The sequence below is a fragment of the Musca vetustissima genome, unplaced genomic scaffold, assembly GCF_032173495.1.
Source record: "Musca vetustissima isolate MV318-11 ecotype Yass unplaced genomic scaffold, APGP_CSIRO_Mvet_v1 utg92902, whole genome shotgun sequence".
NCBI classification, from domain to species: Eukaryota; Metazoa; Arthropoda; class Insecta; order Diptera; family Muscidae; genus Musca; species Musca vetustissima.
Genome location: NW_026885560.1, coordinates 1 through 68573, shown reverse-complemented (window position 1 = coordinate 68573; position 68573 = coordinate 1). Strand labels below are relative to the sequence as shown.

Genomic DNA, 68573 nt, shown 5'->3' with positions numbered 1-68573 from the left:
ATATACACTGATCCAATTAAAAAGTCATGATCGGTTCCATTCAAAACAAAACTAATACTTAATATTATATTTGGAAAACAAAAATTAGGTATTTGGACTCTTCGAAATTTATACGATTTTCTTATAACAATTGCTACACCTTGAGAGCTATAGTCTCTAATAAAAGTATAATTATCTATTAAAACTTTATGAGCATCTCTCAAGTGAGTTTCTTGAATGAATCCGATGTCAATTTTATGTGCATTTACCAATCTTGACAGTTCAATTCTGCGGCTGACTTCTATGAGTGATCTAACATTAAATGTGAGAAAATTAAGGGAATTACGGGCCATATTGACATTTAATTTCTTCAAGTAATTCCAAACATTGACTTTTTGCCTGCTCCTTATTAAGAGTTCTGTAACGTCTAAGAAATAGATCTATCCTATCCTCTAAGGATGCAACTTCTGGTTTGCAAATATCCCTAGCAATTTTGATAAACTCTTCAATTATAACTGGTTTACGCCTAATTTTAGTATAATCTGCTAAACAGCCAGCATATGATCGATTAGGATCAGTAAAACTATTCACTGCCCTAGCAACACGGTTATGAGCAATAATCTTTTTTTCTCTGGCTGCAGACTTAATATCCTCCTGCTTCTTTAAATATTCCTTGAATGCTGGGCAGCCCCTATAATTTGAGGGATGTCCAAATTGCTTGCAGTTTGCGCAGTATGGCTTATTTTCATCGCTTGACACAAATGAGCATTCCCCTGGAGCATGTTTTTTATCACATTTAACGCATACATATAACCTGCTACAATTTTTGGATATATGACCCCAATGCTGACAACGCCAACATTGAATTACTTTCAAATTCGATTTAGGGATTTCCCAATATATTCTCTGGGTACAAACATATCTTTCGACCTTAAGATCATCAATTGTTTTACCGGGTAAAAGTGTGACTAAAAACAAGCCTGTATCTACGTTATTTTTCCTAGAATATTCGGTTGAAAATTTTGTAACCGTATCTACTGTGTTGGGTACTAATCTATCAATATCGTCCTTAATATCATTTATAGCTGTTCTATGGTGAAGCCCTCTTAAAACTAATCTGGTACGTTTAAGTTCTTTGGGGGTATATGTATATGCTGGAACTTCTTTGAGCTTAAGGAGTTCCATCATTTCTGAATGAACAGATGGATCCTTCAAATACAATTTACTTTTCTTCTGGCCTTTGTTAACTATCTTAAAAACTACGTTTTTAGATTTTAAAGAGTGTATAAGTTCTGTGACGTTTATATTGAACAGGAAAATTGGTGGACAAAAACCTTTAAGAATATTACCAGATTTCGGTGCGAATTCATTGCTAGGAGTGGCGAACGTTTCTTTCTCTACATTTAGTTCGATGGATGGTTGAGATGGTTGTGCTCCTGGAACAGATGGTTCAAAAATGACATCAATGTCTCCTAGTAAAGCAAACCGATTTTGAGAGTTGAGTTGAGCTGATCCTTGCGGAATTTCCGATGATTGACAAATTCTTGGTCGTTTGGATTGAGTACGACTACATTCACCAGCATTTAAAATGGTCCCTTTTGCCTTCGATTTCGTATTTAAATTCTTATTCTTGTCCAATGGGTCCTCTGGACAAGAGTCATCTGGCGATTGTGGCTTGATTCTCTTAGATTTCCTTGTATCCCCTGCTTTGTCAGGTGGTACATTTTCAGATAAAGCCCATTCCTCTGCCGACATCGGATCTTTCAAATTGTTAATTATTGACAAAATGAAAAAAAAATTTTTTATTACAATTTATATTTTCTTTTCAGACACAAAAAAATACGTCTGTTCGATTTGAAAACAAAATTGAGAATCCGGACGGACGGACACACATGTCTAGATCGACTCAGCTAGTCGAGGTATGATCGGTATACTGAAAGGTGGGTCTAGGACCAATATTTCGCGGCGTTACACACTTTTGGAGCTGCACAAAGCTATAATACCCTGACAACATAGTTGTGTAGGGTATACAAATTATTTTAATATTAAACTTTATTTGTCAATGTGCTTCTTCCACTCCTCATGAAGTGACGAAAATCGTTGACACACATTTTATTCTTCGCTACCAGATCATGCAGAGTATAAATATTTTGCGTCACAGTTACCGTATTTTAACGATCTTCGTCTTTGAGCAAGCATTGGCCACGTTTGCTATGTCTCGAAATATTCACCCCAGTCGATTTATGAATGCCCATACGTCCGCCTGTCTGTTAATATTATGATATAAGATGTTTAGTATTCAAAATGGGATATATGGCTCCAGGGTTCGGCACCTCCAGCTATTGGGTTCCACTGTTTGATATTGTCGTATGTATGTATGTACATAAATTATATACATTCAAATTAAATCCTAAATCTGGTGTTGATAAGGCTATTGCGTATACGTATTTGATTTGATTTAAAATTATGTAACACATACGCCACAGTGTTCGTAACCTCAGTAAAAACTATGCGAACATATATATGCTACCTTAAATTATGAGAATCGGTTCACAACTCAAAATTTATGAGAAATAAAAAAATCCAACCCTGTTTAGATCTGTTCGATTGGCCAACTAATATTTTCTTATGTGGACTTGTAAGCTCTAGAGTTTATATGTCAAAATGGATTGGTTTTGATTCAGTATTTTGTATACTTTTTTGAGCGTATCCAAAATACCACATATTGAACATTGAGGCGGATGTATTATAGAAAATTAGAAAACATCGATGCGTATACGCAAGATTAAATATTAAATAGTTTACAAAAAATGTTTTAGACCCTGTATACCAAAGGGAAACATCTAAATAAGATGAATATAAAAAATAATATATGCGCTTAAACAATTCGAAAGCTATAACGAAACTACTATGATTGTTTTAAATAGAGAAAAATGTCCTCACTCTGAATCCCTTCGCGATCAAATTTTTAGTTGATGCGCGCAAAAATTATTAAGTTTTTTATTTTGGGCATAAGAAAACCAGTAAGGAAAGTAGTAAAGTCGGATGGGCCCGACTATATGATACCCTTCACCACTTTGGGTACATTCAACAGATGCAATCCTAACAGACGTCGCATTTTTGAAGGACCATTAACATGAAATTAAACATGTCATTCAGCAACCTATACTAAATTTTGGTCTGATATAGAGCTGCTCCTTACAATGGGACAAAATTATGTAAATAAATTTAAAGCAAAATATCCAAATCTAAACCGATTTCATTGAAACTAGTCACATGTTCGGCCACATTTTGAGTTCTCCATTTACTTATAAGGTGCACCATTTACACTAAAACTGACGAAAATATATATGGGAGCTATATCAAAATCTGAACCGAATTTCACGAAATTTAAAACACGTCGTTCTAGACTTAATTCAGAACGCAATGCCAAATTTCGTTCAAATCGAAGGATATATAGGGACTTTGATGCACCATGCACATAAAATCGGACGAAAATATATATGGGAGCTATATCTAAATCTGAACCGATTTTCACGAAATTTAACACACATTGTTCTAGACTTAATTCATTACGTTGCGCCAAATTTCGTGCAAATCGAAGGATATATAGGGACTTTTTGTACTATTTACCCAAAATCGGACGAAAATGTATATGGGAGCTATATCCAAATCTGAACCGATTTCCACGACATTTAACACACATCGTTCTAGGCTTAATTCAGAATGCTACGCAAAATTTCGTGGAAATCGATGAATATATTGGGACTTTGGTGGACTATTTACCTAAAATCGGACGAAAATATATCTAAATCTGAACCGATTTTTCCCAATTTCAATAGGGTTCGTCCTTGGGGCAAATAAGTGAACTGTGCCAAATTTCATCCAAATCGGATCACAAATGCGACCTGTACTTTGTTAACAAAAATACATGGACGGACGGACTTAAAAACTGATTCTATGAATATTCTCAAAAGGAACCATGTGTCTATCTCGTTTCGTTTTGCCTGTTACAAACATATGCACGAAGACATAATACCCTATAACACAGTGTGGTGAAGGGTATAAAAAACCTTAGAAATACGCCGTTTATTATATTGACCAAAACGAATCCAAAACTATTCACTTTTGAATTTAAGGGAACCCCCCCATTCTCGATTTTAATTTTTCAAGATTTTCAATGGGCTGGTAAATCAATACCAATGCTTGTTAAGGTTTGTAACTTCACACATATATAATTGAAGATTTAAAATAGAAGAAAAATAATTTACAAAAAATTTTTGTTGTTGTTTTTTGTAATTAAAGAAAAGTCCTTATTTTTGATGGCGGGCATGATAACTCCTCACTGGAACATCGGAATCCGAAAATTCCAACGGTGTTGGAAAGAGTACATGTCTGGCTCTCGTATGAACTAGGATTATTGACTTCGCTCTAAAATTAACAAAATGGTGGACCTTTGAAGAAATATTTTTGGAAAATCGCCGATTTTTTACCAAAACCCAAGTTAAAAAATAAGGAAGATCTTCACCGATTGGCTTTATCCTAGTTCATACGAGAGCTATACACTCACAGAGAAACGTGTAAAAATTTGAAATCGATTGGGTTATTAGTTTTTGAGTTATCGTGCCCGCCATTCGCAAAAAAATGTTTAGAGAAAAACGCGTTTAAAGTTTGAGAAGACCTTCAGCCGTCACTTGATGCTGACACAATAAATCGGCTATATCTTCAAGAGTTCTTGAGATTTTCATTTGAAATTTTGTAGAGACATTCTTTAATTAGTGTAGATTCGAATTATATCAACAAAATTTTTGACCCCGAGAATGGGGGGGTCCCCTTAAGCGCTAACTTTGGATGGGTAAAAATGTGCCAAGGTTATTGATCTACGTAGGTAATAAATATATAAAAACCAGTGAGCGGAGCAGTATAGTCGAACGGGGCCGACCATACGATAGCCGACACAACTTCTATGAAAATCTAACTTTCTGTTGTTCTATATTCTGAGATTGGGCAATATTTCGCTATATTTGCGCACTTTTGACTGGCTAGAGGTCAACAAATGTGACTAATAATCAGTACAGCCCCTTTAATTACTTGTCAGATTCCCCTCATCGTGGGTTGTGTTGTCATGTTCGGCTTTCGACTCGAAAAGTATAAATAATTAAGTTTTCGGTCCACTTCATCCGACAAATTATTATCTGATCATCACCTAACATTTTAGGAACATTTCAAAGCGATAAGCGCTACACTTTATCAAAACAGGCATTCTTATTCTTTGGCCCGATCCCCTTCTCCATGCAAAAAAATCGCGGTGTTTGGGTCATAATTGCGGCCTCTGGAGCAACCAGAAAAACCGACAAAAATAAAGTTTTTGGTCCATTTCATCCCCTAAATATTAACCGATCTTTTCCAAAAACAATAGGGGTCTTCATTGGCCAGAACCCATCCTATATGCAAATTTTCGTGAAGATTGGTCCATAACTGTGGCCTGTATCGTGTTTACAAATTATAATGGACGGACACACATGTCTAAATGTAGGGTTAAAAAAATCCAACAAGCTGAGTCAATCTAGGCACTTGTGTCCGTTCGTTTGTCCATTATAATTTGTGAACACAGCACAGTTATGGACCAATCGTCACGAAATTTTAGCAACAACATTGGCTCTTTAGACGATAATATTGCAATATAAATCAGGTCAAATGGACCCAGTGTTTTGTGTGAAATTTTGTTTTATATTATACACTCCTGAAGGCCTGAGGCCGGTGAAGTTTACAGTATGTCCAAGAGTAAATTTTGACTTTTAAATTAATAGCAATTACCAATGAGCTTGCCTATTCTGATATTGTTTTCGCACAATGTTTCTATTTATGAAAACTAAAATATTTCGCCATACAAATTACTTAAACAAAAGTAGCCACTACATGTTCGACTTTGATTGTAAGCTATTAAAAATTCAATATTATTTATGCATGTATTAAAATAAAAACTTTGTATATAATCGCTCATCTAATCCTATTCTTTCAATGTATACAATTAAAACTATTACCCTTGATCGAGAGTAAGTATCCTATAATATGAATCCTTATATATATTTAATGCGTTTTAAATAAACTCTTTAATGTGACCATCACCATTATCACTTTAGCAAATATCGAAACTATTTTAGTTCATTATTCTATCGTTTCGATGTGTACGAGTGGGTGTGTGTGTGCGTGCTTGAAAACCCCTCTTAATTGTTTGAACTGTTAATTAATATTCTGCATTCTGTAAACAATAAACTTGCATTCTCTCTCGAAATAATAACCCATTCACAGAGTATTAGCATGTTTTTTTCATGCTACACCGACATTTAGAAAGACACACGCCCACGCCCACACCCACATACATCCTGAATACAGCTACAGAGAAAAACAATCTAATTCCAAACCGTCCCTAATGCAAAACAATTCTCCAATTCAAAATAAACCCCAAAAAAGCAGCAAACTAAATAACAACGAACGAGCGAACGGACCAAGGATACAAATGCATCGAAAGGAGATTTTGCTGAAAAACTAGAAAACTAGAATTTACACTGGGTGAATTGTTTTATTGTTTGTCCGGTGGCAACATTGTTGCTAATGACCCAACACCGCAATTACCACCAAGCATGCACTTTGCTACATACACACAAACGCACACACACACTCACCATGGTTTCATATCTACACAGAAATACTGCTGCATTGAACACAGAGATGCTTCCTTAACACACATCGACACACATACAAAGGCCACACTTGCAACCCAAAACCTCTATAAGAATTGAAGACAAAAGAAAACTTTGTTCTCTAAAACTCCCCTCCCCCCCCAAAAAAAAAATGGGATCCAAATGTTTCCCTAGCAAATAGACAAGGCCATTTGCAGCATTCGGAACCAAGCAGTTCAGGCACTCAGCTCCTACAAAATGCGTAACAACTTTGCCGTAATATTGCCTCAAGTTGATACCTTCAAGGCAACTTTTGAACAAAATGCAAGTGGTAGTCTTGTTGCTGCAACAAGACTCAGTCCAAACTACAAGACGGTACTCATTCCGGCAATGATAGTAATAACAATGGCAACAACAAGAACAAGGACGAACAACTGTAATGATAGGTCAGCTAAAAAAGGATAAAACAAAATTTAAATGAAAAATACCGTTTTATGTACGGGTCAAGTGGAAGCGGGAATTCTTTACAGGGTATTAAACTAAAATGTGGAGATACTATAGAAAGGAGAACATTAAATATTTCCATGGATAAGTGATCAATATCTCATACTGGAATATCGGGGGTATTTCTAACAAAAAGTCAGGCTACACTATCGAAGAAAATTGTGAAGAAATCTTTCGAAATAGAAGGACATTTTTCGGTCCTAGTTCATGTGAGATCTTTGATTGAAACTATTTATTTTTCGATTCAAAATAAACCCCAAAAAAGCAGCAAACTAAACAACAACTAACGAGCGAACGGACCACGGATACTTTGCTATATCATGCACTTTGCTACATCATGACCATAAACCTATAATTCGTTTACAAATTGAGGTAGGTCATCCTAGCATATCCTAAACAATCGCCATCCGATGACGATTCTTGTCGTAAATAACTAAAAATTAGATTTTTTTCTGTTGTTTTCGAAATTTGTACCCCCATATAGAATGTGTAACCAAAAATACCGCTCATTTTCCTAATAGCTATCGACGTCATTATTTCCATTTACAAATGCTATGCGTGCATTAACCCAAGTACTTTTCGAAATGTGTTACTGCTGCAGTCCATCCAATGTCCATTGTTTATCTCGAATCTATCTCAAAGCAGTTCCTTAAGGCAGCCACAAAAAAAAAACTAGATCCACACATGCAATTGCAGACATACATACACACTTGGTCACTAGCCATCCATGCAGAGGTATGTGAGACCCCTACCCACCACCAGCTCCCGCATGTTGTATATTTTTTTGTTTTCGATTTTATTCCGTTCAAATGAACATTCATAGTAAACTTGTAACGAGCATGAAATTTTGGGGAAAAACTACAAGTGAAGAGGGTGAAGCAAAATGGAACTAGCAGGTTCGGTTAAAACGGATATACATTTTCACACAAAAGAGAATAGGTCTTATTATAGAAGAGAAACAAAAAAACCAGTGAGCGGAGCAGTATAGTCGGACGGGGCCGACCATACGATACCCTACACAACTTCCATGAAAATCTAACTTTCTGTGGTTCTATATTCCGACTAGTGGTCAGCAAATGTTACTAATAATCAGTACAGCCCCTCTACATACTTGTCCAGATTCCCTTCAGCGTGGGTTGTGTTGTTATGTTCGGCTTTCGACTCGAAAAGTACAAATAATTAAGTTTTCGGTCCACTTCATCCGAAAAATTATTATCTGATCATCACCTAACATTTTAGGCGTTGTCATTGACCATAACTGGAACCTCATGGAACATTTCAAAGCGACAATTTCCGCCCTCCAGTGTGGTAATAGGTTATTAAATAATATCTGAATACGTAAGCACCTGTAAATATTTAAGTGTAACTCCCGCATCCGCGTACCTACGACAACATAATTGGTATCAATTAAAATATCAACCACTCCTCTTGGATATACTATCAACTTCTCGGGTCTACGTCCTTCAGTGGTAAATATATACGCTATAGAATACAAATGTTGTCATTTTTCACACAAAAGTTAGGGTCCATTTGACCCGCTAAATATTGACCGATCTTTATCAAAACAGGCATGCTTATTGTCTGGCCCGATCCGCTTCTCCATGCAAAAATTCGCGGTGTTTGGGCCATAATTGCGGCCTCTGGAGCGACCAGAAAAACCGACAAAAATAAAGTTTTTGGTCCATTTCATCCCCTTAATATTAACCGATCATTTCCAAAAACAATAGGGGTCTTCATTGGCCAGAACCCATTCTACATGCAAAATTTCGTGAAGATTGGTCCATAACTGTGCCCTGTATCGTGTTTACAAATTATAATGGACAGACGGACGGACGGACACACATGTCTAGATCGACTCATCTAGTCAAGATATGACGATCGGTATACTTAAAGGTGGGTCTAGGACAAATATTTCGCGGCGTTACAAACTCTTGGGGCTGCACAAAGCTATAATACCCTGACAACATAGTTGTGTAGGGTATAATGAGTCATTGGTTTTCTCCTCATAGAATAGCTGATGGTCTGCTCGTAGAAGAGTTGTAGGATCGCAAGTTTTTTTCCGTAAAATAAATAAAGGTCTTCTTCTCATAGAAGAAGAAGACTTCAGGATCGTATTCGTCTAAGAGTTCAGGATCGTATTCACATATAAGACCTGAATAGAGGACCTCAAGGGTATTATGCTCATAGAAGTCCTTAAGAGTTTTTCTTCTCATAGAAATCCTGAAGAGTTTTCTTCAATAGGATACCTGAAGGGTCTCTTCCTCGTTGAAGACCTGAAGATTTTTATTTAATAGAATGACTCGTGGCATTCTTTAATAGATGAACTGAAGGTCTTCTTCTCATAGAAGAGCTGAAGTTACTTTTTTAATTGAAGAGCTCATGGTCTTATATTCATAGAAGAGTTGTGGGGCTTCTTCTTATAGGAGAGTTGAAGTCTCATAGAAGACCTGACGGGCCTTCCTCCCAAAAAAGACCTAATGGGGTCTTCTTCTCATAGAAGACCTGAATGGTTTTCTTCTTATAGAAGACATGAAGGTGTCCTCACAGAAAATCTCCTGGTTTCCCCGTAGATGTATTAAATAGTCTTCTTCCTGAAGACCTGAAGGGTTTTCTAATTGGTATTCTTCCCATAGAAGATCGGAAGGCTTTTCTTCTCATAGAAAATTTGAAGGATATCCTGATAGAAGAACTGAAGGAAGGGCTTTCTCAACGAGGGACTTAGCATACAAGACGCGAAAGTCTTCTCTTAAAAGAGTTTAAGGTTTACTACGAACTGATGGATTTTCTCATAGAAGATCTGAAGAGTATTCTCATTGAATATCTGTTTGGTCTTCTCATATAAGAGAAGGAAGAACTGAAGGTTTTATCATAGAAAATCTGAAGGTGTTCTCATAGAAAATCTGAAGGTTTTCTCATAGAAAATCTGAAGGTAAGCCATAGTTATACATTATTATTATTATCCCAAAATTACATTCCGTCCCTCTCTGTAAATACAAATACATTTTATTTGGGGAAAAAAAAGAACAGCATCACTCACCACTGCTCTGCTGGTTCGTAGAGAAAAAAAATACCCCTTTGCTTAGAGCATGATAACCACGCTATCTAAACTAAACAAAAAACGAATGTAGCAGCAGGAACAAGGCAGCAATTGGCTGTCACAAAGCATCAAGACTCCCTGTACAAATGCAAGGATTTCGAAATTTAACACCGCCACTACCACCACCACCACCTCCATCCACCACTCTCTATTCATTCTCCTTCGAGGCAGTCTGCTTTGCGGTTGAGTAGAAAATACCAACACACTGGCAGCATGCATTCATTAAGAGTACCAGGCGGACTGGCTGGCTGTCTAAATGTCTGTCCGTCTGTTTGTCTGTCTGTCCGGCAACTTATGCAGAATGCTGATGATGATCAGCATTATTACAATGACGAGATGAATCAGCCACTGGAGTGCAGTGTTCTGCCACTGGATATGGATATGCTCAAGCGTGTGTGTGTGTGCACTGAGTTAAACTACCGAAAAGTTGTTTTTCGTTTTTTTTCATTTTTATTTCTCTGAAATGTAAGAAATTTTTTTTGCTCCTTTTTTGTGTGTTCTGCTGATGGCCATTTTTTTCTTTCTTTCTTTTTTTGTGGAATGTTGTTTAGTATTTGCACATTTTTAGTTTATAAACTAATTAAAATGCAAAGTTTTAGTTGTTGCTATAGCTGTAGTTTTTTATGCCTTTTTTTGTTTGACCAACTAATTTTTTGTTGGTGTTGTTGTTGCTGTTGTGTGTAAGTGTTGCTGTTGTGTGTAAGTGTTGTTTTCCCCCTTACATGGTTGCGTTGGACGAGCAAATACAAAACACTTCCAATGACAAGAAGTAACAATGGATTAACCTTTATTTTTTCGGGGAAATACGAACGGAAGAATTAAAGCAAATATTTAATAATTGATGCTCATGCGAAAGTCAGGCGATTCCTTTCATTATTTTATACAAAGTTCAATTGGGTGTTCTTAGGGAAGATTGACAGGAATTCTGAGAACAAACTTAAAGGGCTTCTTGGACATGACTGGAAGATAGAAGAAGATTTGTAGGTCTAAAGATAATTTTATATAAGACTGGTTGGTTTCCTTCTGGAAGACTGTTAAATCTCCTAAGGGAGATATTCAAGTCTTTTTATCGTTGACCCGAAGGTCTTCTTACAATCTTCTTCGAATTTATTTGTATAGAAGTCTCGAAGGTAGTCTTGTAGAAGACTCGAAGGTCTTCTTATAGAAGACTCGAAGAGCTTCTAATAGAAGACTCGAAGAGCTTCTTATCGAAGACCCGATGAGCTTCATATAGAAGACGGTATCTTCTTTTGGAAGACTCAAAAAAATCTCAATGAGTTTCTAATAAAAGACTCGAAGGTATTCATATAAGAGATGACAGGAATGTCTTCTTATAGAAGACAGGAATGTCTTCTTATAAAAGACAGGAATGTCTTCTTATTGAAGACAGGAATATCTTCTTATAGAAGAATGGAAGGTCTTCTGGTAGAAGACTGGAAGGACTTCTGGTAGAAGACTGGAAGGTCTTCTGGTAGGTCTTCTTATAGAAGGTCGGAAGGTCTTCTTATAGAAGGTCGGAAGGTCTTCTTATAGAAGACTGAAAGCTCTTCTTATAGAAGGTCGGAAGGTCTTCTTATAGAAAGTCGGAAGGTCTTCTTATAGAAGACTGAAAGGTCTTCTTATAAGGGGACTGGAAGGTTTTCGTATAGAAGACTGGAAGGTCTTCCTAGAGACGGCTGGAAGGTCTTCTTATAGAAGACTGGAAGGTCTTCTTATAGAAGACTGGAAGGTCTTCTTATAGAGGACTGGAAGGTCTTCTTATAGAAGACTGGAAGGTCTTCTTATAGAAGACAGGAAGGTCTTCTTATAGAAGACTGGAAGGTCTTCTTATAGAAGACTGGAAGGTCTTCTTATAGAAGACTGGAAGGTCTTCTTATAGAAGACTGCAAGGTCTTCTTATAGAAGACTGCAAGGTCTTCTTATTGAAGACTGGAAGGTCATCTTGTATAAGACTGGAAGGGCTTCTTATAGAAGACTGGAAGGGCTTCTTATAGAAGACTGGAAGGTCTTCTTATAGAGGACTGGAAGGTCTTCTTATATAAGGCTGAAAGGTCTTCTAATAGAAGACAGGAATGTCTTCTGATAGAAGACTGGTCTTCTATAGAAGATACAAATATCTTCCTTTAGAAGAATCAAGGGTCTTCTAATAGAAGATTTGAAGATCTTTACATATAATCTTTGCCTATAATTTCTTATAGAATACTCGAAGTTCTTCTTACAGGAAGGTAGAAGACTAGAAGATCTTTTTATAGAAAACTCAAAAATCGTCTTCTTATAGAAGACTCCAAGATCCTCTTTTGGATTACTCGAGGCCTTTTTATAAAAGACAAGAAGGTCACCTCAGAGAAGAGTCGATGGTCTTATTGGAGATGACTGGTTTTTTTTTTTTTTTTTTTTTTTTTTTGAAGACACGAACGTCCTTTAGAAAACTCGTTGTTCTTTTGGGAGACTAGAAGATATTTTAAAAGGCTCTAAGGTGTCTTAGGAAACTCGAAATTCGTTCAGAAGACTGGAAGGTACATTTGACGACTCAAAGTCTTTTTACGGCCGAATGTCCTCTACAATACTCAAGGGTTTTCTTTTTGATGAATGCTGGAATGTCTTCATAGAGAATCTTAGAAGCCCTGCTTAGAGATGGGCTTCAAGGAAGACCTCTATATATCCATAAAATATCTTCTTATATAGTTTTTAGTGACCCACTGAGTCTTCTTATATAAGGACTTGTAGTATTGCTTGTAGATCTTCAATTTAAAGGTCAGTAGGTTTTCCAGTAAAGTCAGGTGCTCTACTCTATGTTTTCTAACATCAGGTCTTCTTATACATGAAAAGTAGGTCCAGCAGGCCAATAGGACTTCATTTAGTGGTTCAGAAGTCCATCTTTAACCCTTTCAGAGTTTTTGTCGAATATATTCGACATTTAAAAATTCTCTCTTTCTTTGCGATTTTTCGGTTATCCTATGTACCGTTAACATTGATGTTTTTGGTTTTGCTGAAAAACAGACGAAAGTGTCCGAGGGTTAAAATGAAAATTGTTTTTTTTCTAAACTCTATGCCTTTATATGATTTTAAGTACAAAATTTTAGATTTTTATTCCGACATAAAATTTTCTTGACACTGAAAGGGTTAAAAAAACATATATGTCTTCTTGTGCGGATCCAATAGGCCTTTGAATAGAAGGCCAATAGCGTTTCTTTTACAAGGCCAAATATAATTTTCTTATTAAAGAAGACCAGTCAGAATTCTCATGCTATACCAGTGGGTAATCTTATATAAACAAATCTGTATTTTTTATATAAAATACCTCTTAAAGAGGAAGTGGACTCAGCACAAGACCAGTATATGTCATCATATACAACACATCTAATTATTCATATTGAAATACTCTTCTGTCCCTTTTTCGAGTAGACTGCTGTGTAATCTAAAATGTATTTGTTTCCAAAACACATTTGTCGTTACTAATGACACTTTTGCATAAAGATCATTTATCAAACACAATCCTAGAATCACTATTAAAATTAAATATCAAAATTATTATTCTAAAAACTAACAAACAAAATATTATTTATTATTTTCTATTTGACATTTAAAAAACAATTGCAAAAATTACAATGCAATTTCAAGCAAAAGGATATCCATTTATAATGACCCCACAGAGGTGTTATTAAAATATTTGTAAATTCAAGTGACCGTCCGGCTCGTATAGAATATGATGACACAAAGATATGGATAAAAGGTTAACGATTCGTAACCTCTGAAACAACATACACACATTTCAACATGTTTGTTTTTGCCTCTTGCCTTAATTGGAGTTCTTCCGAGAATATCTTTCATTATGAAATACAAGAAATTGCTTATTGTTAGCCATGGAATAAGGTATGCAAATATATGTTCATGCACTTTAACACACACACATATATTCTCACATATACACAAAATTATATACATATGCATGTATGTGTGTACACATTCACTAATAAATTCAAAAGCAATATTACTAAAAGAATTTGTTTATCAAAATGTTACAAATATGCATATACATATAAATGCTGTGAATGTTCATATGGCGTGTATATGTGTCTGTGTGTGTTTGTTTATGTATGAATGTGTGTTTGTGTGTCAGTAGTTGATAAGTTCGTCCTTTATTGTTTGTCTAACGAGTTTTTCGGTTATTTATAATAATTTTTACAAAGTTTTCTCTGTTTTATTATATTGTTGCTGTTCACAATCATTCTCCCTTCATCTCTCCCTTTCTCTCTCTCTCTCTCTCGCTCACTCTCTTCAAATAACGAAAATAATCTAAACTCATTAGTTCGTTAACTAAATGTTCGTTGGTTGTTTGGTTACTTTGGTTGACGAAACTTTATCGTTTTACATAGATTTTATCCTTGGCATGTTGGGATATAAATTACTAGGGTGGCTTTAGGATTCGCAAGCCAAACGAAATTCGAAGTGGTATTATCTTCAAGATATCTTAAATATTGCATAGAATAGTCTGATTTCGATATAGGAAGCGGTAGATACTTTATAAAAAAAGTCACTGGTTTCTGGTAAAATAACACAATAATTTTCTTTAAAAATAAACACTGATCTGCTACAGAAATAATCCACCGGTCTTCCTAAAAAGAGACCTACGTGAAATCTATAAGATGTGTAACGAACCACCACGCGGGCCCTACTTCCTCTGTGTTTGGCTACCTCCTTGCCCGGCTAGCTCATGTTGGGATATAAATTACTAGGGTGGCTTTAGGATTCGCAAGCCAAACGAAATTCGAAGTGGTATTATCTTCAAGATCTCTTAAATATTGCATAGAATAGTCTGATTTCGATATAGGAAGCGGTAGATACTTTATAAAAAAGTCACTGGTTTCTGGTAAAATAACACAATAATTTTCTATAAAAATAAACACTGATCTGCTACAGAAATAATCCACCGGTCTTCCTAAAAAGAGACCTACGTGAAATCTATAAGATGTGTAACGAACCACCACGCGGGCCCTACTTCCTCTGTGTTTGGCTACCTCCTTGCCCGGCTAGCTCAGTCGGTAGAGCATGAGACTCTTAATCTCAGGGCCGTGGGTTCGTGCCCCACGCTGGGCGCCATTTCATTTATGTAACGAACCACCACGCGGGCCCTACTTCCTCTGTGTTTGGCTACCTCCTTGCTTAGTCTTGGGCCAGTTCTTTCACTTTGGAAGTAGGCTCGGTTTCGATAGCATAAAAGTAAAATAAGGTAGCTCTTTTATAAGATAGAATAGATAGAGAAAGAATAGAATGAAAGGAAAAAAGAGAGAGATGATGATGTTACTACATGCGACAGTGCCAGATGTAATTTCACTGTCTCAGATGATCCAGCGTCAACAATAAGAGGAAAAAACATGGACATCTACAAGAAGAAACGCTGTTTTTTATAAGAAGGAACCCTGAAAAATCAGCAGTTATATCCTCTACAAGAAACACAATGGGCCGACTTGTCTTCTTAATTATGACTTACTACTTCTTTAAGAAGGCCTAGACATTTCTGCAAGCAGTCCCTGGCCGACTACAAGACGACCCACAAAACCAGTGGATTTCTATTAGGAAAGGAAGACCATCTGGTCTTCCATACGAAGTAACACTTCTGTTCCATAAAAAAAACAACCTAATTTACTCTAAAAAGCAGAACCACTGATCATCAAAAAGAAAATGTACCCTATGGTATTCTACAGAATGGACTCACGAACCTTCTGTAAGATGGTCCACTGGTCGTCCTTAAGAAGACCCACTGGTAATCTATAAGATGGACCAATGCAAACCACTGGCAATCTGCAAGAAAAACTACCCAGGGGTATTCTACAGGATGGACCAAAATACTTTTTACAGGGAAACCTAAAAGCCTCCTCTAAGATGATCCTCTGTATGAGGACCCCACAGATGATCTACAAAATGGACCCACGATTTTCATGCTCAAGAACTTACCTTGATCTAATCTTCGAAAAGAACACCTTGTGGTCTTCCATAAAAAAAATTATCTATAATCCACACCACATCTACCAAATGGGATTCTACAGGATAGACCAACGATCCTTAAAAAAAATACCTGCAAAATGAACTCACTATTCTTCCATAAGAAGATCCACTGTTTATCTGGATTTTGTTGCCTGAAAGAAGACATTATGCTCATATATACGAAGATACATGAAAATACCTACTGACCTAGAAGCAGAGCAACTGGTAATCTACAAGAAAATCTACCAAAGTAATTAAACAAAATGGACCCATGATCCTTCTAAAGGTAGTCTGTAAGAAGAATCACTGATGGTGTACAATATGTACCCACGATTATTTTACAAGAAGAAAACCAGTAAGGAAAGTAGTAAAGTCGGACTGGGCCGACTATCGAAAGATATGCAGGGACATTGGTACACAATTTACCTTAAATCGGACGAAGCTATATATGGGAGCTATATCTAAATCTGAACCGATTTTCACGAAACTTAACACACATCATTCTAGACCTTGTTCATTGCGCTGTGCCAAATTTCGTACAAATCTAATGATATATAGGGACTTTAGTGGACTATTTACCTAAAATCGGACGAAGCTATATATGGGAGCTATATCTAAATCTGAACCGATTTTCACGAAACTTAACACACATCATTCTAGACCTTGTTCATTGCGCTGTGCCAAATTTCGTACAAATCTAATGATATATAGGGACTTTAGTTGACTATTTACCTAAAATCGGGCGAAACTATATATGGGACCTATATCTAAATCTGCACCGATTTTCACGAAACTTTGCACACATCATTCTAGACTTAATTCAGTACGCTATGCCAAATTTCGTGCAAATCGAAAGATATATAGGGACTTTGGTACACCATTTACTTTAAATCGGTCGAAACTATATCTAAATCTGAACCGATTTTCACGAAACTTTGCACACATCATTCCAAACTTAATTCAGTATGCTATGCCAAATTTCGTGCAAATAGGAAGATATATAGGGACATTGGTACACCATCTACCTTAAATCGGACGAAGATATATATGTGAGCTATATCTAAATCTGAACCGATTTTCACAAATCTTTCCACACATCATTCTAGACCTTATTCATTGCGCTGTGTCAAATTTCGTGCAAATCTAATGATATATAGGGACTTTAGTGGACTATTTACCTAAAATCGGACGAAGCTATATATGGGAGCTATATCTAAATCTGAACCAATTTTCACGAAACTTTGCAAACATCATTCTAGACCTTATTCATTGCGCTGTGCCAAATTTCGTGCAAATCTAATGATATATAGGGACTTTAGTGGACTATTTACCTAAAATCGGGCGAAACTATATATGGGACCTATATCTAAATGTGCACCGATTTTCACGAAACTTTGCACACGTCATTTTAGACTTAATTCAGTACGCTATGCCAAATTTCGTGCAAATAGGGACATTGGTACACAATTTACCTTAAATCGGACGAAAATATATATGGGAGCTATATCTAAATCTGCACCGATTTTCACGAAACTTTGCACACATAATTCTAGACTTAATTCAGTACGTTATGCCAAATTTCGTGCACATCGAAAGATATATAGGAACTTTGGTACACCATTTACCTTAAATCGGAGCTATATCTAAATCTGAACCGATTTTTCCCAATTTCAATAGGGTTCGTCCTTGGACCAAACGAATGAGCTTTGCCAAATTTCATCCAATTCGGATCATAAATGCTACCTGTACATTGTTTACAATTTAACATGGACAGACAGACGGACGGACGGACATGCATAAATCGACTCAGAAAGTGATTCTATGCATATTCTCAAAAGGAACCATGGGTCTATCTCGATTATTTTTGCCTGTTACAAACATATGCACAAAGACATAATACCCTGTACCACAGTGTGGTGAAGGGTATAAAAACAGGTTCTCTTGCTCTACAAGGAGAACTACTGGTTATAATCACGAAGATCCGCTAATCCCCCCGGTTTTCTATACGAGTGCCTTCTGTTCTACAAGAATTGCTACTAAAAATTCCCAAGATGACCCACTGATCTGCTATAAGATGTCACGCTGGTTTTCTGCAAGAATAACCGTTGGTATCCCATCCCACAAGAAAATCATCTGGTCTTCCATAAATAAAGATATGAGAAGACCCTCTGGTCATCCCCAAGAAGACCCATAGACCCACAGATCTGCTACAGCAATACTCACTAGAGTTCTACAAGTGGTCTTCAGATTTCCTACTGATTTTCTGCAAGAATCTCTAAGGGGTATTCCATTGGCATCCTACAAGAAAATCAACTGGTCTTCTTTAGGATGTAACACTACTCTTCCACAAATAAATATATGATAAGACCCACTGTTCATCCCCAAGAAGATACATAGACCCACAGATCTGCTACAGCAAGACTCACTAGTGTTCTACAAGTGGTCTTCAGATTTTCAACTGATTTTCTGCAAGAATCCGTAAGGGTTTTTTTGCAAGAATACGCAAGAAACCCATTTTTTCTCCTCAGGACCAACAACCCCGTTCCCTCCGTTATAAACTCTATAGCACACTCCCAGCTTTGGGATTTTGTTTGTCAAACCTCAAGGCAGATTTCATACCAAATCCACCCTAATATTAAACGACATGTAAATCAACATGCAATATGTATATATATATATATATATATATATATATGACAAACTTTACCACAAAATGACAATGTAAATCTGTCTTCAAAATTTGCTATAACTAAACACAGTGACATACATTCACAAACACATACATACATGCACGACGACAATGTAGATGACTATTCTTTCGGTTGCTTTGGATAGCTGGATGAAGAGCTGGATGGACTGCATAGATGAATAAACGAATCTCACACATATTACAACGAGCTCAATATATATATATATGTGTGTGTACGTGTGGCATCATCCACATCATCAAGTATTTAATCAAATGCAGCTGCAACAGAGAATATACCTTCAAGTCCTTTTACCAAAATGAATTTGAAACAATTTTAACGAGGAGGCAACATAACTTGAACAATAAGAATACCAAGGCGAAGAAGAAGAAGGTGATGACGAAGAAGGAGAAGTCTGAAATTCATTAAAAACTATTTTTATTTTGGGGAATAACTTTCTATCATGGTTTCTTTAAATATGACTTAACCGAATTGTTTTCATGGAATTAAATTAAAATGTCGAATGAAAAGAATCAGCCAAGAGCCTGTTAACGGCGGAACAAAGTGGATGGTTGAGGAGCAATTACTCTTTAGACAGAAAAGGGGTATTATTTACAGTAAAATTTCAAGTATGCATTTTGGAAAAGGTGGAGTTTGGTATTTCCCTAACCATAACAACGGGTTGCTCTGCTTCTTGGCATGAAAACAACATGCCATTCCGTACTACCCAGTTGCGTTTGTAGCTATGTATGTTAAGTTTGCCACAGTGTAGTTCTCTTGCACATTAACTAGAAAATGTCAGTATTCTCTCGTTTTGTCTTACCTACCCTTATTGCTATCTAATTTTGAATAATTTGAAATATGTTTTACTAACGCCCCTCTCTCTCTCTCTATATATATATATATATATATTTCTATTTTCCAATAAAAATATTTATGTATCATGGAATGCGTTAAATGCAATAATTTACTTATTTGTCCGCCGTTAAACAATTAGTTATCACATTCATTTCTAATTGTACGGTAATTATAACAAATTACTAACAGATATCTACCATACCTGTGGCAAATTAAAATTCTTTAATAAATTGGTTAACAAGTAGGGAAACACATATGTGAACACACAAACATACATCGATGCCCCACATTTGAAAATAGAACAAATTTAGGCGGAAGTTAGAAGTTGGGAAAATGACACTGAAGAAGATCTATGCATCTTCTCTAAGCATGCTTATGAGAAATCCTAACTGGTCTTCTCTCAACAAGATCTGACATAAGCCAATGACTACCTAGTGGTCTGTTATTAGAAACCCCTATAAGCTATTCTGCACACAAACGTATCCCCTATAGAAAGATCTGGTCTTCTATTAGAAACTCCATGAGCTTCATACTTATCCCCTATAGAAAGATCTATCAGCCTTCTAAAGGAATATCACTTCTATGAGAAGACCTAAAGCTCTTCCATAAGATAGCCTTAAGCTCTTCTATGAGAAATTCTAAAGCTTCTCAATAAAAAGTCTTGATGACCTTTTAGATAAAATGATATTCTGATAATCTATACATAGAAGATCTTTAGCTCTTCTTCACGTAAAATAATTAAGGAAAGCAGTAAAGTCGGACTGGGCAGACTATATGATACCCTTCACCACTTTGGGGATATTCTACATATGTATCTTTACAGATGTCGTCTTTTCAAAGGAACAGGAACATTGACATGAAATTGAACGAACTTAAAAATGCGATCTTTATCTATAAGTAAACGGAATAACATCAATCTTTTCACATGTCATTCTGCAATCTATTCCATACTTTGTAAATAGATTTTAAGCACGATATTTGGTTTACAATCAAGATGAATAGGTCGAAATTATATATGGAAGCTATACTATATCTAAATCTGAACTGATTTCAAGGAAACTTGCCCGAGTTTAATTTATATTAATTTCAGTACGTTTTGCCAATCGGCCTAGCTAGTGATCTTTAGTACACCATTTACGAAAGTATATGTATGGGAGCTATATCTAAATCTGGACCGATTTCAAGAAAACATGACACACAAAAGGATAGAGTAACTTCAGTACACTGTACAAAATTGTGTGCGGGTCAGCCAATCTTTGGGTCTTTATATTGATATTCACGAAACTTAGCACACATCATTCTGGACCTAATTCAGTACTCTATGCCAAATTTAGGGCAAATCGAAAGATATATAGGGACTTTGGTGCTCCATTTACCTTAAATCTTTGGTGCCCCATTAACATAAAACCGGACGAATATATATAGGAGAGATATATCTAAATCTGGACCGATTTTCACGAAACTTGGCAGACGACACTCTAGGCTCAATTCAGTACGCTATGCCAAATTTCTTGCAAATCGAAAGATATATAGGGACTTTGGTTCACCATTTGCATAAAATCGGACAAAAATATATAAGGGAGCTATATCTAAATATGGACCGATTTTCACGAAACTTGGCAGACATTACACTAGGCTCAATTCAGTACGCTGTGCCAAATTTCGTACAAATCGAAAGATTTATAGGGACTTTGGTGCCCATTTACCTTAAATCGGACGAAAATATATGGGAGCTACATCTAAATCTGGACCGATTTTCACGAAACATAGCACACATCATTCTAGACTTAAATCAGTACGCTGTGCCAAATTTCATGCAAATGGAAAGGTATGTAAGGACTTTGGTGCCCCATTTACATTAAATCGGACGAAAATATATATGGGAGCTATATCTAAATCTGAACCGATTTTCGTGAAACTAAGCACACATCATTCTAGAAACAATTAAGTACGTTATGCCAAATTTCGTGCAAATCGAAGAATATATAGGGACATTGGTGCACCATTTACATAAAAATCGGACGAAAATATATATGGGAGCTATATATAAATCTGGACCGATTTTCACGAAACTTAGCACACATCTTTCTGAACCTAATTCAGTACTTTATGCCATATTTCGTGCAAATCGAAAGATATATTGGGACTTTGGTCCTCCATTTACCTTAAATCGGACGATATACGTATGGGAGCTATAAATCTGATGCGATTTTTTCGAAATTTGGCACTCGTCATTCTTGATCTAATTCAGTACTTTATGCCAAATTGCGTACAAATCGAAAGATATATAGGGACTTTGGTGCCCCATTTACATTAAATCGGACGAAAATATATATGGGAGCTATATCTAAATCTGGACCGATTTTCACGAAACATAGCACACATCTTTCTAGACTTAATTCAGTACGCTGTGCCAAATTTCATGCAAATCGAAAACCAGGCAACACTATATATAGAAGCTATATCTAAATCTGGACCGATTTTCACGAAACATAGGACACATCATTCTAGACTTAATTCAGTACGCTGTGCCAAATTTCATGCAAATGGAAAGGTATATAGGGACTTTGGTGACCCATTTACCTTAAATCGATCGAAACTATATATAAGAGCTTTACCTAAATCTGAACCGATTTTTTCCAATTTCAATAGGGTTCGTCCTTGGGCCAAATAAGCGACTTGTGCCAAATTTCATCCAAATCCGATCATAAATGCCACCTGTACTTTGTTTACAATATAACATCTACAGACGGACGGGCGGACCTGCATAAATCGACTCCGAAATTGCTTCTATATTCTCAAAGGAACCATGTGTCTATACCGTTTCCTTTTGCATATGTTACAAACATATGCACACAGACATAATACCCTGTACCACAGTGTGGTAAAGGGTTTAAAAAAAATAAAATTTTCTTCGAAGTTAAATTCAAAATTTACATTTCGATACGACCTATTGTAATTGTAGTAATTTAAATAGTGTATTTCAAATATGCCACTAATATAAATTCACTAATTCTCGCCACTTTTTATCCATCAGCCTCTGTGACTGATTGACACATCAATCGATCGATTTTCATTCCAAATGCTCATCATAGTTTGCAGTTGTGACGAATATTGACAAACAAACAGTGTCTGTGTGTACATAATTAGTTTTCCAATACATTAAAAACCACAAACAGTTAATTTTCATGTCAATATGACATTATGATTAAAATGTTTATTTATTTCTTTTTTGTTTTGTTTTGCTTTTTATTTGATTTGATTTGGTTCGCTGCTGGCATGGAAAGATGAAGAGCCAAATTGCCGCCTAAATAAATTTACCACAACAAATTTTTTTTTTTTTTGTTTTGTTCTTTTTTCACTAAACATCAATAAACAAGTGGCAAAAAAAATAATTGACATTTATTTATTTACTTGGTAAATTATATATGTTAATTATTATTTGTACAGTGTGTGCATGTGTGATTGTTGATTATTTGTAAATATGTCGTTTTGTTTTTTAACAACAACAAAAAACTGAGTGATAATTCCGACAAAAGCAATAGTGGCAGTTATTAAGCAATGTCATTAAACTGTCATCAGGGGAATGAATAACCAAGAATGACAAATTAAACGGCAACAACAATTCCTGAAATTATTGTTATGTATCTTTCATGTCAAGAAAAAATTACTAATTTAAATAAAAAATACTTTTTCTCAATTGCTAAGAATTTTTTTTTAAAGAATATTTTTTATAAATTACAACAACCATGATTTTTTAAAGATTTTTTTTTTTAATATAATTTTCGTCCGATTTAATGTAAATGGTACACCAAAGTCCCTATTTATCTTTCGATATGCACGAAATTTGTCACATCGTACTGAATTGAGCATAGAGCAATGTCTGCCAAGTTTCGAGAAAATCGGTCCAGATTTAGATATAGATCTTATATATATATATATATATATATATATTCGTCCGATTTTATGTAAATGGTGCACCAAAGTCCCTATTTATCTTTCGATATGCACGAAATTTGGCACAGCGTACTGAATTGAGCCTAGCGTAATGTCTGCCAAGTTTCGTGAAAATCGGTCCAGATTTAGATATAGCTCCCATATATATTTTCGTCCGATTTTATGTAAATGGTGCACCAAAGTCCCTATATATCCTTCGATTTGCACGAAATTTGACACATCGTACTGAATTAAGCCTAGAGTGACGTCTGCCAAGTTTCGTGAAAATCGGTTCAGATTTAGATATAGCTCCCATATATATTTTCGTCCGATTTTATGTAAATGGTGCACCAATGTCCCTCTATGTCTTTCGATTTGCACGAAATTTGGCACAGCGTACTGAATTGAGCCTAGAGTGACGTCTGCCAAGTTTCGTGAAAAACGGTTCAGATTTGCTTATAGCTTCCATATATATTTTCGTCCGATTTTATATAAATGGTGCACCAAAGTCCCCATTTATCTTTCGATATGCGTGAAATTTGGCACAGCGTACTGAATTGAGCCTAGTGTAATGTCTGCCATGTTTCGGGAAAATCGGTGCAGATTTAGATATAGTTCCGATATATATTTTCGCCCGATTTTATCTTTCGATTTGCACGAAATTTAGCATAGCGTACTAAATTGAGCCTAGAGTGACGTCTGCCAAGTTTTGTGAAAATCGGTCCAAATTTATATATAGCTCTCATATATATTTTCGTCCGATTTTATGTAAATGGTGCACCAAAGTCGCTATATATCCTTCGATTTGCACGAAAATTGGCACAGCGTAATGAATAAGGTCTAGAATAATGTGTGTGAAGTTTCCTGAAAATCGGTTTAGATTTACATATAGCTCCCATATGTATATTCGTCCGATGTAATGTAAATGGTGCACCAAAGTCCACATATATTCGATTGGCACGAAATTTGGCATAGAGTTCTGAATATAGCCTAGAAAGATGTGTATTATTGAGCCTATATATTTTCGTGCAAATAGTGTATAAAGTCTATATATCTTTCATTTGCACAAAATTTGTCATAGCGTACTGAATTAATCTAGAATGATGTGTGCTAAGTTTCGGTTCAGATTTAGAATATATATATATAGTTTCTCCGTTTTTATGTAAATGGTACACCATATATACACAACATTTTGCATAACGTAGTCAAGTTAATATAACCTAGCATGTGGAAAGTTTTGTTGATAGATAGATAGATTTAGATAGAGCTACCATTTATAATTCCTACTGATTTTATGTAAATGATGCACCATGAACTCAAAACTTGACCGATATGCACAAAACATACTGGAATTAGTATAACCAAACCTGTGACAAGTTTCGACGATGTAGCTTTTATATATTTTTTTCTTCCGATCCTCATGCTTATTATATATTTATCCAACTAAACAACGGATGTCCGATTGATATTTGCTTTAAATGGATTCACATAATTTTGGTTTTTTAAATGAAAAATTTATTAAAAAAATGGATCCAATTTCATTTTACTGGTCCTTCAAAAATTGTCAGGATTCATCTGTTGAATATACCCAAAGAGGTGAAGGGTAATTATTAAAACCATTTAAGCGTGGTTTTTGAAGAATCTTAAAAAAAAACGATTGTCAGAACGTGGATTAATTGGATTACCAGGAGATTGCCAATTTAGGTCAATGGCTGTTTGGCCAGACGACAACCTCCCTATGGACACATTATTCAGCTGCTAAGCATTTCCTCTTTTTCCAAAAAGAAAGCAAATCAACGATTTGAAAACCACCATTTCAAACAAAGGAAACCACAATACAACACTCAAATATGACAATTCGACATAATAAGTTATCATCATTATTTAAGAAGCCACAACCTCTGAACTTTTTTGCGCATCATTACCGAAACAATTAAACAATGCAAGAACATAGCAGCAACAAAAATTAAAAAAAAAAGAAAACAACAATGTCATCTATATTTCATACAACTTTCGAAGAACTCAAAGAGAAGTTTTTGTTTCTTTATTCTGGTTTTCGTTCATTTTTTGTATGAAATTATAATTGTAACCTCAGGTTTTTTTGGCGTGACTTAGTTTTGGGTCAGGAAATTTTAATTTTATTTCAAAGGCGTGGTACGCTTGTCAACTCCCTAAAAATTTCGGACACTCGCTTTGGGTTTCCTCCAAACAACAACAGCAACACGACAGAAGAAGTGTCAACGTTTATCAAAAATTGTTTATCGTTTTTAGTTTTGTGCGGAACTGTTTCCTAGTTCTTTGTGTGTGATTCTGCTTCTTCTACTTCGTATTTTTTTTCTATGCCATTGTTATTGTTGTGGCGGACTTGAGCATAACACGAACAACAAAAAAAAAGTCCAAGAACCTAATACAACACACAATTGCTGGCATACAAAGGCAAGAACAGGTCCTCAACGAAAACTTGCTCTTGAATCAACACCCAACATTGACAAAGACCAAAGAAGCACAGAAAAAGAAAAAACAACAACAACTACAAAAACAACTTCTTGAAGTACACGCTAAAGTTTAGATTGTACACACTCACACTGGGTGTAGGGGGGCGACAGCTAAGTGTTGGTGACACCTTAAGGAAAACCACAAAGAAAATTCCGAACTAAGCATTGTGTACTAGGCAAACAAACAAATAAAATATGAAAAAAAAACGATAACGACACACACACACAACTATCGCTACCAAAAAAATACGAAAGCAACAACAACTACAGATTTGGAAGTAGCCACAACACTACGCTACAAATGTATGACTAAGTATTAGAAAAACAACAACAGCCATACAAAATAACACCATTTTATTTGTATGTACACTCGCATTAGCAAATCACCACTAACGATGTGAACAGTGGATCGGGAAGATATATAAAGCGGAGCCGTGTTTTTTGGGTGTTATGGCTATGTAGTTCGCCATAATGAATCACCTATTTATTTTTGGGTACGAGGGCTATTATATATTCGGCACGGCCGATCATTTTATAACCCTTAGGCTAGGAATTTTAACACAGCCGAAAATTGGGTGGCACCGCTATATGAGAGCCATATTAAACTGCGATCCAAATATCGAGTTAAAAATAGATTTTCATGCATTTGAATGATCCAACTGTAAGTCTTGAGACCCAACCAGTGAGCGGAGCAGTATAGTCGGACGGGGCCGACAATATGATACCCTACACAACTTCCACGAAAATCTAACTTCTGTGGTTCTATATTCTGAGCGTGGTTACTAAATAATTCTCAGTACTTAAGCACCCGTAAATTCTTAAATGTAAGCACATCTAAGTACATACGACCATATAATTGGTATCAATTTAAAGGTCAACCACTCCTCTTGAATGTACTACCAACTTCTCGGGTCTATATACGCCATAGAATACAAATTTTGTAATTTTTCACACAAAAGTCAGGGTCTATTTGACCCGCTAAATATTGACCAATCCTTATCCAAACAGGCATGCTTATTCTTTGGCCCGATCCCCTTCTCCATGTAAAATTTCGCGATATTCGGGCCATAATTGCGGCCTATGGAGCGACCAGAAAACCGGACAAAAATATAGTTTTTGGTCCATTTCACCCCCTAAATATTAACCGATCTTTATCAAAAACAATAGGGGTCTTCATTAGCCAGAACCCGTCCTACATGCAAAATTTCGTGAAGATTGGTCCATAACTGTGGCCTGTATCGTGTTTACAAATCATAATAGACAGACAGACGGAAGGACGGACAGACACACATGTCTAGATCGATTCAGCTAGTCGAGATATGACGATCGGTATACTTAAAGATGGTTCTAGGACCAATATTTCGCGGCGTTACAAACTCTTGGGGCTGCACAAAGCTACAATACCCTGACAACATAGTTGTGTAGGGTATAAAAAGTCTAATGGAAGAAACCTGTATAAAGGATATTTCGATGTCTTTGTATGGGATTACTTTGGCGTATACGCATTACGCATTATTTACAAATTGTCGGTAATAATAATCATACGCTACGGTATCCACTACACCAATACTTTTGAGTCCTAATGGAGCCATCAACGGTTTCATTCAATTCCATTCTTATTACGTTTACCATAGTTTTTATACCCTTCACCATACTGTGGTACAGGGTATTATGTCTTTGTGCATATGTTTGTAACAGGCAAAAATAATCGATATAGACCCATGGTTCCTTTTGAGAATATGCATAGAATCACTTTCTGAGTCGATTTATGCACGTCTGTCCGTCCGTCCGTCTGTCCATGTTAAATTGTAAACAAAGTACAGGTCGCATTTATTATCCGATTTGGATGAAATTTGGCACAGCTCACTTATTTGACCCAAGGACGACCCTATATATGTTTCGATTTGAACGAAATTTGGCATAGCGTACTAAATTAGTTCCAGAATAATGTGTGCCAATTTTCGGTTAAGATTTAGGTTAAGATTTAGATATAGCTCCCATATATATCTTTAGATTTGCACGAAATTTGGCACAGCGTAATGAATTAGGTCTAGAATGATGTGTGTTAAGTTTCCTGAAAATCGGTCCAGATTTAGATATAGCTCTCATATATATTTTCGTCCGATTTAATGTAAAGGGTCCACCAAATACCCTATATATCTTTCGATTTGCACGAATGATGTGTGTTATGTTTCCTGAAAATCGGTCGAGATTTAGATATAGCTCCCATATATATTTTCGTCCGATTTAATGTAAATGGATCAACAAGTACCCTTTATATCTTTCGATTTGTGCGAAATTTGGTATAGTGTACTAAATTAGGTCTAGAATGATGTATGTTCAGTTTTGTGAAAATCGGCTCAGCCTTAAATATAGCTCCCGTATATATTTTCATCCGATTTAATGTAAATGGTGTACCAAAGTTCCTATATATCTTTCGATTTGCACGAAATTTGGCATATCGTAATGAATTAGGTTTAGAATAATGTGTGTTAAGTTTCCTGAACATCGGTCCAGATTTAGATATACCTCCCATATATATTTTCGTCCGATTTAATGTAAATGTTGCACCAAAGTCCCTATATATCTTTCGATTTGCAGGAAATTTGGTATAGCGTAATGAATTATGTGTGTTAAGTTTTGTGAAAATCGGTTCAGATTTGGGTAGAGCTCCTATATATATTTTCTCCCGATTTTAAGTAAGTAAGTATTTTAAGTACATAATGCATATAACTTAAGCAGTGAAAAGTTTCAATGAAATCTGTTTAGATTTCGATATAGCTTATATGTATATATATATATATATATATATTCCTTTACATTGCTTTATATATTTTTGTCCCATTGTAAGAAACAACCCTATATCTGACCAAATGAAAAATTTAGTGTATGTTGCAGAATGATATGTTTATGGATCCATCTCCATGTTAGTGGTCCTTCAAAAATTCGACGTCTGTTAGGATTCATCTGTTGAATATACCCAAAGTGGTGAAGGGTATCATATAGTCGGCCCCGTCCGACTTTACTACTTTCCTTACTGGTTTTATATGCTACCGAATATCTGGAGCGATGAATCGATTTTGCCATTCCCTAGAAAATTTAAATTACGGGTAAATTCGAGCTCTTGGTAACACCGGATTTTTATAACCTACATCAAAATATGATACAGGGTAAACGAAATGTTGATCGTTTATGCTTTTTAAATTTGTTTAAATATTCCCATCTATCCCATCCCATCTATAACTTCGTCCTATTTCATATAATTTGAGCATGAACGATACTACGTACCAAGAGGACTGCTCATTTGTCCGATTAAATCGAAATTGCATAAAGATCCGAATTAAATTAACCCGAGATCAATAATAAAATTAAAACGAGATCAATAACCGTGGTACATATGTATCCATCCAAATGAAGTTCTGTATATACATGGTAATCTATTTAAAACAATTATAGTAATTTCATTTAGCTTCCAAATGGGTTCAGCTTGTTTAATTTTTTTATAGGGATCTTATTTGAATGCACCCCAATCCCTCAGCAACTATCTTGGTTTCCCTTTAGTATACAGCGACTTCAACAATAAGGGATAACATTTTACTATGAGGAAATTTTACACATAGTTCCGAATTATGCAGTGGGTCAACATTGGTTTAAATCGATATAAACGTAGCAGGCATATGTTTTTAGAAGAACTTCTACACAAACTACAATAGATTATCATATAAATGACCCCAAATTATATTCCAATAAACATTTTAAATTTAATTTATGTTTCCTTTTTCAAATTAAACATCAATTTGTATTCAATTTCTTTAATTGCAATATTTTAGTACAAATATTTATTTATTTTTTTTTTTTTCAAAACAAAACGAAAAACAATTATACGAAGCAGAAGATCCTTTTGTGGGATGTTCATTATTCATTCTTTGCTTACGAAAAAATAAACAATTATTCTACAATGCTTAGGTTTTATTTTACACACCCACACGAACACACACAACTACACTCGCAACGAAAACAAAATTGTAATCAATACAAATCGTTCCAAAGTCATAAATTTTTTCTTCGAATTCCATTAAATTAAAATTATTGCAGAAAAATTTCTGTTCGGCCATCCTATAGACCACAGTGTATTTTCTTTGTTGTTGTTGCTGCTGCTACTGCTCAAATAATAGGATTTACAATTCGACAGAAAAAAATAGCAAAAACACAAACAAACGGATATGCAACCTTGGTCTTTATATACAAACAAAAAACATGCACACTCACACACACACTCATCTATAAGAGAGCAAATACGATCACACACTCACTCGCCCCCACATTCACATCTGAGCATTTTTCTTAGATATTTGCAACAATGTCATTCTTCGTAGTTGATGATAAATATCCCACGCAGATGCTCACAGCGGCAACCACAGAAAAAAGTGAAATCGAAACACCAACACACACACACACACACACAGATAGAAAAAATATAAGATTTACAGGACAAACTTGCAACAAATACTAACCAAAGAAAACGAAAACGAATAATAACAAGAAGAAGAAGCAGAAGTTGTGGACAGAAAGGCAAACACTCACGCACAACAATCCACACCCACTCCCACAGACACTCAAATATATGTAGAAATGTATGGACCACTTAAATAAAAGTTCTTACTCCAAATGTAGGACTCTTCAAATCTTGCTTTGCCAAGGCAATGGCCATAAATGGAAGCGCAATGAGACAACCATGAAGTGTTGCGGGACAAACGACAATGAATGACCACACAACCCAACACTAGTGCAGCTACTTGGCAAACAAGAATATCTATGTGTGGGTGTGTGTGTGTGTACATAAAGGGGAAGAATGAAAACCATTAGAATAACTGAAGTTCTTCAAGAGATCTGCTTTTCGTAAGAAGAGTTGGAGAATAACGGAGATGAAGATCAGCTTAAAGTCTGCATATAGAAGAGCTGAAGGGATTGGTATTAAATAAGTACGCACGTAGAAAAACTAAGGACTACTTCGTAAAAGAGCAGAGAGAGTATTCTCATATAAAAGCTGAGGGTTCAAAGTCTTCTTGCCATAGCAGAGCTCAAGGACTACTTTCCATAGAAGACCTCTGGGTCGTTGTTCTTCCCATGAAAGAACTCAAGGTCTTCTGCCCATAGAAGAGCTGAAAGTCCTCTTATAGAGGTTATAGCACCTTTTTTCTTTTTCTCATGGAAGAGCTATAGGTCTTCTGCTCATAGAAGATCTGTAGGTCTTCTTCTCATAGAAGAGCTGTAGGTCTTCTTCTCACAGAAGAACTGTAGGTCTTCTTCTCATAGAAGAGCTGTAGGTCTTCTTCTCATAGAAGAGCTGTAGGTCTTCTTCTCATAGAAGAGCTGTAGGTCTTCTTCTCATAGAAGAGCTGTAGGTCTTCTTCTCATAGAAGAACTGTAGGTCTTCTTCTCATAGAAGAGCTGTAGGTTCTTCTCATAGAACAGTTAAAGGTCTTCTTATTCTCATAGAATAGTTGTATGTCTTCTTCTGTAGGTCTTCTCATAGAAGAGCTGTAGGTCTTCTCATAGAAGAGCTGTAGGTCTTCTCGTAGAAGAGCTGTAGGTCTTCTCGTAGAAGAGCTGTAGGCCTTCTTCTCATACAAGATCTGTAGGTCTTCTTCTCATAGAAGAGCTATAGGTCTTCTTCTCATAGAAGAGCTATAGGTCTTCTTCTCATAGAAGAGCTATAGGTCTTCTTCTCATAGAAGAGCTATAGGTCTTCTTCTCATAGAAGAGCTATAGGTCTTCTTCTCATAGAAGAGCTATAGGTCTTCTTCTCATAGAAGAGCTATAGGTCTTCTTCTCATAGAAGAGCTATAGGTCTTCTTCTCATAGAAGAGCTATAGGTCTTCTTCTCATAGAAGAGCTGTAGGTCTTCTTCTCATAGAAGAGCTGTAGGTCTTCTATCTCATAGAAGAGCTATAGGTCTTCTTCTCATAGAAGAGCTGTAGTAGGTGTAGGTCTTCTTCTTATAGAAGAGCTATAGGTCTTCTTAGTCAGGTCTTCTTTTTGATGAGCTATATGTCTTCTTATAGAAGAGCTATATGTCTTCTGCTCATAAAAGAGCTGTAGGTCTTCTTCTCATAGAAGAGCTGTAGGTCTTCTTCTCATAGAAGAGCTGTAGGTCTTCTCATAGAAGAGCTGTAGGTCTTGTTCTCATAGAAGAACTGTATGTCTTCTTCTCATAGAAGAACTGTATGTCTTCTTCTTATAGAACATCTGTATGTCTTCTTCGCATAGAAGGATTGTAGGTCTTCTTCTTTTCATAGAAGAGGTATAGGTATTCTTCTCATATAAGAGCTGTATGTCTTCTTCTCATAGAAGAGCTGTAGGTCTTCTTTTCATAGAAGAGCTGTAGGCCTTCTTCTCATAGAAGAGATATAGGTATTCTTCTCATAGAAGAGCTGTAGGTCTTCTCATAGAAGAGCTGTAGGTCTTCTCGTAGAAGAGCTGTAGGTCTTCTCATAGAAGATCTGTAGGTCTTCTCATAGAAGAGCTGTAGGTCTTCTCATAGAAGATCTGTAGGTCTTCTCATAGAAGAGCTGTAGGTCTTCTCATAGTAGAGCTAAAGGTCTTTTCATAAAAGAGATGTAGGTTTTCTTCTAATAGAAAAGCTGTAGGTATTCTTTTCTTCTCATAGAAGAACTGCAGGTTCTTCTCATAGAACAGCTGTTGTTTTGTTTTCTCACAGAACCGATGAATTTTTTTCTTATAGATGAAGATCTTCCTATGGAAATGCTTAAAATCTGAAGCTCACAGAAGAGTTCAAAGTCTGCTGACAGATCAAAGAATTGCAACAGTTGAACATTGGTCCTCTCTTCTGTCATATGATTCAAAATCTGATATTCTGATAGAATTGTTGCTCTTATACGATAGCATCTCTTTGTTCTACTACGAAAATATGATGCCATTCGACGAGAAGATGAGATTCTCTGCAATAGTATATTGTTCAATCCCTTTAACAGGATTCTCTATCTAGGATTCCTTCCCGCATTCCGTTTAACATTTGGGATAATAATTGTGTTTACTTTATTTTGTTTGTTTATTTGTTCGCCTTTGTCGGAAGGAATGAAAAATTCGTATAGCATAATAAATAAACATTTTCAGGAAGTGAGAAATGTGGGGCGGTGAGCATATTTTATTTATTGTTCTATGGAGAGTTGAAAAGGTGGTGATGCTATACCAAAAAAAAACTTTTTACACTTCACCTTCTCTGGAAATTGGGAAAAATAATTTTTTTCACTAACATGAAAAATACAACAACAACAACACATATTTAATAAGGTGGAAGTAACCGACAAACGGAAAGTGGAAAACGATAATTATCTTGCATTCAGAATAAAATTGCCGCAGTGAAATGTTTCAAGTTTTTTCATAGTCAAATGACAAATAGTTTTTATTTTCAATAAATAATTTCAATAATACTTCTCATTAAACTTTTTTTCAATTTAAAAATTATTATATAGAAAATATTTTTTCCATATGAAAATAGAATTTAAAATCTCCATTAGAACTAAGACTAAACTTTTTACTCCCTTGTCTTCTTTTAGATTTTATTGACATCATCCAATGCCGTTATTCTTGCATGAACCACAAAATCCTACCTTGAAATCTCAATAGGGGATTATGTATGCACACATACAAAGAAGGTAAGTCGATCATGTTTGTCGATTTCCAGCAAAGCTCCTTGTATTCCTAATATTTGTTTTTGTGTTTCTTTCCAGAGTTCTCCCATGTATGACAAATCAAAGAAGACCTGGAGTCAAAGGCTCAAAATCCACAAAAACGAAAAATCACAAAACTCAACAAATAACGGCTCCGCATCGGTAACAGCATCAGTTTCAAGTGATTCCCCTACAACGCCAAACTTGCCAACAACGTCGCTATCGTTTCGCCAGCAGCCAACACAAGGCGTAGAAGCATCGTGCAACACTCACGTTGCACAGAATGCAAACATATCCTCGGTTCGGTTACCCTTTGCTCAGCAATATCAAATAACTCCGGCCGCCATTATGCATTTACCCTTAAGCGAATATCATGGAGGTGGTATTGGCGGCGGAGCAACGGGCCCGGTTTATGATTATATGACGGGACGCACTATGAAATATGCTGCCGAACCATGGATTTATGGTACGGTACGCGGTGTACCGGTTAGACCAGCCGGCATCTATCATCCAGCATATGGCCATTTTGCTGCCGGCCATCCGCATGCTGCTGCCATATTTGCCCCCACCGAACGTCCACCACCAGCTGCCACAGCCACGCCAGCAGTGGCGGTGGTTCTTTGCTCATGTCCCGAGTACCTGAGCGGCACGAAGGGCCGCACTCTCAAGAAGGCAAGTATCTGTAAGAAATGTAAAGGCACTCGTCTGCCATTGGCCAATTTGGGTGGCACCGTCCGTGTTCAGGGCAGCGTGCCCATAATGCCGAAATTAAGACCAGTTGGTCCATCGGCAACGGTGCGTGTGGTGAGTAGCAGCAAAAAGCAAAGGCCCACTATATTGGATCCTCAAAAAGATCCCTACGATTTAATGCGCCGCACCCGATTACTCTCGCCGGAACCAGGCAGCTCTGCAAAGTCTTCCATAGCAGCTGGCAGTGGTGGTGGTGGCGGCAGCAAAGATAAATCACGTAATCGCGGCAAAAGTGCCAGCCCTGTTAGGGGTCGATCTCGTACCAGAAATCAACAAAAAGCTTTATTAACTACCAGCCACGACAGTCCGAAAGCTGTTTTGGAAACTTTAGATGATTCCTGGTTAATGGAATCGGAAGATATGACAGCTGGGACTTCAGCCAGCAGTCATTCGCGTAAATCCATATTACGTTGTAATGTTAATCCTTATGACCTGATCTCAGTAAATGCCCAAATTCCTGCCGGCTCATCGTCGGGAGAATTCTATAACTCAGGGCCCTCTAGCAGCGGCTCTCCACAAGAGAGCAGCAAAAAATCCCTGAGAAAACAAAAACTGCAATTCTCTCAGAATGAGTTTATGCCACCAAATGATGATTTCAATGTTCAAGATGCTGCCCTGCTGGAGGATGAGCCGCCGCCTTTTGTAAGGCCGTCGACAACAACAACAACCACATCGAAACAACAAAAACTGGAAACCTCAAGGAAAACGGAAGAGGTCCAATCCGCCTCCGTAGTTTTGTCTCAAACCAATAAGAATAAAAAGCCCAACTATGCCAATGTCCAGGCCATTGCTGGGCAGCGTATTAGCCTGGGAGAATCTGGCCAAACTCCCAAATCCTTAAGGCAACAAACGAGTAACGAAAGTGGGACTCAGAAAAAATCCAAAGAAACTGAAGTGTCCCCGGCGGGAGGTTCCCCCAAACAAGACAAGGCAAACCGCCCAGACTCTCTGCAGGTTGGGTCAAATTCAAACTCGAACAGTGGGGAACCTAAGAGGCCGCCACGGACAAACAAAACTAACAACACCAACAACAAGCATCAGGATGAAATGCAGGAGATCAAATCCACTCCAGATGTGTCTGAAGAAGAAGAACTGACAGTTACTGTTACGGTAACACCAACCTATAATATTAAATCAATTTTGAAAAGACCCACATCCAAGACCTCGGAATGTGGTGAGACCGTCTCTCAAAGCGATAAACCATCACCGAGCAACAATAACTCCACATCATCAAGCAAATCAAAGGAAAGCGATTCCCAAACGACAGGAACGCCCACAAATGCAAGACGTAATCAGGCAGGCAATAACACCAATGCCGGTACTGCCAATTCCCAATTTTATGTTTCCTTGCCTCAGGCGCGCAAAAAGGTTCAATTTATGGTCGAGGAAGAATACGCCGAAACCGAAACGGAACCCGAGGAGGCAAACAATGATAGTGAGCCAGACGAGAATGAAGACAACACGACTGATATCTGTTATGAATATTATGAACGTAAGCGAAGTAGCAAGAGATCGGGGGAGGGACACAAAGAAGACGACGAAGAGTCGGAGGAACAGGACGAAGAAACTTTAGATCAGCATGAAGTTCAAATTCATTATGATGAACAGTTCATACAAGCCATGTTGCTAGAGAAGTTACAGTTAGATTCGGAAATGGTAACAAAGCAGCAACAACAACAACAACAACATCAACTTTACAATAAAACCACTCTGCACATAAACGAAAATCATTCAGCTGAAAAAGAAGTAGATGACGACAATGTAGAGGAAGAGGAGGGCGAGGACGTGGACGAAGTCGAGGAGCATGGAGACCACGAAACTAGTGTAGATGCTGATGCTGATGATGATGCTGATGAGGCAACAAATATGGAATTCCAACTAGATTATGAGAAGTTATTTGCCACATTGTCACAACCACCACTACCACCAACATTACCCGTTAACGGGAATGGCGATACAAATGCATCCATTCTCAACAGCACAGCAACAGCTACAATTGTTTCAAATAAAGTGTCCATAAACCAGCAGGACCAGCAACTGCATGGCAGTCCCAACACAATCAAGCAATCTGTGACAACCACAAAAGGGTCGTTGGAAACCACAAGCACCACGACAGTAGAGAGTTCTTGCCAAGCAAATGTAGCTGCAGTACCAGCAACAGCAGTCAGCCAAGTCAACGATATCAAAGGGCAAGCCAGCGATGATGATGGTGATGATAGTGACAACAACGACAGTGCCAATGCTGCTGCCACCACTGTTGATGGTGGTGGTGGGGCGATGGAAGATATCTCCAACCAAGACAAAAACGGCACGGTCTTAATAGATGACAGTGATAATGATGATTATGGTTCGGCTCCTGCTGATGTCGTTCCTCCAGCTACCGTGTCTACTGTTGCTGCTACTAATGCTCCGGCCGAGTCTAAAGACAACAATTTTCAACATAAAACTGCTGACAATATGGCCAAAGTCAGTTGCAGTCCATCATCATCGTCGTCATCAACTCAGTTTGGTAGTGCTGACACCGTAGAACTACCCATTACTCCGACAACAGCCGACAACAATCACAACAATAATGGCGCTGTGAATGATGATGCCGGTGAAGCTGACGACAGCAATGTTGGCAATGTTAATGTATTGCTGTCGCCTCCTTCGTCATCATCATCCGGCCTAGCATCGAAAGTTCCCTATTATGGTAAGTAATAGATTTTTATTACTTTAGGTTTTTTTTCTATGCATGGTGGGGCAGATATGCGAACAAACAAACAAATAGGGTCATCTTCATTTTGGATTTTAAAAATTATAGTGGCAATTTGAAAATGTTTATAAAGAAATAATTAGAAAATTCACGACAGGCCCTTGAAAAAAAATAAAAAATTCGCTCCTAAACATCAAAAAAATAATAATTTAAAAGCCAAAGCCTAGCCCTAAAAAAATAATTCAAAAATCTACACTTATGATTTTGATTGTCCATGGAAAAAAATAAGTAAAACCTCACGCCAATGGCTTTTATATTCCACACTTATTTCCCTGAAAAATCCGTTTAGACCCTAAAGATATTAAAAACAATTTCCTTGGAAAGTGCAGGCTTAGAACTTTCCAGGCCTATCGCTTAGATAGTCCTTAAAAATATTTATTTAGAAAATCCACGCCTATGGCCTAGATTGTCCTTGAAATAATTTATTTAAAAAATCCACGCCTATGCCTTATATGCCTTGAAATAATTTATTTAAAAAATCCACGCTGTCCAATTGGATTGTAAATAATTTATTTAAAAAATCCACGCCTATGGCCTAGATTGTCCTTGAAAAAATTTAAAAAAATTTATTGAAATAATTTAAAAAAATCCACGCCTATGGCCTAGATTGTCCTTGAAATAATTTATTTAAAAAATCCACGCCTATGGCCTAGATTGTCCTTGAAATAATTTATTTAAAAAATCCACGCCTATGGCCTAGATTGTCCTTGAAATAATTTATTTAAAAAATCCACGCCTATGGCCTAGATTGTCCTTGAAATAATTTATTTAAAAAATCCACGCCTATGGCCTAGATTGTCCTTGAAATAATTTATTTAAAAAATCCACGCCTATGGCCTAGATTGTCCTTGAAATAATTTATTTAAAAAATCCACGCCTATGGCCTAGATTGTCCTTGAAATAATTTATTTAAAAAATCCACGCCTATGGCCTAGATTGTCCTTGAAATAATTTATTTAAAAAATCCACGCCTATGGCCTAGATTGTCCTTGAAATAATTTATTTAAAAAATCCACGCCTATGGCCTAGATTGTCCTTGAAATAATTTATTTAAAAAATCCACGCCTATGGCCTAGATTGTCCTTGAAATAATTTATTTAAAAAATCCACGCCTATGGCCTAGATTGTCCTTGAAATAATTTATTTAAAAAATCCACGCCTATGGCCTAGATTGTCCTTGAAATAATTTATTTAAAAAATCCACGCCTATGGCCTAGATTGTCCTTGAAATAATTTATTTAAAAAATCCACGCCTATGGCCTAGATTGTCCTTGAAATAATTTATTTAAAAAATCCACGCCTATGGCCTAGATTGTCCTTGAAATAATTTATTTAAAAAATCCACGCCTATGGCCTAGATTGTCCTTGAAATAATTTATTTAAAAAATCCACGCCTATGGCCTAGATTGTCCTTGAAATAATTTATTTAAAAAATCCACGCCTATGGCCTAGATTGTCCTTGAAATAATTTATTTAAAAAATCCACGCCTATGGCCTTGCATAGTCCTTGAAAAAATCCACGCCTATGGCCTAGATTGTCCTTGAAATAATTTATTTAAAAAATCCACGCCTATGGCCTAGATTGTCCTTGAAATAATTTATTTAAAAAATCCACGCCTATGGCCTAGATTGTCCTTGAAATAATTTATTTAAAAAATCCACGCCTATGGCCTAGATTGTCCTTGAAATAATTTATTTAAAAAATCCACGCCTATGGCCTAGATTGTCCTTGAAATAATTTATTTAAAAAATCCACGCCTATGGCCTAGATTGTCCTTGAAATAATTTATTTAAAAAATCCACGCCTATGTGTGTTGTCCTTGAAATAATTTATTTAAAAAATCCACGCCTATGGCCTAGATTGTCCTTGAAATAATTTATTTAAAAAATCCACGCCTATGGCCTAGATTGTCCTTGAAATAATTTATTTAAAAAATCCACGCCTATGGCCTAGATTGTCCTTGAAATAATTTATTTAAAAAATCCACGCCTATGGCCTAGAGTGTCCTTGAAATAATTTATTTAAAAAATCCACGCCTATGGCCTAGATTGTCCTTGAAATAATTTATTTAAAAAATCCACGCCTATGGTTTCGATAATTCTTTAATTTAATTTTAAAATTCCCTTCCTTAAATGTTAATATCAACAAAAGTTAACTATGTCACCATAACTTTCCGTCACACATTTGCATAATCAAATTCACTGCATTTCTTCAAATTTGACTCCGCCACATTAAGGACTTTTGTTGCCGAACGAGCACACATTTTATGCATTCGTGCCACATTTAAGCGACAATATCCCGACAAACTGTTATCAATTCCCAAATGCAAATTGTTCACCATTATAAGTGTCAAAAGTTTTTGTAATCGGAAGAGAAAAAAAAAACGACACCCGAACTAACACCGGAGGAGAAGACAATGGCTTACATAAACTTTTAGACGTCATTCATAAATGAAACTTGAGACTGGTGGTTATTACCTTGGACCCTTAGCCAGCTAAGTATGGACTTGGCAGTCCTCAATGTGCAACACGTGCTTCATAAATCAAATATTTTGCATCATTTGCATGGGCCCAGGGGCTGACAAAATGATTCATGCTTAGGTTGTGGAGTGAAGAGGGATGGAAGGTGGGTGATAAGTTTTTTTCTTTTTGTGGTCAATAGTTTTAAGGCTATCACCGAGCAAACAAAATGTGTTACCGGCAACTAGTCTAAAACAACAGCCACGAAAAAAAAACTACGAAATTTTCTTCTTAAGTCGTTTTACAAATTGACAAAGTTCTTGCAGGGCTGCCGGAATGACATCATGGCGCGAAAAATCCCAAAGAAAAGCCTAACAAATAACTCCGGTAACTAGACAAACAATAACAATCAGCTCAGCAGCCAACCAATAACCCAACTTTTACATTCTAACAGATGCAAAATTGGTGACAAAGAAAAATGAACGAACAAACGAGAAGAAGAAGAAAAAAGAGAAGGAAGCGCATTCCTATGTAAACTAACTTGACGACATATTACAGATTGCCGCTTAAAAACTATGCCTGTGCGTGTGTGTGTTGCGGTTCTTCGCCTTTCCCCTTTTCCTTCGGTGCGAGCAAATGATATCACATACATGTGATTCCTTGCATTCGGTTTTCTTTTTGTTTTCTTGGTTTACTCAAAATTTCGTTTTGCATTGAGTTGCTGGGTAAAAACAAAAGTCTTTCTTTTGTTAAAGTGGCAATGTTGGCATTACCAAACCACAATGCCAGCCAGCCTGCCATCACCACCACCAACAACAACAGCAAAGGCGACAGCGACAACTACAAACAATGACAAAGTTTTGCCAACATCTTTTAATGCAATTTGCAATGTCAATTTGCATTGTTAGTTTGTTCGGTTCTTGTTCGGGCATAATTTAAATTGTTATTTGTGGTGTGATAGGAAACCGCAACAATGTAGTTAATGTCAGCTGGAAGATACTTGACAATTTTAGAAATTTCATATTTAATAGTCTCTGAAGAATTTAAATCCAAAAACACACGTCCATAGCTTTGATAGTATTTTGACTTTTGTAGTCCTTGAAAAAAATTATATAAAAAAATCCAGCCTTGTGGCCTTGATAATTTTAAACAATTCAACTTCAAATATATATATATATATATATATATAAAAACTTCTGATAGCCCTTGAAATAATTTCTTAAAAAATCCTCTAATATTTTGTGTAAAAAAATCCTCGGCTCTGGCTTTAATAGTCCTTGAAATAATTTTATTCAAAAATTCCACGTTCAGGGCTTTAATAGTCCTTGAAATAATTTTATTCAAAAATTCCACGCCCAGGACTTTAATAGTCCTTGAAATAATTTATTTCAAAATCCACGCCTCTGGCTTTAATAGTCCTTGAAATAATTTATTTAAAAAATCCACGCCTCTGGCTTAAATAGTCCTTGAAATAATTTATTTAAAAAATCCACACCTCTGGCTTTAATAGTCCTTGAAATAATTTTATTCAAAAATTCCACGCCCAGGGCTTTAATAGTCCTTGAAATAATTTATTTAAAAAATCCACGCCTCTGGCTTTAATAGTCCTTGAAATAATTTATTTAAAAAATCCACGCCTCTGGCTTTAATAGTCCTTGAAATAATTTATTTAAAAATCCACGCCTCTGGCTTTAATAGTCCTTGAAATAATTTATTTAAAAAATCCACGCCTCTGGCTTTAATAGTCCTTGAAATAATTTATTTAAAAAATCCATGCCTCTGGCTTAAATAGTCCTTGAAATAATTTGTTTAAAAAATCCACGCCTCTGGCTTTAATAGTCCTTGAAATATATTATTTTAAAAATCTACGCCTAGGGCTTTAATAGTCCTTGAAATAATTTATTTTAAAAATCCACGTCTAGGGCTTTAATAGTCCTTGAAATAATTTATTTAAAAAATCCACGCCTCTGGCTTTAGTAGTCCTGGAAATAATTTATTTAAATATCCACGCATATAGCTTTAATGGTCTTCGAAATAATTCACTTAAAAATCCTCTGATAGTACTTGAAACAATTTTGAAGATCCAGTCAGTCCTTGAAATACATTTCCTTAAAAATCCACGTCTATGGCTTATTTACTCCATGAAATAATTTTCTTAAAAAATCCACGCCTTTGGCTTTAATAGTCCTTGAAAATTATTTTCTTTAACAAATCCTCTAGTAGTCCTAGAAATAGTTTTCCTTAAAAACCCCCTTGAAACCCACGCCACACACAATTCTCCAAAATACCAAACAATTTAATTCTGCTTATTTTTCCCACCTTTTTATTATTAAATACCTCTCTTTTATTTTTTCTCTTTTTATTTTCTTTTCAAAATAATTGACTTTGTTTGTGTATTGTGAAAAAATCGAATGAATTCCATCCTCCATTCAAATTCTGCTTATTTTTCCCACCTTTTTATTATTAAATACCTCTCTTTTGTTTTCTCTTTTTTTCCTTTTTCTTCTCATTGTTGCCCCTATAATTGACTTTGTTTGTGTATTGTGAAAAAATCGAATGGATTCCATCCACCATTCAAATCTATGAATCTACGAAGAAGTGCAGCTTCGCACGAATAAGCTTTGTCCTAAATTTGATTTCATTTGATTTGATTTGATTGTGCCAAAAATGCATTGCATTCATTGGTTCTATGTATTAGTGTTCGGATATGGATGTTTGTGGGTGTGTGTGTGAGTTCGGAGTAGAAGTGAACTGAAACGTTAACGCGTATTGAACATTTATTTATTTGCACTACGCTTTACAGTTAATTGAACTGCATTCTTACGCTAAGCATATCAATTGGATGGCTTCTATGTGTGAGTGTTTGTGTGGTTCTATTTTTGTGTGTATGTATGTGTTAAGGCATTTTCGCAAGTGAAACAAACAATGCATTTTGTATTCTCTAAAATAACAAAAGAATGCAATTAGAGAAATGTAAAGATTGTTGTGTGTGTGTGCGTGTGTGTGTGTGTTTGTGCGTGTAATTGATTTAGGGCACAACACAATTCTCAATTGAAAATATTTAATTTCACAAATGTTGAACACAAACACGCACACGCCACTTTATTTGGCAATTAGTGGAATATGCAGGCAACAACAACGACAACAACGAATTATTAACATTATCAAAATGAAAATAAAAACAAAACTAAGTATATTAAAAATTTAATTTAGGTGTTAACTGTCCAATTTAAGGCCGAAGTTCATTTGTGTTTTGCAACTTCCATGCCAGAGAACTGCAAGGCAACTGTAATGTATTTTTTATATTTTTGGAATACAACACCATCCTGCTATAAGTTTTTTTTAGAGAACTACACCATTTTCAAATGAAAGTATTTCAAATTTTAAAGGACTATCATAATCGAGAGTTTTGGATTTTTAAAATATTTTCCTTTTAAAGGATTTTCTGTGGACTTACTAAGTCATATTTTTCTTAGGGCTTTATCTATTAATTAATTTTTATACCCTACACATAGCTCTGTGCAGCCCAAACAGTATGTAACGCCGCGAAATATTGGTCCTAGAGGATGGGTTCTGGCCAATGAAGACCCCTATTTTGGTAAAGATCGGTTAATATTTAGGGGATGAAATGGACCAAATACTAAATTTTTTTCCGTTTTTCTGGTCGCTCCAGAGGCCGCAATTATGGCCCGAACATCGTGAAATTTTACATGGAGTAGGGATCGGGCCAAAGAATAAGCATGTCTGTTTTGATAAAGATCGGCCAATATTTAGCGGGTCAAATGGACCCTGAAAAAATGACAAAATGTGTATTCTATACCGTATATATTTACTCCTGAAGGACATAAACCCAAAATGTTGATAGTATATTGCAGAAAAGTGGTTGTCCTTTAAATGGATACCAATTATATTGTCGTGGGAGTTACACATAAATATTTACAGGTGGTTACGTATTCATATATTATTTAGTAACCCATTACCACACTAGAGGGCGGAAATATAGAGCTGATCGCTTTGAAATTTTCCATGAGGATCCAGGTATGGTCAAGGACAAAGCCTATAATTTTCGGCGATGAACAGATAATAGTTTTGGGATAAAGTAGACCGAAATTTTAATTTTTTTGTGTAATTTGGAGTCGATCTATAGGCCACAATTGATAACCGAACTTCACAACACAAAGGGTGAAGGGAATCTGGACAAGTAATTAGAAAGGCTGTACTGAATATTAGTAATATTTGTTTACCTCTAGTCCGTCAAGAGGGTGCAAATATCGCGAAAAATTGCCCAAGCTCAAAACATAAAACCACGGAAAGTTAGACTTTCGTGAAAGTTGTGTAGGGTATCGTATGGTCGGCCCCGTCCGACTATACTGCTCCGCTCACTGGTTAATTAATATGTCGGAATCTACTGGACGTCTTACGCATTGATACCATCAGCTTGGTTATCTCGCCGTTTACTGCCAGACCCACTTTAGCAGACTCCTTCTCAATTTGTTCAAAGGTGGCTGTTACCGCTCTCAATGTTCGACCAATTATGTCGATGTCATCGGCGACGAGTTTGTACACATGCTGTTTGCTGTACAGAGTGTCATTTCTGTTCACCTTTGCCTCTCGTATGGCCTTTTCCAGCAGGATGTCAAAAAGGTCACACGACAAACTGTCACCTTATCTGAATCCTCGTTCGGTATTGAGGGCTCCGATGGGTCCTTTCCTACATTAACTACTGATCTTGTGCCACTTAAATTATCCTCCATAGCCTAATTAATTTTTGCAGGAATTCCAAACGCTGACATGACTTTATATAACTCTGAACGCGGCTTTATAGTCGACGAATAGATGGTATGTGTCGATGTGTTTTTCGTTGTTTTCCAGGATTTGGCGCAGAGTTAAAAGCTGGTCAATTGTGGATTTGCCAGGTCTGAAGCCGCATTGGTATGGTCCGATGATGTCATTGACCATTGGCTTCAATCGTTCACACAGCACACTGGATAACACTTTATATGCGATGGGAAGGAGACTTATTCTACTATAGTTGGCACATAATGGTCTTGTCTACTTTTTTTGTGCACGGGACACAGGATGCTGAGGTTCCAATCATTGGGCACTATTGAAATTGAAGAAAATCGATTCAGATTTAGATATAGCTCCCATATCTATTTTCGTCCGATTTAATGTAAACGGTCCCTATATATCTTTCGATTTGCACGAAATTTGTTACAGCATACTGAATTAGGTCTAGAATGATGTGTATTAAGTTTCCTGAAAATCGGTTCAGATTTGGATATAGCTCCCATATATAGTGTCTTCCGATTTAAGGTAATTGGTGCACCAAAGTCCCTATATATCTTTCGATGTGCACGAAATTTGGCACAGCGTAATGAATTAGGCCTAGAATGATGTGTGTTAAGTTTCCTGAAAATCGGTCCAGATTTAAATATAGCTCCCATATATATATATATATATATATAGTGAACCAAAGTCCCTATATATCTTTCGATTTGCACGAAATTTGGCACAGCGCAATGAATCAGGTCTAGAATGATGTGTGTCAAGTTTCCTGAAAATCGGTTCAGATGTGGTTATAGCTCCCATATATATTTTCGTCCGATTTAAGCTAAATGGTCCACCAATGTCCCTATATATCATTCGATTTGCACGAAATTTGGCATAGAGTTCTGTATTAAGTGCAGAATGATGTGTGCTGAGTTTGGTGAAAATCGGTTCAGATTTAGATATAGCTCCCATATATATTTTCGTCCGATTTAAGTTAAATGGTGTACCAAAGTCTCTATATATACTTCGAGGTAAATAGTGCACCAAAGTCCCTTTATATGCTTCGATTGGCTTAGCGTACTAAATTGAGTCTAGAATGATGAGTGGTGAGTTTCGAGAAAATCGGTCGAAATTTCGATATGGCTCCCATATATATGTTCGTCCGATTTTATGTAAATGATGCACCAATGTCCATATATATCCTTCGATTTGCACGAAATTTGGCATAGCGTAGTGAATTAAGTCTAGAAAATTGTGTGTTAATTTTCGTGAAAATCGGTTCAGATTTAGATATAGCTCCCACATATAGATAATATTTTTTACAACGCGGCGTACCGAATAGGGTGTATCAATTTTGCTATAAATCGTTTTCCATAAATTTTCCCCATGTTACGCAGGCGGCTCTCAATCTGCTCGTATGAAATTAAAGTTATGATAGGTTGGAGAAAGAGGGAACATAGACTTGCAATTGTTAGGATACATATGTACAATATAATCAAAGTGGTGAAAGATATTCTTCAAGGACCCTATTTTTTATGGGCGCAGATTTTTTTGTTTGTTTTTATTTAATTGCTATCAAAATTTTCCTTTTGAAAATGGTGTTGATAGCAATTTCCTTGTGTGTTTTCGACTACATAAAAGGCAAGGCAATAACTACTATTCGATGTAGGTACGTACATACAAAGCAAAAGTCACAACAAGACAAAGATTCAATTTCCCCCTCTAGCCAACTGCATTGGTGGCCATAATAAGAAGTACCACCAACAACAACAAAATATTTTTGTTATTAAAAAAAAAATATTGTAATATTCGAAAAAAAACGGAACTGAAAAACATATTTTTTAATATTCTCTACATTTGAAATCCACGAAGACTACAAAAAAAACACATTTTCTTCGCCATGCCATGTGATGCTGTTGCCTTTGCAGCTGCTGCTGATGATGGTCGGTCGTTCGGTCGGTGAATGGTTCCCAAATGCATAAAATGAAGAACCATTGCATCGGAAGAAATTTGTTCTTTTATATTTTTTCTTGTTGCTGTAGTTTTTTTATTATTTCCTTTATTTGAATCTCTGTTGCTGTGTGTATGTGTTTGGTTGCTTGTTCTTCTTATTCAATTTTAGTTTACCCGCTGCACTTTTTGCATAGTCACGTGTTCAATCATAACATTTTTTATTGTATTTTTATTTGTTTTCTTGCCAACTTTCAAATAGAATGCAAGGCGGGGAATTATTAACAAATAAAAACTAAAAGAAGGAAAAGCAGAAATAAGATAAGTAAAATAAAAAAAAACTCGTTATGTTTCATCGCCAATGCGAACGATGTTAGAGCTAAACTCCCCTAAAATAATGAAAAATATGAGGTACAAAGTGGACCGACACCGATCATTTTTGATAAGGAGATTTGCAATACAATGAGAATTCATGAGAATGAGAATTTTGTCCATGTTTAACTGTAAAGAAACCACAGGTCGCATTTATGACCCGAATTGGATGAAATTTGGCACAGATTTCAGTTCACATTTAGATATAGCTCCCATATATATTTTCGTCCGATTCGATGTAAATTGTGCACCATAGTCCCTATATATCTTTCGATTTGCACGACATTTGGTACATCATACTGAATTAAGCCTTGAACGATATGTGCCAAGTTTCGTGAAAATCGGTTCAGATTTGCATAAAGCTCCCATATATATTTTTGTCCGATTTTATGTAAATTGTTCACCATGTCCCTATATATCTTTCGATTTGCTCGAAATTTGGCACAGCTTCGTGAAAATCGGTTGAGATTTACATATAGCTCCCATATATATTTTTGTCCGATTTTATGTAAATTGTGCACCAAAGTCTTTATACATCTTTCGATTTGCACGAAATTCGGCACAGAGTACTGAATTGAGTCTAGAACGATGTGTGCTAAGTTTTGTGAAAATCGGTTCAGAATTACATATAGCTCACATATATATTTTCGCCCCGATTTTAGGTAAATAGTGCACCAAAGTCCCTATACATCTTTCGATTTGCACGAAATTTGACACAGTGTACTGAATTAAGCTTTGAACGATGCGTGATAAGTTTCGTGAAAATCGGTTCAGATTTACATATAGCTCCCATATATATTTTCGTCCGATTTTATGCTAATGGTGCACCAAAGTCCCTATACATCTTTCGATTTGCACGAAATTTGGCACAGCATACTGAACTGAGTCTAGAGCGATGTGGGCTAAGTTTCGTGAAAATTGGTTGAGATTTACATATAGCTCCCATATATATTTTCGTCCGATTCAATGTAAATTGTGCACCAAAGTCCCCATATATCTTTCGATTTGCTCGAAATTTGGCATAGCGCACTAAAAATGAGTCTAGAACAATGTATGCTAAGTTTCGTGAAAATCGGTTCAGATTTACATATAGCTCCCCTATATATTTTCGTCCGATTTAATGTAAATGGTGCAGGAAAGTCCCTATATATCTTTCGATTTGCTCGAAATTTGGCACAGCGTACTGAATTTAGTCTAGAATGATGTGTGTTAAGTTTTGAGAAAATCGGTTCAAATTTACATATAGCTCCCATATATATTTTCGTCCGAAAGTCCCTATATATCTTTCGATTTGCACGAAATTTGGCACAGAGTACTTAATTGAGTCTAGAACGATGTGTGCTAAGTTTCGTGACAATCAGTTCCGATTTAGATATAGTTCCCAAAAATATATTTTCATGCGATTTTAGGTAAATGGTGCACCAAATTCCTAATATTTGTCCAATATTTGTCCCATTGTACGCAAACGACTCTAAATCTGCCCGAATGAAATTAAATTTAGCATAGGTTGCAGATAGGCATGTGAATGTTCCTTCGAGGGAAAATTGAAATGAAATTGTTAGGATACATATGTACAAAATACCCAAAGTGGTGAAGGGTATTATATAGTCGGTGCAGTCTGACTTTACTACTTTCCTTACTGTTTTTTTCCACTTTGAAAATATATACAGATTTCATTTAAAGTTTATGTACGCATTTCAAATAAAGAAATTCTTTCATTTGCCGGAAACATTTTCAAGAATAATGTCAAAGTTCATAAATTATGAAATAGTTCACATTTTCGGTATACATGTGGCTGTAAAGAGCATGTATGTGTCACACACACACGTGTGTGTGTGTGTCCAACAAAACACATTTACCCCTACAATTTTCTTGTATGTATGTAAAAATTCAAACATATTATATTTCAATATTGAATTCAAACACACATTCTTATCGTAGAAAGAAGTGCCACACACAGAAATATTTCTCGCTAACCAGACAACAGATTATTTCAATTCGTTGATTTATTTATTGTTGTTTTTTTTAATTAATTAATTTTCAAAATGTTCAACACAAAGGCAATTAATGACAATTGAAATTGCAATAGCATTGCGAACGAAGCGTTAGCGGTTTGGATGGTATTTAATTAAGAACATTGTAACTGCCAACTTTTGACAAAGCAGCTAACAGACGAATTCCTCCCGTGAAGAAGAGTGGATACAATGTAGAGGAAAAAAAAAGTTGCCATAAAATTGTTAACTATTAATGGGCGGATGGGCGTTTTGCAACAAAAAAATTAAACAACACTGCAATTTACATTTCTTCTTTGAGATGCTGTGTAACTGGAGCGGAAATTAGCAAGAAAAAAAGTTAAAAATGTTGATGTTGGTTACAGCAAATGTCAAGAGAGGAAGGCGAGAGAGCGAGAAAAAAACGAAAATGTAATTACAAAAAAAAAACGAAAACAATTTATTGAAAGGGTGATTTTTTGATTGCAGCCTATTTTTAATACAAATTTTAAAATAAAGGATAATAAAGGGCATAATTTACAAATTTATTTTTTTTTTTTTTTACTTTTTCCAAACTCTATGAAAGCCCTAAAAATTTGTAGACATTTTTAACGGAAATGTACACCAAAGGGGGAGTGTATATTCAAATTCTCATACCGTTTGCAACGTCTCAAAATATTTGTAAGGGAAGAATCTTGCTACTGGGATATTTGGACGGATTTCAAATAAACATGGCACACATTTGGCTAAACTATCTTAAATACGTTGTGCAAAATTTTGTGTAAATCTGAAACGATTTTCACGGAAATTTAACCACATCTTTCTAGATTTAATTCAGTATGATATGCCAAGTTTCGTCCAAATCGAAAGAAATGTAGGGATTTGGTACACCATTTACATTAAATCGGGCGAAAATATATATGCGAGCTATATCTAAATCTGAACCGATTTTCACGGAACTTAACACACATCGTCCTAGGGTTTATTTAGTACGTTATGTCAAATTTCGTGCAAATCGAAGGATATATAGGGACTTTGGTACACCATTTACAATAAATCGGTCGAACTAATATATGGGACCTATATCTAAATCTGAACCAATTTTCAAGAAATTTCACACACATCATTCTAGACCTAATTCATTACGTTATGCTAAATTTCTTGGAAATCGAAAAATATATAGGAACTTTGGTGAACCATTTACATTAAATCGGTCGAACATATATATAGGACCTATGTCTAAATCTAAACCGATTTTCAAGAAATTTTACACACATCATTCTAGACTTAAATCATTACGGTGTGCCAAATTTCGTGGAAATCGAATGATTTTCAGGGGCTTTGGTACACCATTTACCTAAAATCGGGCGAAACAACATCTTGAAATTTTTCATGGAGAAAGGGATTGGGTCAAAGAATAAACATGCCTGTTTTGACAAAGATCGGCAAATATTTAGCGGGTCAAACGGACGCTGACTTTTGTGTAAAAAATGACAAAAATTGTGTGTTTATGGCGTATTTATTTACGCCTGAAGGACATCGACCCGAAAAGTTTATAGCATATCCAAGAGGAGTTGTTGACCTTTAAATTTTATGGTCGTATGTACTCGGATGTGGGAGTTACACTTAAATATTTACAGGTGCTTACGTACTGAGATATTATTTAGTACCATACTAGTGGGCGGAAATATAGCGCAGATTGCTTTGAAATTTTCCATGGGATTCCAGTTGTGTTCAAGGACAACGCCTATAATTTTCAGATAAAAATATTGGGATGAAGTAGAGCGAAAACTTAATTTTTGTGTTTTTCGAATCGATCTATAGGCAACATTTGAAAGCCGAACATCACAACACAACCCACGGTGAACTTTTTTCATATCATAAACCATAACCCGGAATTTTTTAAATATTCATTTCAAGACATATGTGTGACCTTAAAGAAATACACTTCCAGATCTATCATCGAGCTATGCGAGGATTTATTAAATATTGTTCAAAGCCATCGAAGTGGATTTTTTAAGTAGTCATAAGCCTGTACTTTTCTTAAATAAATCATTTCAAGGCCATTCAAAGCCTTAAGCGTGGATTTTTTTTTGCAAAAATCACATCAAAAAATCAAAGGGAATCTGGATAAATAATTAGAAGGACTGTACTGAATATTAGTTATATTCGGAATTTGGATTTGGATTTTTTAATATTTTTTGCAAGGACTATTAAATCACAAAGTTATTTTTTATATATTTTTCAAGGACGTTAAAAGCCATTACTTCAAGGTCTTTCCAAAACATAAGAGTGGATTTTTAAGCATTATCAAATTCAATAGCAAGGATTCTTTTAATATTTTTTCCAAAGAGGGTGCAATTAGAACAAAAAAATCAAAATTCAAAGCATGTTTTTTTTAAGTATTTTTTTAAGGACTGTTCCGTCTCCAAAAGTCTTGCAATCCTACTCAACATTTACGTTATTTTGCCCTTTAAACACTATTATCTCCAGATGATACCGTTACTTGATCTAAATTTTTTCCTATCTATCATTATTCCCTTGCCATTAACCAAATATTCATTTAATGACTCTCTTGACATAATCTCCCTCTTCCACTTGAGGCTATGTTTTTATTTTTGTCCCATCATATGTTGAGGATATCCTTAATTCATTTAGGAATTAGGTTAAATACTCAATTTCAAACATATTGTACAATTTAACTGAATATCATCGACATCCTCCTCCACATCATCACCATCATCAGCATTGGGGTAAAAAAGGCTAAAGGATATCAAACAACAATTTTGCAATACTTCAAACAAATCAAATCCAACCATTAGCACATTCTTTCGAATGACACTCAAGTGGCAGCAGAAGGACCAAACAGCATTTCTAAAAGCTTAACACTGCCACCACAACAATAATCCGCTTTGGTAGTGCCTGTTTTTCTTTGCTGTTGTTGTTGTTTAATCTGTTTTCAGTTAAGGAAGATAGGATCCCTCAGCCCCCAAACTTTTACTCTTCTTTGTTGTCAAGAAAAAACTGAACATTTGAAATTGAAAAGAAAAAATCGTTTTTTTCCTCTTTTTTCCTATTTACAGGAACAGCTAACAAATCAACAACTCCTGAGGCAAAGCTAGTTACTGCCAAGCATAACAGCAGCAGCAACAGCAACAACAACGACAACAATGATGATGTTTACGATGATGATGCCCTGGACAATGCCACTGCTGGAACTGTTCTTTGTGGAGATGTTGCAAGGAGTACTGCCGATGTCAGAGCCAAACAAAAATGCAGCTCTAAGAAAACGAAAAAGAATATGCAAACACTTGCAGCACCAGAAGTTACTGATAACAGGCGAACTTCTGCCACCCAAGGCATTGCTGATGAAGAAGAAGTAGCACTAGAAGCAACTGATAAATGCGGTAGTGTTGGGGTGGGTGTGGGAGTGGGCGTTGGCATAAAACTAACAAAAGAGACACAATCACGAAAAGCCATCAGACGTTCGCAAAGCGAAAGGCAACCAAACACTATGACATATCTGAGCCACAGCAGCAACAACAACAAAAACAAAACTGCCAATGTCGATGGCAATGACAACAAACAAACTGCCATTATTAAGCCAGATATTAGCCATGACCTGAAGGATAGTCCAAGCAAAAGGGTTGGTGGAAATTCGAAAATAAATGGCAGCAACACCAGCCATGCTAGAGTTCGGGACAAACGCTGTGAATTGAATTTTCAAGATACCATGGCATTACGCAAACGTTCCCAACGCCTAGATAGCCGAGATTTATTCACAACAATGACACCTCTGGAAAGGCCAAAGGATCCTCCACCACCACCGCCACCAACATCGTCATCATCCTCCATGGCTAACAACAACAACAACTCAACAAATTCCGTGCGGAAGCTAGAAGCCACAATACCTAAGGCTGCTCATTTGGAGAAGACATTAAATGAAGAATCGGCCATGGAAACTTTTCAACAAAATCTTAAGAGCTTCGGCAATAAAAGCACTAGCACTACCATCATAAGCACCGACATGCCAGCTGAACAATTAAACCAAAAATTCTATGATAACACCAAGGAGCAAGGCAGCAATAAGACAACAACAATAACGACGACGACGACAACAACACAAACAAATGGTAGACAAGGCCCAAGGAATTCAATTCCATCCACTTCGGTTGTGGGCAAAACCAAACCTCCACCTCAACGTACTGTGGTCCGAGTTGCTCCCTTTAATCAAAATGGCAACTCATTTGAGGTCCATCGCCTTAAGATTACCCACACAGATGTACATAACACAGAAGCCACCAACGCCACTATCATGCCGAATTCACCCAAAACTCCCAATACTCCGCCGCACAACATTTCCACATCTTCGCATTACAGTGTCACCGATTTATCGACCCTTAGTGATTTTGGCGAATATGGCCAAAAGAAGACCTCCATTCTAATTACCGGTGATGATTGCTACAGTACCATGAATCTGAGCTGTGATGATGCCTCCACACCGCTTTACCAATCATCGGTGGTGGTCAATGATGACTCAAACAAAGAGGTGGACGTTGGCGTTCAAATGTTGAATACCTTCAATACGGTAACCATAAATGTAAGCAGTCCCCGGAGCAGTGAAGATGAACTAATACAACAACACAATCAATTGAACAATCTGCTCAAGAAACAGGCCAAATTGTCATCGGCCTCGACCAGTACCAGGGCCATAATACCCATACGCGGCACGGTAGATATTAATTTGCAACGTTCGGCCTCGTCGACCTCATCCAATTCCACTAGTTCAATGACTAGCAGTTGTAGTTCGGCTTCCTCTTCGACCGGCTGTACGACAAAGCGTGGTAAAACCCTTATACGTTTAGATTATGATAAAGAGAAGTTCATGTCTTCCTCCACCACCTCGACATCTTCTTTCCAATCGCCCTCATCCTCGGCCTCAAGTCACATGGAATCTTCACCATCACCCGTTGAAGAGGAGGTAGAGGAAAGCGAATCTTTGCTTAAATCAGCAGCTGAGGAAACTGAATGGCTACCTCACGAGGCAGAACTTTTGAAAATCCTACGTAACCCTGTAGAGGCTGTGAAACGCAACTTGGTACCCCACATTTGCAAGTTACGTGAAGGCGATACCCAAAAAGATTTAAAACGTTCCAAGAAAATGAAAGTTGGTCTCCAAGACATGCCCCTAGAAATGCCTAAAAAATCCAACAATAATTCAAGATCTCCCAACACCACCACTTCCGGCTTTGATGCCAACTCCTTTATAGGTAAACTCCTAGAAGATCCCATGCTCAACCAAGTGGCTGAGGGTCTGGAAAATGACATCGTTTGTGAACTGATCGAGAACTCGTTGAAACGTCTACAGGAGTCACGCAGTTCCTTGGATATGAGCGGTACCAAAGACAATGATGACATGAATCGGCTAATTGACCTCTCGCTCAAACGTCTACGCGAAGAGAGGCAACAATCCAAGGCTACCACACCCATCAATAACAATCTCCTCACTGTTCCCCTTGTAACCAAAGATGAAGAACGTCTCTCGAATCGTGGTAGCATCAGCTCGGCCAATAGCTTTGCCTCCGCCCATAATTATGAGCTATTCGATTTTGAGGCCAACGAATCGGATTGCTATCAGAGTTGTTCCAGCGAAATTAATTCCCAGCTGGATGATGACATTGCCTCACCCGAAACTAAATCCAAATTCTATCAAATGCTTGTCGATGCCACGCTACAGGAAATCGAGTTGTCCACCAACACCGAAGATTTGATACCCGATGATCATCAGTACGAATCAATACGCCACAATTGTGATCCAATTTATGAAGAAATTTCCGATGTTCCGCCACCTTTACCGTTGACCGCTCCACCTCTAAATGACCCCGAGTTGGAGAAGAAATCGGCCCGATCCATATTTGAAGGAGCCTCTAAATATGACATACTCTCATATTTGGTCGATGCCAAGGAACGTGGTGTGGTCAAGGAGGAGGCATTTGATTTTCCCCTCAACTGTTCCAATCCCATCATCATTGAAGAAGAATCCTCCGATACTCTCAGCGACTTGGGCAAATTAAATAAACTCAAACGTTTGGACACCATTAGTTCTCGTTCCTCGATACTAAGTGATTCCTCAGAGGACAACCAGTGTTCATTGTCACCACCCACCAATGCAGCCACCACCTTCAATCTTTTACGCCACAAACACACCTCAAGCGATATTGAACGTAACGACTCGGGTGTGGGTTCGGAAACTAGTAAAACATCACGTAGCAAATTTTTAAATCCGTCCTCAATTACCTCGTCGTTTTCTTCCACCACCTCCTCAACCCACTCACCCCAGCAACGCAGTAGCCCCTTGCATTTGTGCGAAGACTGTGATGGGCCCGTGGAAACTCAACTGGGTGAGGATGGCATCATCTTCGCCCCGCTCGTATGTCGCAAATGTGGCAAGAAACGTGTCGAACGCAAGGAAATCTTAACGGAAATTGTGGAAACCGAAGAGAAATATGGCCGTGATCTGCAAATAATCCTGGAGGAGTTCTGCCACCCGATGCTGGTGGCCGGTCTACTAACGCAGGAGCAACTCTCCGCAATCTTCTTAAATACCGAAGAACTGCTCGAGAATAATCAGGCACTGGCCGAGCGTATGCGTGACGCCCTCGATATAGCCCTGGAACAGGGTGATGACGATCTGCTTACGGTGAATATTGGTAAAATATTCCTGGAATCTACGCAAATGTTGCATGCCTTTGAAAGCTATTGTGTACGCCAGGCGGGTGCCAGTCTGCTGTTGGCCAACTTGGAAAAGGATAAGGAGCTGTTGCGCATCTTTCTGAAAGTGTCACAAATGGAAAATGCTGTACTGCGACGAATGAATTTGAATTCATTTTTGATGGTAGGGTGAAGTCTTGAATTTTCTCAAATCGGTTATTTAATCCTCTTTTGTTTTATAGGTACCCGTTCAACGTGTCACCAAATACCCCTTGCTCTTGGCTAGACTTTATAAGGTAACACCTGCCCATCTGGAGGGTCGTGAGCTCCTTAAACAGGCTCAGGAAAAAATCGAATTGCATTTAAATCACATTAATCAAGAGGCCAAAGATGTCCCCACGAAGCTATGGCGTCGCATTTCCTCCTCCAGTCCCAATCGCCGGGCATCCTGTGAAATTGATATGATTAATATCAAGTTGAGGAAAATGGCCATTGACGTCCTGGAATGGAATCATGATGAGGTGCGTTTTGTAATGGAGGGGAAGCTGTTGTATACCCAACCGACAGATAGTAATTGGAAAAAGGCCCGTACCATTAAGCTGACATCGGCCAATGCAATGTTGGTGACCAATGGAAAGGTAAGTGGGAATTTTGGAAATCTGGAGGATATTTGTAAAAAGTTTAGAATTTCTGCAGACAGCGATTTTCTTATTTATACAGCCACTTTACAAACAGAATAACCTATTTTATACATAAAATATCTCTTAAAGCTCTCCTACAGCAGGAAGGCCTTATATAGCTCGCCTAGACAAAAAAAAAACATACAAATCTTCTATACTCGAAAGAGCTTCATCCGCTATTCCCTTTATTAAAGAGCTTATTCAAAATAACTTCTAGGGTATACCTTTCCGTATACAAAAGCCTTCTAAAGCTCCTTTATAAACATTCCCTTTACAAACCAGTTCTATACATCGAATATCTCTTACCTATAGCTGGAAGGCTCGTCTATAAACATATGACCTTCTTCAGCTCATTTACAGACAGAAGACCTTATACTGGTATTCTATAGATAAAATAACCCATACAGGTATTCTACACTCGAAAGAAAATCTTCTGCTAATCCATCTTAAAAAAAATTTCTTCGGAATAACTTCTGGGGCATAACTCCTTTATAGAAGGAATACCGTATCTCTCTCAAAGGAGAGAAGAAGCTTTTTTTTAAGTGCCTTAGCAGCTAGTCTGTTCTCTCCTATCGACAGATGACAGATCTTCTATAGATAAAAGAGCTTTTACAGATATTCTATAGAGAAAAGAGATTTTACCAATCTTTTATAGATAGGAAAACTTTAACAGATCTTCTATAGATAGAAAAAGTTTTACAGCTCTTCTACAGACATATAATCTTTAACAGCTCTTCTATAGACAGAAAAGCTTTTACAGCTTTCCTACAGTCAGAAAAGCTTTTACAGCTTTTCTACAGTCAGATAAGCTTTTACAGCTCTGTTATAAATAGAATATCTTATACAGCTCTTCTACAGCCATATAAGCTTTCACAGCTCTTCTATAAATAAAATATCTTATACAGATCTTTTATAGACAGATAAGCTTTTACATCTCTTCATTATATATAAGATCTTATACAGCTCTTATACAGACAAACAATCTTTTATAGATAGGAGAACTTTTACAGATCTTCTATAGGTAGAAAAAGTTGTACAGATCTTCTATTGAAAGAAGGGCTTATTCAGCTCTCCTATAAATAGAAGATCTTATACAGCTCTTCTACAGACATATAATGTTCCACAGCTCTTATATAGACAGAAAAGCTTTTACAGCTTTCCTACAGTCAGAAAACCTTTTACAGCTTTTCTACAGTCAGATAAGCTCTTTTATAAATAGAATATCTTATAGAGATCTTCTTCAGACATATATGCTTTTACAGCTCTTCTATAAATAAAATATCTTATACAGATCTTCCATAGACAGATAACCTTTTACATCTCTTCTTTAAATATAAGATCTTATACTGCTCTTATACAGACAAACACTCGTTTTATAGCTCTACTACAGACATATAAGCTTTTACAGCTTTTCTATATATCTAGTTCTTATACAGCCCTTCTACAGACAGTAAAACTTTTTCAGCTTTTTAAAAGCAGGATACATTTTACAGCTTATTTATGGACAGAATAGTTTTTTACAGTTTTTCTATTGCAAAACTGCCTTCTACAGCTTTTCTATAAACAGAAGAACTTTTACACATCTCCCATTGAGAGAAAATATGTTGTGGCTCTACCATAGACTGTACAGCTCTTCTATATTCAGAAGATCTTCTAGAAATATTCTATATTTAGAAGAGCTTCAACAACTTTTCTATGGCAGAAAAACATGTTCCATACACATAGAAGCTTTTGCAACTCTTCTACATACACAAGAGTTTCTACAGCTCTTCAGCAAACATATGGGATTCTACAACTCTTCTATTAACATAAAATATGTTAAGTCACTTCCGTACACTGTAGAGCTTTTACAGCTCTTTTATAGAAATAAGAGCTTTTACAACTGTTCTGAAGGCAGATGAGCTTTTACAGTCATTTTATACATATAAGCACACATATAGCTCTCTTTTAAACAGAAGATCAATCAACGTTTTCATAGACGGTTCATCCAAAGTAGAGGTGTGCAACGAAAAAATTCTCAGAGAACAAATGAGAACGCATACATGTAAACAAAATCACCAGTTCCCATGGTTGAACAGGGCTAATCTAAAGCCATAAGCTCTTCCACAGCTCCGTAGATCAGCCACAACTCTTTGGTACACAGCCGTTCAATTAAAACGAGGCCTATATTATAGGCCGAGGTTATAAGACCTATAACCCTTCTATAGAAAAAAGACCCTCTACAACATTTTTAAAATCAGAAGTGCTTCCCTAGTTTTTCTCTACTGCTATAATTTGAAATCCATCTCCATTTTCTAGAGAAAAAATGCATTCTGTAGCCCCACAATTGTTACCAATTTTTTCCACAAAATTCATTATACATCTGTCCAATAAAATATTCCATTGTATCCTTCTGTACAGCAATATGTTTGCCAGAATGCCATACCAAGATTTTTTCTCAATAATTAAGTTACAATTTAAATCTTTTGCGACATTAACTTTTATCAAACCCCCAGCACCCCCTTTCCCCTTCACTCCAACACCATATTAAATCCCCCAATAGTTAAGGCATTTTTGGAAATGCTTTTACTGTTGATTCTCTTCTTCCCACCCATTTTTGTTTTTGTCACAATCTCTTCTTTGCTTTTTTATTTTTGTGGACTGCTCAACATTATTGGCAACTATTCTCATTGGGCACTTGGACACAAGGAAATGATACTTGTGTATAAGGAGTAAAGGATATTGAATCTACTTCACTGTCGTCACATACAATGTGTATAAAATGTAATTCAAGTGCTCGAACATACATACACACACAAACACATATATATGTAGCATATGTGGAGGGATATCTGTGTGTGTGTTGGCATATTGACCTATGTTACAACACCAGAATGAGACATCGTTTCTCCCATTCATTGTTAACGACTGGAAATTGGAATCTTTATTGAATTAGATGAAACATGCATTAAATTAAAAGCTTCATTTGACCACAAACAACAATTTTTCAATTGAATTCCCATTAAATGGCATTGTTCGGTTCAAAAGGAATGACATTTTCCCAAAAAAAAAAAACAGAAAACAAAACCAATATTCAAAAAAAAAACAAACAAAGGTTTTGTGTGTTACTGAATTAATTATTTATTTTATTGAAGGGAAATTCTTGGGCTCTGCTAGAACTTGCATAATGTAATTTCATTTTATCACGAAGTGGGACATATTTTTTTGGAGATAAAAGCAGAATAACGCCCAGAGGTTTTTAATAGGAATAAAGTGATAGTAGATAAGATTTCCACTAGAAAGATTTCCCCTTGCATAAATGCCAACTGTTAAAGGAACCAATAGACAGATGTCCTGTCTACACAGAAGTCCATACACATATAGACAAAATAACCTTTTCTCCACCTCTTCTACAGATAAAATTCCTAGTCCTATTTTTATACCCTTCACCACACTGTGGTACAGGGTATTATGTCTTTGTGCACATGTTTGTAACAGACAAAAATAATCGAGATAGACCCATGGATCCTTTTGAGAATATGCATAGAATCACTTTCTGAGTCGATTTATGCATGTCCGTCCGTCCGTCTGTCCATGTTAAATTGTAAACAAAGTCCAGGTCGCGTTTATGATCCGAATTGGATGAAATTTGGCACAACTCATTTGTTTGGCCCAAGAACGAACCCTGTTGAAATTGGGAAAAATCGGCTCAGATTTAGATATAGCTCCCATATATATTTTTGTCCGATTTAAGGTAAATGGTGTACCAAAGTTTCTATATATCTTTCGATTTGCACGAAATTTGGCATAGCCTACTGAATTAAGTCTAGAATGATTTGTGCAAAGTTTCGTAAAAATCGGATCAGATTTAGATAACTGTAACTGGTGCACCAATTTGCACGAATTTTTCCATTAAGAACTCTTCTGAAGGCAGAAGGCCTTACAAACTAAATTCCTCAGATCTGCTACAGATTAAGGATCAGTTACAGTTACATAATTTATATGCATCTATACTCCTTTATAGGTATGGGACCTATGATAGATCTTCTATAAACAAAAGACATTTCACAAAACTTCTATACACAGAAAACCAACAACAGCTCCTTCCGAGATAGAAGATCTTAAAATCCTCGACAGTTCTTCCAAAGACAGAAGGAGTGCAGCATATCTTCTCCTATAGCCAGAAGAATTTTTGCTGAAAAATCGACCACTCTGGTCCAAAGAACATCTACTGCAGCTCTTGTGTACATAGAATAGCCTTCTATAGACCAAAAACTTCAAGTAGACCTTCCTGAAACAGTTCTTCTATAGAAACGTTTTTTACTAAATTTTCTACAACTCTCAGGACATCTTCTATAACATAATATATTTCACTGATCTTATAGGAGGACTGCGGCATATCTTCTGTTGAATACAGACCTTCTATAACTCGACTATACGCCGAACAGTTTTTGCTGAAGAAATTTTACTGTTCTGGTCGAAAGAAATCCTACTGCAGCCCTTGTGTAGTTATAATAACTTTCACGTCTATTAACAAAACACCTTTCACAGATCTTCTATAGAATAAATATAAAAATGCTCTTCCTGTGATAGGAGGTTTAAAAGGATATCCTGTACATTTTATATATGTTCTGCTACACGGAAAAGACTTGCTGCAACTCTTCTTGTTTAGGCATATGACCTATTATAGGTCTTCTATAAAAAACCTACCTTTTACAAAATTTCAATAGACAGAAAACAAATGACAGTTCTTCTCCAGATAAGAGCTCTTAAGACCCTCGACAGTTCTTCAAAATATAGAAGGCCTACAACAGCTTTTCGGTTGAATGCAGACCTTCCATAACTCTCCTATAGGCAGACGAACTTTTACTGAATAAATTCGACTACTCTACTCGAACGAATACCTACTGCAGCCCTTGTGGTGATAGAATTCTCTTCACAGAACGTCTAGGGACAAAAGGTTTGCAATAGTTCTTCCATAGAATGGAGGGCTAAAACAGTTATTCTATAGACATATGTTCCACTGTATGATGAAAGAAAGCATGTATTTTATAGACAGACTGTCCTCTAAAACTCTCGTATAGACATAAGACATACTATAGATCTTTTATAAAAAACATAGATCTTCCATAGACCATACCGAGAGGTAAGGTCTTCTGTAAAAAAATATCTTTCACAGAACGACAGCTCTAGGATGCCTTAAGACTTAAGGATGCCTTAATACCTTAAGACTTGTTCTTCAAAGGACAGAAGGCCTACAGCAGCTCTTCTGTTGAATGCAGACCTTCCACAACCCCTCTATAGGCAGAAAATTGTTTCTGAAATATCGACCACCTACTGCAGCTCTAGGGAGGTCTGAAACAATTCTGCTATAGACAGGTGTGTTACTACAGCTCTTCTGTAGACAGAAAACCGTATATAAGTCTTCTATAGACTGAAAATCTCTATTATAGCCATATAATATAGATTTTCTATAAACAAAATTCCTTTGACTCTTCAATAGACAACTCTTTTGTAGGTGTGAAACCTACTATAGATCTTCTATACAAAACTATCTTTCACAGAACTTCTATAGACAGAAATCAAACGACAGCTCTTCCGAGATATTAGGCCTTAAGACACTCGACAGTTCTTTCAAGGGCAGAAGGCCTACTGCAGTTCTTCTGTGGAATGTAGACCTTTTATAACTCTCATATAGCCAGAAGATTTTTTTATGAAAAATCGACCACTCTGGTCCAAAGAAAATCTACTGCAGCTCTTGTGTACATAGAATACCCTTCTACAGACCAAAGTCTTCAAGTTGTTCTTCCTGAAACAGTTTTTCTATAGAAAGGTTTTCTACTAAATCTTCTACAACTCTCAGGACATACATAGATCTTCTATAAACATAATATATTTCAGTGATCTTATATAGACCAGAAACCCACAATAGCTCTTCCCGAGATAGGATGCCTTAAACGAATCTCCTGCTTCTCTGATCTATTACTGACAAAAAACCTGCTGCAATTCTTCTATATATAGAAGACCTTCTAGAGCTCATCAATAGGCAGGATACAGTTTACAACTCTTTAATAGAGGTAGGATATATGTATATCTCTTCTATAAGCAAACCCTTACGAGAACATAAACGACAATTACGGGGCCTTAAGAACCTCGGTAGTTCAAAAGACACGAACCATACAGCAGCTCTTCTATTTGTCTATAGAAGTTTTATGTTGCTCTTCTATAGAAGAAACAGTTTTTCTACGAAGATTTCTCATTTATAGAAAGTAGATATGCTGCAAATCTTCCATAGGCAGAAGACCTACTTCAAGTCTTCTTTAGACAGCAGATCTTTGCAACTCTTCTATAGGCAAAAAAAAAACTTCTACAGATTTTTTAGGGATGAACTTTTCCAACTCTTCTATACACTGACCCCTAACATCTATAGACAGAATAGTTTCATCAGATATTATATAAGACAATCTCTCATATATCGTCAATTGACTGAGGATTTCTTCTATCTCTTCCAAATGGTATATGTATAGAAGACAACTATTTTAGGGACATAAGACCTAAAAATAGCTATCCCAGAGATATGAGGCTTCAGGAACTTTTATAACTGTTTTTGTATACAGAAGACTCTATACATCTGAACTATATACAAAGTAATTTTGTCAGATTTCTTATAGACAAAAGATCTGCGACATGTCTTCCATTGACAGAAGACCTTGTAGATATTTTCTATAGACTATAGACATTCTATAGCTTCTCTATAAACAGAAGTACTTATACAGCTCGTGACAGAAGTCACCTTGCGGAACTTATATAAGTAGAAAACTAACGACTCAAAATTGTTTTCAGTTGTCGGTAATTACTGTGGGAAGGTTTTTATGAAAAAAAAATTGAGAAAAATCTGCGAAAATCTTGCAAAAATTATTTTAAAGAAACGGCTGGACCGATTTGACTTAAAGTTTCTGTTAGTAGTCTGTAATTGAAGTGGAAAGGTTTTAATGAAAGAACATTTTAAGAAAAATCCGCGAAAAGGTTGCAAAATATATTTTGAAAGATATTAGCATTTCCACACATTTTATACCGAACATTTATGGTTTCATCTCTTCGTAGTTCTTTTTGGACATATTTTGGTCGAAAATGACAGCGTATATCTTTATGTAATTGTCAGTTATGGAAAATTCTCAAAATATGTCAATTTTCTACAATCAATTGGATTGTCTTTGACTTGAAAAAAGTTGCTGTTCGTTAGTCTCGCTAAAACTCGAGTACGGCTGAGCGGATTTTTCTTATCTTAGTTTTCAAATGTTCGTGGAGCTTCAGTGAAGGTTTAAAAGGTGAGAAAAAATCGAAAACCGCAAAAAATTTGCGAAAAAATATTATGAAGCATATTTGCATTTCCACGAATTTAGTATCGAGCTATTATGATTGCACCACGTCGTAGTTGTTATTTTGAGATATTTGGGCAAAAATTGATAGCGTATCAATCCTTTAAGCCTTCATTTGTCAATTATTGAAAATTTTGATTTTTTCCAATTTGATTAACATTGTATTGAAACGTTTTTTGTGAAAATTCAAAAAATATTTGAGAATATATCATTGAATGTACACGCGATCATTGTATGTGCACGTTGTCCATAGAATGCACGTACATTTTGGGACAAATGCAAGGATGAAAATCAGAAGATATTCGCAATAGTTTTGATTCTAAGATCCATTCCCTAGATCATTTTTTCTTAAAATATGAATAGTAATAGTTCAATAAGTACACGTTGTTCTTTAAAGTACTTAAAATGTTGCTATGGCACGGGAAATATCAAATCAGGTGGTACCATTATATGGTGGTTATATGCCTAATCGTTGGTCAATGCCTTTGAACTCATAAACACAACACCTCGCATATATCCGATACCACAAATGTGTATCACAGAGAAAACTAATATACGATGCCTTTTTCTGTGAAAAATTCATTAAGTATATATCAAAAAAAAAAAAAAAAAAAAAAAAGTGATGTTTTTTTAGTATTGAACCTGTGACTATAAACTTTTCATATCTTCTAATATGTAGATTCCTTAAATCGGTCGGGACATTTATATGGGAACAATGTTACAACACTATGTGATAGTAGGTTGCCCATGCTCTTTAAAAATAATGTACAGACACTCAGGTTGGAAAAAGGGTTAAGAACTTCAAATATGTATGGCGCCTTTTTAATACTTTAGACCAACTCTATGAGAAATTTTGACCAAATAAAACATTACTACCACTTTGGTTGACACACTGGAACCAACTCCCCAAAATACCGAATATTTTGGGTACCGTTATATGGGAGCTACCTCAAAGAGTGGACCAATATAGATACTTTTAGTACGATTCATTCTACCAAATAAAACAACCAAATACCAAATTACTGCCGATTAGATTTAAAAATTATATGAGGGATATTTGGAAGCTTGGGCGAATAAAAAATTTCAGCCAAATACCGAATATTAAGGGATATATATGGGAGCTATCCGAATACTTGGGTCAATATTGATATTATTAATTAGGAAGATTTTCTGCTCAATACGTATAGCTAATATAAAATTAGAAGCAATTATGTTGAATATTGGGGGTACCGTTATATGGAGGCTACCCTTAAAAGGGAACCAAATGTTAAATTTTCAATATCAACTATCATATAAGTAGAACGCCGAAAATTATACATCAACAATATTGCTAGGCAAGACAACGTTTGCCGGGCCCGCTAGTATATTATAACTATGATTACAAAAAAAATATTTAAAATGCAAACCTAAATGAACATTTTAATATTTCCGATTTTAAAGACGATTTTTATACTACGCACCGTAGTATGGTATGGCATTGTCATTCATCGAAATACTCATTTCCCAACCGTCAGTTCCCGGCTCTTGTCATCACGTTATCATCCCGAGCAATTAAGATATTTTGCTCAGAGTTGTATTTTCTCTGCAGTCAGGTCAAGTTCGAAGATGGTCAATAACCATTTGTGGCCCAATGTTGCCCACAGGCAACAAAATGTTTCAGAGCTTATATTTAATTCGCAGCTAGTATATTCTTGCCCCATGTATCAGCTTAGCCCCCATATAACGGTTTTAGCACGTTTGTTTAAACAGAATCAGCTCGAAATTAATATTTTGGTTTCACTTCGAATATTAACTCCGAATATGAAAACTTTATTAACTATTCTCCCCAATATCCTATTTTTGATGTTTTTGGATCTTCCTACTAAAAATAATGAATATTGATCCACCTTTTAGGAAATCCTCCATACAATGCCACATTACAAATTTCGGTATTTTGCGGAGCTTCAATCAAATTAGCTGTAATTTTATATTTTTGATTCTCATTGAGTAGAAAGTCTCACTACAAACCAGTGAGGAAAGTAAAGTAGTGAAGTCGGACGGTGCCGACTATACGATACCCTCCACCATAAATCGGACGAAAATATATATGGGAGCTATATCTAAATCTGAACCGATTTTCTCGAAACTTAACACGCATATTTCTAGGCCTAATTCATTACGCTGTGACAAATTTCTGCAAATCGAAAGATATGTAGTGACATTGGTACACCATTTACCTTAAATCGGACGAAAATATATATGGGAGCTATATCTAAATCTGGGCCGATTTCCAGGAAACTTACCACACATCATTCTAGACATAATTAATTACGCTATGTCAAATTTCGTGCGAATCGAACGATATATAGGGACATTGGTCCACCATTTACATTAAATCGGACAAAAATATATATGGGAGCTATATCTAAATCTGAACCAATGTTTCCCAATTTCAATAGGATTCGTCCTTGGGCCAAATAAGTGACCTATGCCAAATTTCATCCAAATCGGATCATAAATGCGACCTGTACTTTGTTCACAAAAATACATGGATGGACAGACGGACATGCGTAAATCGACTCAGAAAGAGATTCTATGCATATTCTCAAAAGGAACCGTGAGTCTATCTCGTTTGCTTTTGCCTGTTACAAACATATGCACAAAGACATAATACTCTGTACCACAGTGTGGTGAAGGGTATAAAAAGAATTTGGTTCAAGAACCTCAAAATACCAATAATTGGGGGGTACCCTTATATGGGGGCTACCCGAAAAAATTGACCTATGTTTATAATTTATAGTTGAGAGATTTGCTACTTAATAAGAACACGACGTACTAAATTACAGTCAATTCGGTCGAAAATACGATCAGAACCCCCAAAATACCAAAAATTTGGGGGTACCGTTATATGGGGACTACCAGAAAAACTGGACCTATATTTATAATTTTTAGTGGATTAATTTGGTAGCAATTAAGAACACAATGTAAAAAATTTCAGAAAATGCAGTTATAAAACAAGCCCAAGAACCCGAAAATACTGAAAATTGGGGGTACCCTTATATGGGAGCTATGCCTAAACGTGGACCGATTTTTTTCCAATTTCAATAGGGTTCGTCCTTGGGCCAATTAAGTGACCTGTGCCAAATTTCATCCAAATCGGATGATAAATGCGACCTGTACTTTGTGAACAAAAATACATGGACGGACGGACGGACACCACACCACAGTGTGGTGAAGGGTATAATAATGGACTTCTATTTCACCAATCTAATACTTATAACCTTCACTGTGGTACAGGGTATTATGTTTGTAACAGGCAAACTGAAACGAGATAGACACATGGTTCCTTTTGACAATATGCATAGAATCACTATCTAAGTCGATTTATGCATGCCCTCCGTCGGTCCATGTTTAATTGTAAACAAAGTGCAGGTCGCATTTATTATTCGAATTGGATGAAATGTGGCACAGCTCATTCATTTGGCCCAAGGAGGAACCCTATTGAAATTGGGAAACATCGGTTGAGATTTAGATATAGCTCCCATATATATTTTCGTCCGATTTAAGGTAAATGGTCCACCAAAGTTCCTAAATATCTTTCGATTTGCACGAAATTTGGCACAGCGTACTGAATTAAGCCTAGAATGATGTGTGCTAAGATTCCTGAAAATCGGGTCAGATTTAGATATATCTCCCATATATATTTTCGTCCGATTCAAGGTAAACGGTCCACCAAAGTCCCTAAATATCTTTCGATTTGCACAGCGAACTGAATTAATTCTAGAATGATGTGTGCTAAGTTTCGTGAAAATCGGGTCCGATTTAGATATATCTCCCATATATATTTTCGTCCGATTTAAGGTAAATGGTGCACAAAAATCCCTAAATATCTTTCGATTTGCACGAAATTTGGCACACCGTACTGAATTAAGCCTAGAATGCTCTAAGCCTAGATGATTATTTAAATGGTGCACCAAAGACCCTATATATTCTTCGATTTGCACGACATTTGGCATAGTGTACTGAGTGTAGATTGATGTCCGATTTTACATAAATCTTAAACTAAACTCCTAATGTTTGTCCGATTAACTCGAAATTTTGCACACTGTATCAAATTGAGACTTGAATGACTTTATTGACCGATCCACCGACTGGAAACTGATGACTCACTCAAACCACCCATTTGTCTCTTCTATAGGAACTTTGAGGCATTCTTTGACGAAACAGACCGCGAACTTTGGCACAACGAACCTAGGTGCAACGTGTCAAGATCAATCTGGCCGACTCTGTCTACCAAAAGAACGCACTCAATATTGAACCTGAAAAAAGCTGAAATTAGAGTGATGACGGGAATCATCACTGGTCACTGCAACATTAGGGCCTTTACTAGTAAATGGGATCTTGATGCAACTGATTACTGTAGACTCTGTGTTGACGAAGAGGAGACGGAGACAATTGAGCATCTCCTGTGTCACTGTCCAGCCCTGGCTTACAGGCGACACAGACTAATGGGTGCTCATTTTCTACCGGGTCTCAGCTTCTTCTCATCAACCGAACCTGCTCTAATCTACAGCATAATTAGAAACAAAAAATGGTTAGGAGCACATAACCTTGGCACGTAATACTTTTTCTGTCTGACTCATAGGCCATCGACCTTCACTCATTCTTCACTCCCTTAATTTACTAATCTTCTCTCCCCTACAGATCTGTCTTTGGTCTCTTCTCTTCGCTGTATCTTTTCTTGTGGATGATCACAACGGACCTAACCGGTCTCAGAGTGTTGTAGTCACACATGTGACTGCACATCCCCAAACCTAACCTAACCTAAACCTTATTGGGTTTTGTTGAAATTGGTGCGGATGCAGACATAGTCTCC

The 68573-nt window shown here is 36.4% G+C and overlaps 1 protein-coding gene across 1 annotated transcript; it reads left to right on the top strand.

Annotated features, from left to right (window-relative positions):
• Positions 1 to 33827: 33827 nt before the first annotated feature.
• Positions 33828 to 56352, top strand: LOC133332801 (serine-rich adhesin for platelets; the record flags this gene model as incomplete). Its single annotated transcript, XM_061541175.1, has 5 exons — positions 33828 to 33903; positions 33979 to 37360; positions 52053 to 52816; positions 52865 to 55864; positions 55923 to 56352. Coding segments are annotated over exons 2-5 (7567 nt in total), but the record flags the coding sequence as incomplete, so codon positions are not given.
• Between the last annotated feature and the right edge of the window lie 12221 nt (positions 56353 to 68573).